This window comes from Rutidosis leptorrhynchoides, chromosome 11 (assembly GCF_046630445.1).
Source record: "Rutidosis leptorrhynchoides isolate AG116_Rl617_1_P2 chromosome 11, CSIRO_AGI_Rlap_v1, whole genome shotgun sequence".
NCBI lineage: Eukaryota > Viridiplantae > Streptophyta > Magnoliopsida > Asterales > Asteraceae > Rutidosis > Rutidosis leptorrhynchoides.
The window spans coordinates 234,739,114-234,811,202 of NC_092343.1; the positions used below are offsets into that span (position 1 = coordinate 234,739,114).

General features: G+C 34.5%; 1 protein-coding gene across 1 annotated transcript; it reads left to right on the forward strand.

Annotated features, from left to right (window-relative positions):
* The first annotated feature begins 25,091 nt into the window (after positions 1 to 25,091).
* LOC139877814 (uncharacterized) lies at positions 25,092 to 27,079 on the forward strand. The gene is made up of 7 exons (XM_071865228.1): positions 25,092 to 25,186; positions 25,952 to 25,999; positions 26,086 to 26,122; positions 26,214 to 26,304; positions 26,387 to 26,511; positions 26,614 to 26,689; positions 26,882 to 27,079. Exons 1-7 carry the CDS (start codon positions 25,170 to 25,172, stop codon positions 26,884 to 26,886), a joined length of 399 nt encoding a protein of 132 aa, XP_071721329.1. The 5' UTR covers positions 25,092 to 25,169; the 3' UTR covers positions 26,887 to 27,079.
* The last annotated feature ends 45,010 nt before the right edge of the window (positions 27,080 to 72,089 follow it).

Below are 72,089 nucleotides of genomic sequence, written 5' to 3' on the forward strand. Positions count from 1 at the left end.
CTTTTATTTACTTCTAGTGTGTCCCTGACTAGTGCTCGAGAAATTAGGATCGTGTATATTTTTATATCTATTTTTGTTAAAATATATTTTTAGGATAGAATCTGAATTAGTTACTCTTGCGGTTAAGATAAGATATATGAATTATATGTTTTTGGAAAGGTGGCGAAAAACTATAAACTTTTCATTTAAATGTCAAATGGATTCGACGGACGGATTTGAAGTTATAGCCAATTGAACTTTTGTACAAATTACTAAAAATGAATATTTTTATTTCTTTACGTCGTCGTTAAAATAATTACTATCATTAAAATTATTATGATTTTTGATATTATTAATAATTAATATTTTTATCAATAACTGTAAAATTATTATTTTTGAAATTATTAATATTGTTATTGTCATTATTATTATTATGATTATTTAAAGATAAATGATATTTTTGTCAAAAACTATTAAATTATTATTTTGAACATTATAATTAATAAAACTATCAATTTATTATTTTCGGATATCATTAATAACATTAAAATTATTGTTTGAATAAAAGAATTATTTTGAAAAAAAAATACTATTATTATTAACCATCATTTTATTATTTTAACATATTTTTATAAAAATTAATATATTTATTAAAAATATCATTTCTAATATTTGGTATATATATAAATATACATATATGCTTTATTTGTTAAATAAATTGTAAAATCATAAATTTTATAAAAATATCTAAAACTATAAAATTTATATATATGTGAATGACTATAATTTTGTAAACGTTTTGGAAGTTGTTTTGAGTCAAATAAACTTTTATTAACTTTTACATATTAGACTCGAGCACTAGGATTGTGGTACACTATATATTGACATTAATTGTTAGATAAATATTAATTGATATATAAATATATAATTAATTAGGTTCGTGAATCGAAGGCCAACCTTTTAAGTGTTCAACGGTGTTATATGTATTTTTGCTACAAAATACATTAGGTGAGTATATAGTCCCACTTTTAAACTCTAAATATTTCGGGATGAGAATACATGTATTTTATGTTTTACAATATGGACACAAGTAACTGAAAAATATATTCTACGTTGAGTTGTACCACTGGCATACTTCCCTGTAGCTTGGTAACTAATATTTACAGCGGTATTGTAAACGCGAATCCTGTTGATAGATCTATCGGGCCTGACAACCCCAACCGGACTGGACGACCAGTATTCAACGGTTGCACAGTACTTCGTTTCTAACTACACTTGGTACGGTGTAGTAAGATTTCATAATAAAGGGAATATGCGACGTGATTAAATGTTAAGTATGGTTACCAAGTGCTCAACCACTTAGAATATTTTTATTAAAATGTTTAAATATGAAATCTTGTGGTCTATTGTTATAACGCTGCTAGCATCAAACCTATATATCTCACCAACTTTATGTTGACGTTTTAAAGCATGTTATTCTCAGGTATGAATTAAGACTTCCGCTGTGCACTATCTCATGTTAAGGATACTACTTGGGACCATTTAAGCCATGATACAAGAACGTTGCATTCGAGTCATTGAAGATCATTAAAGACATTTATTAAGTAAATGATAGAATAGGTCATTCGGATATCGAGAAATGTTAGACGAGTTTATTAATGGTTGATGTAAAGATAGATTGCCTTTTAAGAATAAATGCAACGTTTGTAAAATGTATCATATAGAGGTCAAGTACCTCGCGATGTTATCAACTGTTGTAATTCGTTTGTAATCAATATGGACATCGTCCGGATGATTAGTTTCGGATCCTTTCATTATTCAATTTATTAAAACTCTTTTTCCTTGAAAAGTAGTAGGTTTATATCATAGATGAACCAACCAAAACTATTTCATTTCTAGTTTTTGTACTAAAATATAATTTAACGGGTACAAAAAATCTCATGACAATCTATAGAAAGAAGCCTCATACATTTTCATTGTCCTTTCCGATTTAATGATGGGATATGTCGATTTCATCCCTAATTATCATTATCTCATTCAAATGATAACCGATACAATCAGAAATGACCGACAAGTCATTCTTACTCGTGACTGAACTAATACGAAAGTTCCAAGGATCACACCTAGGTTAAACCAAATAGGTTTCAACCACCAAAAATGACCACCAAGTCATTCTCACTCGTGATCATCCACTGAACTAATATGGAAGTTCCAATGATCACAGTTAAGTTGAACCAAACAGGTTTCAATTAAACATGTTAAACCAAACAGGTTTCAACTAAACATGTTAAACCAAACATGTTTTTCACACTCATGAGATATGTAATATATCCACATAGTTCTAATCACAGCCCTTTCTGTGATGAACCGGAAATTTCCGATCAAATTTAAACTTTAATCTTCATATAATTCCGACACGATAAGCAAAATCTATAATATTGAGTCTCGAAAGTTTTGAAATCTATATTAATGTAATCAATTACCCCTTGACCATGCCTGACGATTCACGAACAATTATGTGTAAATAGATATGTATGAACATATACATATGTGTGATTATTAAATTAAGAAATATTAATGAAACATTAAACGTTTGATTAATATGAGAATAAGTTACGAAGTCTATTATATGGCTTGAGAACATTAACAAAGTATTAGATATAAAATACTTTACATAAACTAGTTTGTTTCGATATTTGTTTAATATAATTATGGACGGAATTAAAAGATAATATCATATGATTGAATTATCAGATACATTGAATTATGATTACGAGTCTCTGTTATGAGGTCCACTTTGAATTAGGAAACCCTTACTTTTAATGGTATTCGGAATAATTGGTAAAGTGATTTACAAGTAAGAACAAAAGTGTCATTAATGGGAATTAGACAAAAGTTAGTGGAGATTTCTGCTTAACTTTCAATACATGCTTTACAATGATTATCCCGTGTCTTTTGGTAAGATAATGATTAGTTTTCATAATATCGAAAACGTTTTACGATTTAGATAAAACATTTTTAAAGGATGATTTGGAATATAACTATTTTTGGAAAACCAAATTTATTAGTGCTCGATTTAGTTTTAAGCGTACAAAACGTTTTCAGTTTAAAAAGAACTTTATTATTAAAACGTATATAACTTTTATAAATATCTAGAACCACTTTTGACAACTCATTACTTAACCAGTATGATAAAGATAACGATATTTATATTTTATTTTATTAAATATAATATATATATATAACGATATAAATTAATATATATATATATATTTATACGCGTATTATACGTACATAGTTTTATACTTTTACTATACTTAAACTTTTACTTTACTTTTACTTTAATAATTCACTTTAATAATTCATACTTTAATAATTCACTTTAATAATTCATACTTTAATAATTCATACTTTAATAATTCATACTTTAATAATTCACTTTAATAATTCATACTTTAATAATTCACTTTAATAATTCAAACTTTAATAATTCACTTTAATAATTCACTTTAATAATTCATACTTTAATAATTCATTTTAATAATTCAAAAATCTATTATAAATAGAATTCAATAGGTTTCATTATTTCATAGAAACTTGAAAATAGTTTTTCTCTAAACTCTCTCAATCGATTTACATATATATATTTACTCTGTATTATTTCAAGATATTATTATTATACATAAAATATTACGACGGAGTGTTGTCCAAGTAATTTCAAAATAGTTTTTCAAACGGGATGAAGCTAGGGAAATTATGGGTTATAGCTATGGAGGTGATGGGTATTGTTCGGGGTTTTGTTCATAAGGTCAAACTAGTGTTTATCAATATTGAATCTCAATATTGATACGTGAGCACTCAAAACTTAACTTTTATATATTAATAGTGTATCCCTGACTAGTGCTCGAGTAGAAATGATTATGCATGCTTGTATGTTTATTATTGTTATTATATACTTTATAATAGTTCATGAATTAAATACATATGCGATTGAGATAAGGTATATGATATGCATGTCGTTGGAAAGCTGGCGAAAAACTATAAACTTTTCATTTAGATATCGTATGGTTTCGATGAACGGATTAAAAGATATCGTCAATTGAATTATCTATAATTTTAAAGTATTATTGTTAAAATGATTATCGTTATCATTATCGTTATAGTCATTATTATCGTTATTATTACTATTGTTATTATTATTATTATTATTATTATTATTATTATTATTATTATTATTATTATTATTATTATTATTATTATTATTAAAATAATTAATATTTTTATGAAAACTATCAAGTTATTATTTTTATCGTTAGAAGCATCATTAATATTAAAACTATCATTTTTATTAAAATTAGCATTTTGATAGAATATCATTGTTGTTATAAAATATCATTATTATCATTTTAGTATTATTATTATTAAAAATTATCATTTCGAATAGAATTATTAGTCTCATATAAAACATTGTTATTTATTGTTACTATCGTTAACATGAATAAAATATTTTTATCAGAAATATTATTATTATTATAACATGTGTATTATTACAGAAGATTATTATTATCATTAGTATTATAATTAATATTATTTATTATAAATACAACTTTACTTACTATTATTATTATCAATACTATTTTATCAAATGAATATGAGATACAAAGATATTTTTATCATACGTAATATAATTACATTAATAATACATGCCACTATATCTTATGATATTAAGTGAACTTTATAAATTTTATTACTTAAGATATATAAAAGTATATTTCTATCATAATTGAATTTTAATATAAATATTAGTAATTAATAAAGGACTTGTATTATTTACTCTAATAAAATCTGATAAATATATTTAAATATATAAAACGACTATATTTAAATTATATATTAAAAAAAGTATGGATTCTGAAAATCATTTTTCGATTATATGACTTTTGCTAGCGTTGCATGATAATCTCGAGCATTAGGATTGTGATACACTACGACTTGACCTAAATTGTTTGATAGATATTAATCAAATATATAAATATATATAATTAATATAGGTTCGTGAATCCAAGGCCAACCTTACACTTGTTTAATGATGTTATATGTATTTTTACTACAAAATACAGTATGGTGAGTTTCATTTGCTCCCTTTTTCTCTTTATATTTTTGGGACTGAGAATACATGCGTAACTTTTATAAATGCTTTACAAAATAAGCACAAGTTCATGAAACTACATTCTACGATTGTTTTGTTATACCGGATATCTGTACTTATTATTATTATGCTTGGTAACCTAAGAATTAGTGAAAAACACTAATTGACGCGAATCCTAAAGGTAGATCTACGGGCACTAACCACCCCCATTTTCGAATAGTGGAAATGCTTTAGTACTTCGAAGGGTCCTTGTCATACATTTGAATAGTGGAATGTATGATGCCAGATATCTTAAGCGCTCTATGTTAAGGTCGGTTACCAGGCGATTCATCGTATGAATGATTTTTGCAGTTGTAATGATCCTGCGCATTTAATTAAATGAAATCTTGTGGCTTATTAAACATTATGATTATTATATAGAAATTAAACCTATGAACTCACCAACCTTTTGGTTGACACTTGAAAGCATGTTTATTCTCAGGTATGAAAGAAATCTTCCGCTGTGCATTAGCTCATATTAGAGACATTACTTGGAGTCATTCATGATATATTTCAAAAGACGTTGCATTCGAGTCGTCGAGTTCATCAAGATTATTACTAAGTCAATTATAGTTGGATATATATTGAAATGGTATGCATGCCGTCAACTTTCGATGAAATGAAAGTTTGTTTTTTAAAAACGAATGCAATGTTTGTAAAATGTATCATATAGAGGTCAAGTACCTCGCGATGTAATCAACTATTGTGAATCGTTTATAATGTATATGAACGGGTCCTTTCAGTTGGTATCAGAGCGGTGGTCTTAGCGAACCAGGTCTGCATTAGAGCGTCTAACTGATAAGTCGTTAGGATGCATTAGTGAGTCTGGACTTCGATCGTGTCTACATGTCAAAAGTTTTGCTTATCATTTTGTGTCAAAAATCATCTACTTACCATCCTTAGGAAATCACCTGACTATTACTTTTTAGTCTAGACGCGTTTTCCTGCATTTATTGCATAATAGTGTATAGACGAAATCTTATCTCGGCATATCTATTACTGTGAACTTTGACTGATTTTTTTTCCAAAGATTCCTCCGTAATTTATGGGATTTTGGTAATATATATACATATGTAAATTATGTATTGAAGAATACCAAATCTAACTCCTATAATCTATTTCATATCAAAAATTCATTCCCTTGATCATACGAGATGGATCCCTCAACCAGTTCAAATTCCTCAGATTACGACAGCTATTCCGATATGGAGTTTCATTCGAGCTCTGACAACAGAGTGACCGGAATGGATCAACCAATCAGCCATCATCTGTTCTGGATGAAATGGGGATGGGTTCGCAGCCTCGTCAATTATTGGCTACAAGAAGAAGGTGATCCCTTCCATCCACCAAATTGCCCTCTTGGCGATGAACCTGAAGCACTTACCGGTGAACCTGTTCGAGAAACCATTTTCTCTCTCATATCCATAGTATCTCGTCACGATTATATACTACATCAAATTTCAGATTATATTTATCCACTCGTCCGAACCGACGATCACCCCGGTGTAATAGAAGAAATTAACGAGCTTCGCGCTCGGGTAGTGGCTTTGGAGAATATGGTGCGAAGGTTACAAACAACATCAGCAACACCAGCAGCGTAACCAGTACCGCCAGTAACATCCACCTCGCAAGCCTCAATACTAAAAGCACCAGCAGCATCACCGGCATCAACATCAACCACCGTTACTAACATCAACAGGATCATTACCACCACCAACAATCACATCCGCATCACACACCTCAATATCCCAATCTGTATATCGGATATCAACGTCACACACACCAAAGATACCAAGGAGTACCAACAACAACAAACGATGAAGTATTGATTCATAACTTCATCGGAGAAACATTCTGTGGTGATTATGTAATCTCTAAAGTTTTAGAGATTATCTATCTCAGCCTTAACCAAAAACTAGATGAGTAGACAGAGATGATAGGGAGAAGAATCGAAACCCTGACAAGAATGGTGCGCGGTTTACAAACTAGACTTGTTTTACCAAACAACATCAGCGGTACCCATAGCCTCGCAAACACAGTCTGTGCTGTCAACATTATTAAAATCGTCAGCACCCCTAACATCACAAACTTCGCCAGTTCAAGAATCACTGTGGAAACCATTACGAATCATACAACGCGTATATTGTATCAACGAGTTAAGAATCATTAACTCAGTTCTTCCGAAGAATTTATATGTATATCCTATATATATAAAATTTTAAAGCATAATAAATCCTTCTGTACTAAGCTATATGTATGGAACTTAACTATCTGGTTAATTCATATTACTAATATGCTATGATGTACATTCTTCGTTAGCGACTTAACCATCGTTAACTACAACCTCTATTTCAATTAAATAAATTCGGCTTCATGATAAATCAGGTGTATCATTCAATAACATGTTTGATTTTACACTTTCATCTTCGATGCACTCGAAACTTACTGGAAAACAACATTCATATCTTGCGAAGTTAGCAAGAGTTCTATGAGCATCAGCATGATTCACTAAGGAAATACCTATAAATACTGAAGTATTGATTACATTAGTGGAATACTCCGCAAAGATTATGTAATCTCTAATGTTTTAGAGAAAATTCATTTCTAATTCAAGCCGAAAATCAAATGACCTTGGTATGATGTCAACTCATTGAATCTGTATTACATCTGAAGAAAATATACCCACATATATTTTCATAAAGGTTGTAATGAAAATTCTTGTTCAAAATATTATTTGTGAAATTTTTTTTAACGGGTAGGTAATACCCGAGAGATATATAAAATCACAATTAATATGTTACGTTCTTCAATTCTAATTCGACAATCATCAACTATACCAATATACATTCTTCTATAGAAATCAAAACAATCATACTCATTCGAACCTAATTACATATTCTGATTCTGGGAATTTCAGAATTCATCTCGAGAGACAACCGAAATCATCACTCTTAGATCCTTACATTTTTTTTCAAAGCTATACTTTGACTTCAAAACTGTGATAGAACGTCACTTTTAATCGTAACACTCAGATGAATATGAAAATCATTCGAGACTCAGGAAGATTTCATCATTTGGATATTGACTATGACAATCTGTATTTAAAACCCTTCGAAATTCTGGAAGACACTTCAACATTGAACAATCGAGATGATGATCTAACCGCACATTATCCGAAGTCTTGTACCTGAAAAGCTCTCGAAACCAAAGTCGTAGTTTAACACGTAACCGCGTCCAATTCTTTAGCATTTATTAGCAAAAACAACATTTCGATTCCTTTTTAAAGTAGCAAATTTTGTCACAACTTCAGCAAGTCAACTTCGACTTTTCAGACGGACTAGTCTTATTATAACCCCAATTGATACGTTTTTATTCGTCATTGTTACTGGGGAACCTTCCATATTCCACCATATTACCACCAGCGTTTAATCATCTAAAACAAGATTCTTCTAAACTCACCTCGGATTGATAACCAGTGATTCAGATATTATAGCATTAAATGCAGAGGAAACATAAAAATGGTAGAAGATCTAAACGGCCAAAAGTTTGATGATAAAAGATAGTGAGTTGGTAAAGCTCAGAAAAAGAAAAGATTTGGTACTGAAAAATGGATTGAGCAAAGTATGAAGGAAGCCGTGGACAAATCACAGAGACTGAATCTGCCTTCAAAGGATTCAAATGATTCAGTGTCCGCTGAAATCATTAGCAAAAACGTTACTCCTTATTCTAAACCTTCACGGACAGATATTCTTCATCATCATCTTACCTTAAATATTATAAGGTATCTTCGTATCTCCCATTATACATATTCTCCATATTTCTAGAGATATTATCACAACTATTCTTATCTGAGATCATTTATCTCTCCGTAATATCTGCAACATAAAAGAAACTGTGTTAGTTTCTAAATTCTGAAAAATTCAAATATGAATGTTTTGAAGTAGTGTTGGGAACGGATGCATGAGTTAGTGTAATATAATGACACTTGATCAACGTCATTATATTACAGTAATTCATGCTGAGTTTCTAATGGACGTGATGATTCACAGAACATACCGTCATCATGTACCATTTACACGACTCTTACATTCTATCTAATCTCTAAATATATCAAGAAAATATTTCTTGACGGTTCTGTCTTTTCCAGGGTATTCTGGTAATTTAACAAATCAGGATTTACCATTACCCTTTCCTTCTTAGAACAATTACTATATTCATTCTGAAGTCCATACATACAAATTTCGGACTATTACAAGAGCTATTCAATCACAAGAAGAAGAAACAAAAGGACAAAACTCCGAAATAGAAATTTGGGGTATAAATCGCAGCAAATAGAAGAGAGCATTAACTGTGGATGACGATGATTATAGAAGACAGAAGCGGGGACATCGAAGCATAAGGGAAGATGTAAAACCCAACAACCACCCGTAAATTATAAACCGTATATATCGATGCATATAGCAACATAAAGACACGGGAGAACTAAAAACACTATAAACCCTAGGGTATAGGAGAAGTAAATAGATTCTTCCGGTGACAGATTAAAAAGAAGAACGACAGATATGAAAGTTAAGAGGATATTAAGGATCAGGATAGGATGGAGCATATTAACGAATAATTTAAAGTAGGAATTTAGGAAGGAAGACTAGAAGGTGTGAGTAGTAAGGAAATGGAGAGGGTAGATTTATAGAAAAAATATCCGACAGAGCAATCGAAGCAGATTATCGCGTTTAGCCAAAGAAGATCTGAATCTCCTTAATTACCGAAGAATCAAATCTTATTATGAAGATTTCTTCTAAATTCCTTAAATTCCGGAAATCAATCTTGAATACGCCGCCGGTTAAGTCAAACCAACATTTATTCATTTTCACTCTTTTGCGATAGCTTCACTTATACTCTTCGCATAATCAAATTGGGTTATCTATATTACTCGATGATGATAAAACTCTATGTATCAGTTTACATTCGTCATAATAACATTCCTACTGTTAGCCATGACGACCTCTATCAAATTTTGGGACGAAATTTCTTTTAACGGGTAGGTACTGTGATGAACCGGAAATTTCCGATCAAATTTAAACTTTAATCTTCATATAATTCCGACACGATAAGAAAAATCTATAATATTGAGTCTCGAAAGTTTTGAAATCTATATTCATGTAATCAATTACCCCTTGACCATGCCTGCGATTCACGAACAATTATGTGTAAATAGATATGTATGAACATATACATATGTGTGATTATTAAATTAAGAAATATTAATGAAACATTAAACGTTTGATTAATATGAGAATAAGTTACGAAGTCTATTATATGGCTTGAGAACATTAACAAAGTATTAGATATAAAATACTTTACATAAACTAGTTTGTTTCGATATTTGTTTAATATAATTATGGACGGAATTAAAAGATAATATCATATGATTGAATTATCAGATACATTGAATTATGATTACGAGTCTCTGTTATGAGGTCCACTTTGAATTAGAAAACCCTTACTTTTAACGGTATTCGGAATAATTGGTAAAGTGATTTACAAGTAAGAACAAAAGTGTCATTAATGGGAATTAGACAAAAGTTAGTGGAGATTTCTGCTTAACTTTCAATACATGCTTTACAATGATTATCCCGTGTCTTTTGGTAAGATAATGATTAGTTTTCATAATATCGAAAACATTTTACGATTTAGATAAAACATTTTTAAAGGATGATTTGGAATATAACTATTTTTGGAAAACCAAATTTATTAGTACTCGATTTAGTTTTAAGAGTACAAAACGTTTTCAGTTTAAAAAGAACTTTATTATTAAAACGTATATAACTTTTATAAATATCTAGAACCACTTTTGACAACTCATTACTTAACCAGTATGATAAAGATAACGATATTTATATTTTATTTTATTAAATATATATATAATGATATAAATTAATATATATATATATATTTATACGCGTATTATACGTACATAGTTTTATACTTTTACTATACTTAAACTTTTACTTTACTTTTACTTTAATAATTCACTTTAATAATTCATATTTTAATAATTCACTTTAATAATTCATACTTTAATAATTCATACTTTAATAATTCATACTTTAATAATTCACTTTAATAATTCATACTTTAATAATTCACTTTAATAATTCAAACTTTAATAATTCACTTTAATAATTCACTTTAATAATTCATACTTTAATAATTCACTTTAATAATTCAAAAATCTATTATAAATAGAATTCAATAGGTTTCATTATTTCATAGAAACTTGAAAATAGTTTTTCTCTAAACTCTCTCAATCGATTTACATATATATATTTACTCTGTATTATTTCAAGATATTATTATTATACATAAAATATTACGACGGAGTGTTGTCCAAGTAATTTCAAAATAGTTTTTCAAACGGGATGAAGCTAGGGAAATTATGGGTTATAGCTATGGAGGTGATGGGTATTGTTCGGGGTTTTATTCATAAGGTCAAACTAGTGTTTATCATCTCTGTCGCGTCTACGTACTTTCCTGCAATATTGAATCTCAATATTGATACGTGAGCACTCAAAACTTAACTTTTATATATTAATAGTGTATCCCTGACTAGTGCTCGAGTAGAAATGATTATGCATGCTTGTATGTTTATTATTGTTATTATATGCTTTATAATAGTTCATGAATTAAATACATATGCGATTGAGATAAGGTATATGATATGCATGTCGTTGGAAAGCTGGCGAAAAACTATAAACTTTTCATTTAGATATCGTATGGTTTCGATGAACGGATTAAAAGATATCGTCAATTGAATTATCTATAATTTTAAAGTATTATTGTTAAAATGATTATCGTTATCATTATCGTTATAGTCATTATTATCGTTATTATTACTATTGTTATTATTATTATTATTATTATTATTATTATTATTATTATTATTTTTATTATTAAAATAATTAATATTTTTATGAAAACTATCAAGTTATTATTTTTATCGTTAGAAGCATCATTAATATTAAAACTATCATTTTTATTAAAATTAGCATTTTGATAGAATATCATTGTTGTTATAAAATATCATTATTATCATTTTAGTATTATTATTATTAAAAATTATCATTTCGAATAGAATTATTAGTCTCATATAAAACATTGTTATTTATTGTTACTATCGTTAACATGAATAAAATATTTTTATCAGAAATATTATTATTATTATAACATGTGTATTATTACAGAAGATTATTATTATCATTAGTATTATAATTAATATTATTATAAATACAACTTTACTTACTATTATTATTATCAATACTATTTTATCAAATGAATATGAGATACAAAGATATTTTTATCATACGTAATATAATTACATTAATAATACATGTCACTATATCTTATGATATTAAGTGAACTTTATAAATTTTATTACTTAAGATATATAAAAGTATATTTCTATCATAATTGAATTTTAATATAAATATTAGTAATTAATAAAGGACTTGTATTATTTACTCTAATAAAATCTGATAAATATATTTAAATATATAAAATGACTATATTTAAATTATATATTAAAAAAAAGTATGGATTCTGAAAATCATTTTTCGATTATATGACTTTTGCTAGCGTTGCATGATAATCTCGAGCATTAGGATTGTGATACACTACGACTTGACCTAAATTGTTTGATAGATATTAATCAAATATATAAATATATATAATTAATATAGGTTCGTGAATCTAAGGCCAACCTTACACTTGTTTAATGATGTTATATGTATTTTTACTACAAAATACAGTATGGTGAGTTTCATTTGCTCCCTTTTTCTCTTTATATTTTTGGGACTGAGAATACATGCGTAACTTTTATAAATGCTTTACAAAATAAGCACAAGTTCATGAAACTACATTCTACGATTGTTTTGTTATACCGGATATCTGTACTTATTATTATTATGCTTGGTAACCTAAGAATTAGTGAAAAACACTAATTGACGCGAATCCTAAAGGTAGATCTACGGGCACTAACCACCCCCATTTTCGAATAGTGGAAATGCTTTAGTACTTCGAAGGGTCCTTGTCATACATTTGAATAGTGGAATGTATGATGCCAGATATCTTAAGCGCTCTATGTTAAGGTCGGTTACCAGGCGATTCATCGTATGAATGATTTTTGCAGTTGTAATGATCGTGCGCATTTAATTAAATGAAATCTTGTGGCTTATTAAACATTATGATTATTATATAGAAATTAAACCTATGAACTCACCAACCTTTTGGTTGACACTTGAAAGCATGTTTATTCTCAGGTATGAAAGAAATCTTCCGCTGTGCATTAGCTCATATTAGAGACATTACTTGGAGTCATTCATGACATATTTCAAAAGACGTTGCATTCGAGTCGTCGAGTTCATCAAGATTATTACTAAGTCAATTATAGTTGGATATATATTGAAATGGTATGCATGCCGTCAACTTTCGATGAAATGAAAGTTTGTTTTTTTAAAACGAATGCAATGTTTGTAAAATGTATCATATAGAGGTCAAGTACCTCGCGATGTAATCAACTATTGTGAATCGTTTATAATGTATATGAACGGGTCCTTTCACTTTCGTAGAATGCAAATCAGTTCTTCAAGTTGAAGATCTTTACATCCATTGTCTCATATGCACGTTTCATTAAGAGACTAAAACAATTTAGAACAAACAACAATATGTTCTAAAGTTTTACCATCAAATAGTTAACAAACTACATCATCATCGCGTAGTAGGCTGTTTATCTCCTGTTAACTATTATAAAAAATTACTTCAAAATCTCACGTCTTGAATACGTTTATATTCAAAACCCAAAAGGTAATAAACCTCCTATTTTGAATACCATTATATTTCAAGACCAATAACGTATTAAACTTCATTTTGAGGACCATTATCTTTCAATATAAATAAAGTACTGGATCTTACATTTTAAATACCAATTATATTCCAAACTAAAGGAGGTACAAAACTATATGTTTTGAATATAACAATATTCCGAAGGTACTAAACCTTACAACATAATGGAATATAATCCAAGACCCAACAAGTCATTAGAACTTATATTTTGAATAAATTTTTACTCCAAAACAATATGTTTGAATTTTTTCTCAAACTACATCATGTTTTTAAATCCATCATCCAAATTTTTAACAACTTAGATATGTCAGTATCTTTACCATATGTAAAGAAACGTCTTGTGTAGAAACACACTTTACATATCTTTAATAAGGACCATGATTTATCCAAAAACGTTCAAAATACGTTTTAACCATTTTCACATAACACATATATTTTGTATTTCAATAAAGTTAATTCATACTTGGCACATGAAAACTTTTTCACGAATCCCGTTTTTTGGACTACTGTTATGAACCTTTCCTAAAATAATGTCGTGTATAACAAACTCTGCAAAATATCCGTTTGTCAAAAGACCAAACTTATTTTCAGCATTATATAGAAATATACTCGATACAAACCACCGACTTGTCAGAGGATAAAACATATAGCCAACCTCATATGTAGAAACAAACTCTACTTAAATGAGATTATTTTGTACCCATTAATTATACGTTGCCTCTTCAAATATCCTTTTTCAAACCACGATTTGATTTAAAACTTATATTAAACCCTTATGTAACAAATATTGTTACAAGTGTGGCAAAAAGATATAAAAAAAACGCATTCAGTTTGCCATAATGATCATATTATGTTTACCACATTCTTTGGACACAAATTCCACACATATTTTATTTAAACAGTCTTCGATCACCTCTTCATACTACTTCAATACACAAAATTTTGTCAAAACCATACTTGACAAAACGTCATATTAAACTAGGAATTTATTTTCAATTCCAACCAAGTTTACATTTCCAAAAGCTATTTAATCGTTATAAAACAATCGTTATGAACACTCTTTAATAACTTCACAAATGAAACATATATTATTCTGAAGAATATGAAGTGTAAACGACGTACACCAAAAAAAAAAAATTCTTCATCTATTAGATTTATAAATATTTCAAAAATGGCCATGATGTTTCTTAAATTATTTACTCCGTATATACTACACATCAAAGCCATAGTAATATAACAAGCCAAAGTAAAATGATATCCATTTCCCGGTCGTCCAAACTCTAATGAAAGAAACAGTCTATTCAGACTTTTAACGGGTGTTATTTATACTTAATCGTATAACTCATTCAACCAAATAATATCCTTCAAAATAATTTTTCCTAGACTTATTCCAAAATTGTTCGGGTACTCATTATAAATCTGTTTTAAGATTGTAAGAAATATAGTACCCGAAAATATATCAATACATTATATTTATTATAATAAAGAAATCAAATATAATGAAATAGACATATCTTAAAAAGCAAGCGTATAACGGAAAGGATATTTATCATTTCACGAAGAGCAGCCGAAAGATATTCAACAACAAATGTTGAAGCCGAGGCCCGTGTTAGACCCGGTTCCCTTAAAACAGATTCGCCGTCTACACGTCGTCTGTTTCCCAGGGTACAACGGCCGAAGCAGTAGTACTACCGGACCTGAACCATACGCCTGAAAAAGTTGTCTAGATTGTTCTTTGTAAGCCAACACACATGACCAAATTTGTTTGGTCCAAAATGTGATGGAACACTATTATGCTTGTAGAAAAATTATGTGAACGTGAGTTTGTGTGTGTTTTCCATAAGCCAAATTCATCATCCCACAACTAGAGAATACATCTCTATATATTATGTTATGGGGGAAAACAAAAGGATGCTCAATTAATGACAATTAAATGTCATTATAATTGATAAGTAAAAGATGTGATAAGTCACAATAATTGTAACCATTAAACACACTCTTTAACATCAATTTTAATTCATACATCATATTTAATCGATTTTCTAATAAATCAATTAAATTTTCCAACATTTTAGATAAATAGCAACATATATAATGATTATAACATATAGACGAAAGCATAAGATGAAAGCAATTTAAAGATAACCAAAAGATATTTTTGTCATCCCTAGGTAAAAGAATAGTAACAAAGGATAATAATAACAAACTTGATCATCCACTCTTTATCTTCATTATTATAAAACGTATACGAAAAGGGATGAGGTTGATAATGTTCACAATGGTAGCCCCGTAATTATCCACAACTTCGGGGATAAATTGGTAATTTGACTTTTTTTTTTTTTTAGTTTTTTTTTTTCTTCTTCTAATTAAAACTTTTTTCATGTCATTTTTTTTTACCTTTCTTTTTCATCTCTTTATTATTTTTTACGTTCAAATATCGTGAAGGTATTTCATATGCCCGAGAGACATATTAAATTAATGTGGCTAATGTGTTATGATCCAAGTCGGGTCATACCCAATAACAAACTTACCGACACCTTATTCGTATTTGATTTTAACGATTGGTTCATTGATCAAATACGCGACACTTGAAATTTAAGAAAAATGGTTTTCTTAATAATATTACTTGATGTGTATATAAATTATGGTATAATTTATATAACAAGAATTTAATTATTTATAGGTTAAATAATTAATAAAGTTAAGTTGCATTTTATAAAAATGGTTTTATAAAATAATGTAAACATAACTTATAATATGGATTTAATTATTTATAGGTTAAATAATTCATTAAAGTTATGTTACATTTTGCAAGTTGGTTTTGTAAAATACAAATTACAAATAATATGCATGTTTATAAGAATACATCTTATATAATCTTGTTTTATAAAAACTAGTTTTATAAAAACTAGTTTTATAAAATCTTGATTTATAAAATGAGTTTATAAATAAAATTGGAAGTGGCATGGGAGTATGTAGAAGGCATGCTCTTTTGACTTGCTTTTACCTTGTTACTTGCATCCCATGTGCATATTAACTAATATAATTTTGCAAGACCAACACACACACATGCAAGACATCAAAATTACTTGAAAAAAAACTGCATTCTCTCCATTTTGCTGCCATTTCTGGCCGTGGCCTTCAAGGAGGGTAGAGGGGTTCTTTTTCTTTTTTTCAAGCTTATTTACAAGTGTTAATTAAATCCTAACCAAAGTACAAGGTGTTGGTAACAAGTTTGGGGTATAACTACTTGAGGTTTCATTGTTTTGGAGCTCCATTCATCATCATCTTCATCATCATCTATCAACAAGCTAGGAGAAGGTATAATCTCTTTACTTGCTTGTAATTTGTAAGCATGTTTCATAACTTGATCCTAATTGGGTTTTAACTTTAATTGGTTAAAGATTTACAAGTTCCAAATGGTAATACTTACATGCTTCCGCTTTAATTTGGTTCTTAAAATGTTCTAAGTATTTTGAATCTTGTTAAAACCCAACAATGGTATCTAGAGCCGAAGTTGTTGAAATATGCTTCGAGATGGTTTTTGAACTCACCATAACTTTGCATTTTATGTACATGCATGATTGTAAAATGCAAAAATTTATGGTTTTGGGTGGGTGTGCATTTAGGGCCGAATTATAGGAGTCCCAAAATGGGGTTTGGGCTCTTTTATTTGGTTCAAATTTTGGTTGCATGTTGTTCACAATCTTAGCCTTGACCTTGTGTATGGTTGCATGTATGTTTGGTTGACTTAATTCATTCTTATGATTGTAATAATATTTATTCAATTGGTTTGTAATAATTATTCATTTGGTTATGTAATTTATTTTATATTTGGTATGTAAAATAGATTAGGTTGTATTTTCATTTTCTAGACAAAATGTATTAGGATATATTTTGTAAAATGATGAAAATGATGAAGACTTGAAGAACACATGAAGAAGCATTTGGATGCAAGATTGAGTGGGAGATTTTGAAATCTCTAACTTTGTGTTATAACCCCTTAACCGGTGGCATTTGTTTTCGGCTAAACAAATGCCTACCAAAATGGCTAGATTGTGAACATCTTTGTTTTGCATGCATGGTTGTTTTAATTTCTTGTATGATTGTGGATTGTATGTTTGTATGCTACAAGTTAATCACACAAGTTAACAACAAACAAAGTTAAAATTTAATTGGTTAAATTAGACGTTCTAAGTACATGCAAAACGACAATTTAAAATGGTTAAATTGAAATGGCTAAAAGGACATTAATAAACGGTTATTAAGATCATGATAAGGATCATATATAAAATGGTTTATATCATGTAATTGGTTTAAATTACAAGACATGAAAATGGTTTTTCATAAGTACCATGCACTAAATGCATGTTGGTGTATGGTATAAAAGTTTTCTCAAACTAGAATTAAAGAAACCTCAAAATCCCTTTCACTAACAAGGTAAACAAGTTAAACGCCTACCTATTGTGTGACACTTAAAAGTATTAGGGAACTCATGATGGGATAAAGGTCACCTAACCATTATAAGCAAACTAATATGATTAAGGTAAATTTCGCATACTTGTGGGATAAAGGTCACCTAACCACATGTATGTTAAATTTACAAGTCTATCCAAGTAGGACGACTTGATTTGGGAATCATGAACTTAGGGTCACCGAAGCATGAAGAACAAATAGGCGTTGATGGGATAAATATGCCATGCAAAAGGATTGCATGATCCCATACTCTAGAAGTTGCAAATGGATTGCAATTGTCATTTATTGACTACCTAGCTAAATCAAATTGCGGGATAAAGGTCACCTAACCGAAATTTGGTTTACCGTTGGATTCTAGAATTTAATAATTCAATTTGATTTAAAGGGTATTGAATGTTAAATTAAAATCGATACTTAAACGAACTTTGTTAATTTTGTAGATGGCCGCCAATAACAACAACAACATTCCAAACGCACCACTTAACCTAAACCACCTATCATTAAGGTCTCTCTTAGAGAAAGACAAACTCAACCATACCAACTTTATGGATTGGTTCCGCAATCTTCGGATTGTCCTCAAACAAGAGGATAAAATGTATGTGCTTGAGGACCCCATTCCCGATCAACCGGATGAGAATGATGTGGAGGCAATGGCCTCTTACAATAAGTATTGCCACGACTCCCTTCAAGTCTCATGCTTAATGCTTGGGACTATGATACCCGAACTCCAAAAGGATTTCGAGCATCATAGTGCATACGACATGATAACGCAATTGAAGGAGATGTTCCTTCAACAAGCGCGTGTCGAGCGATTCGAAACGGTTCGGGTGCTACATGCTTGTCGTATGGACGATACCCAATCGGTTTCATCTTATGTACTCAAGATGAAAAGCCTTATCGATCGTGCTAACCGACTTAACCTAAACATATCAAATGAGTTAGCCACCGATCTTATTCTTAACTCCCTATAAAAAAGGTTTGATCAATTTGTAATTAATTACAATATGAATGGGATGGATAAGAGCATAGGTGAGCTTCACGGTATGCTTAGAACGGCGGAAACTAGCATGGGTAAAAGGGCTTTACCCGTGTTAGCAATCGATCAAGGTGGATCCAAAGGTAACACCTCTAAGCCAAAAGTGGCTAAGAGAAAAGGACCCGCCCATTAAGGCAAAGGGAAGGGGAAGATGGTTACCCCAACCAAGAACAAAGCTAAGAAACAAAAGGTAACCGAGAAGGCAAACCCCAAGGAAGACCCATGTTTCGGTTGCGGTGAGATGGGTCATTGGAAACGAAACTGTCCGGTCTACCTTAAGGAGTTGAAGGAGAAGAGGGATGCGGGGCAAACCTCAGGTAATATATATATGGTATATATAGAGCTTAGTATTGCTTCTTCTAATACATGGGTATTAGACACTGGATGTGGAACTCACATTTGCAATTCTTTGCAGGGGTTCAAAAGAAGTAACAAGCAAACGGGAACATCAAGTCTCTTCATGGGGAATGGAGCTAAAGTACAAGTGAAAGCTCAAGGAGACTTTGTGTTAAAACTTCCAAGTGGCTTGGAACTTATTTTGAATGATGTTTTGTATGCACCCGACTTATGTCGAAACATTATTTCTGTTTCCCGTTTGAAACAATGTGGTTTTAATCCTAATTTTGTTAATGATGATATCCACTTTTATTTAGATAATGTATTCTATTTCAAGGCTTCACCTTCAAATGGAATTTATGAATTGGTTCACGATGACACATTATCTAGTAGCTCAATATACCATACAAGCACCAAGAAACTCAAAAGGGATTTGAGTGATTCCTACTTATGGCATTGTCGCCTTGGTCACATAAACAAGAACCGAATGCATACACCTCAAAAGAATGGACTTTTGAAATCAAATGAAATGGATTCGTTTGAAGTATGTGAATCTTGTTTACAAGGCAAGATGACTAAAGCACCTTTCAAAGGGACCTATGAAAGAGCTAAAGATTTATTGGGATTAATACATTCGGATGTATGTGGACCCTTTAAACCCATGACTAGGAATAGTGAAAGATACTTTGTTACTTTCATTGATGACTTTAGTCGTTTCGGATATGTCTACTTATTAAGACACAAGGACGAAACGTTTGAAGCATTCAAAGAATATCAAAACGAAGTACAAAATCAACTCAATAGGACAATTAAGGTACTTCGTACCGATAGAGGAGGTGAATACCTAAGCGATGCCTTCCAAGATCATCTTAGGAGTTGTGGGATTATCTCACAACTTACTCCACCCGGAACACCCCAACTTAATGGAGTTTCCGAAAGGAGGAACCGAACCCTAATGGATATGGTTCGATCTATGATGGCAAGAAGCTCGTTACCTCTATCATTTTGGGGTTATTGTCTAAGCTCCGCAGCTCGTATTTTAAATATGGCCCCAACCAAGAAAGTGGAACGAACTCCTCACGAGATGTGGTTTGGTAAACCTCCATCTCTATCATACTTAAAGGTGTGGGGATGTGAAGCTTATCCTAAGCGTTACGTCCCTAATAAGTTGAATGCTCGATCCACGAAGTGTATCTTCATAGGATATCCCAAGGATGATATGGGATACTATTTCTATGATCCATCCGAGCAGAATGTATTTGTTGCTCGGAAGGCGGAATTCCTTGAAACTAAGTTCCTAATGGAAGGAAATAGTGAAAGGAAGATAGATCTTGAAGAGGTTCAAGATCAAGTAGATGATACACAATTGGTTGACACTAGCACTCAACATGAAATTGTTGAAAATGATCAAGTGGATGATCAAGGTACACAAGACGTTCGAAGATCTAGTAGGATTAGCAATCCTCCCGAGAGATATGGGTTTCTCGTGGATGGTTGCTATACGGTTGATTTGGATGAACCGACAAACTACGAAGATGCTTTATCAAGGATTGATAAAGATAAATGGCAGGATGCCATGAACGCCGAGATGCAATCCATGTATGAAAACCAAGTGTGGGAACTTGTTGAGCAACCTCCTAGCTCTAAGCTAGTTGATTGCAAATGGCTTTTCAAGAAGAAAACCGACATACATGGAAACTTGGATACATATAAAGCTAGACTTGTAGCAAAAGGTTTCACTCAAACTCAAGGGGTTGATTATGATGAAACTTTCTCACCAGTGGCAATGCTAAAGTCTATTAGGATATTATTTGCCATTGCTGCTCACTACGACTATGAAATATGGCAAATGGATGTCAAAACCGCTTTCCTGAATGGATATCTTATGGAAGATGTCTATATGGTTCAGCCTGAAGGTTTTGTTGATCCAAAATATCCTAAAAGGGTATGCAAGTTAAAGAAGTCAATCTACGGATTGAAACAAGCATCTAGAATGTGGAATCATCGTTTTAATGAGGAAGCTGAGAAATTTGGCTTCATTAAAAATGGTGATGAAGCTTGTGTATATAAAAAAGCTAGTGGGAGCACTATCATATTCCTTGTACTATATGTGGATGATATATTATTATTTGGGAATGATATTACCACAATGCAAGGAGTCAAAACTTGGCTAAAGAGTTGCTTCTCCATTAAGGATCTTGGAGATGCACAATACATATTGGGGATAGGGATCTATAGGAATAGATCCAAGAGATTGATAGGTTTAAGTCAAAGTACATACATTGATAAAATCTTGAAAAGGTTCAAGATGGAAAACTCTAAGAGAGGTTTGGTACCTATTCAAAAGGGAACCGTTCTCAGTTCATCTCAGTGTCCTGCCACGAAAGATGAACAAGAGAGAATGAAGAAAGTCCCATACGCATCTGCTATTGGGTCTATCATGTATGCAATGATATGTACTAGACCGGATGTGTCATGTGCTCTAAGCTTGACAAGTAGATACCAGAACAACCCAGGAAACAGTCATTGAATTGCTGTTAAAAGTATATTGAAATACCTTAGAAGGACTAAGGATATGTTTCTAATATACGGATCTGGTGAGGAGGAACTCGCTGTAAAAGGTTACGTGGACGCGAGCTTCCAAACTGATCGAGATGATTCTCGATCACAATCCGGTTATGTATTTACATTAAATGGAGGTGCGGTCTCTTGGAAGAGTTCGAAACAGGAGGTTGTTGCGTTATCCACTACAGAGTCGGAGTACATTGCCGCCTCATTGGCAGCACAGGAAGCTGCATGGATGAAGAAATTCATCGACGACTTAGGAGTGGTCCCTTCCATTCAGGACCCTCTTGAGATCTTTTGTGACAACGAGGGTGCGATTGCTCAAATCAAGGAACCTCGTGCCCATCAAAAGACTCGTCACATTGAGCGGAGATTCAACTACATAAGGGATGAAGTTGAAAAAGGAAAGATATGTATTCGCAAAGTTCATACAGATCATAATGTTGCGGATCCACTCACGAAGCTTTTACATGGGCCAAAACATGAGGGACATGTTTGTGCATTAGGGCTTCGATATTCTAGTGATTGGATATGATCTATTTATGTATTGTACCGGAACGAAATTATTCAAACTCATTAATATAACGATGGTGTTAATTTATTTGAGTTATGTTCATATTTTGCATATTTCATCCATGAATAAGCAATTATTCTAAATTTCCGTAGTCGATCACATTTGTGGGAACAAGTGTGAGGTTTAGACTATTATGAACTCGGATTGGTATACATTCATAGGTTGAATGTGGGGCAAGATTGCAACCAAGGTTCATAGATATTTGTGGGAAACAAATATTGGAAGACCCGCTCTCAAGAATTACTGTATAGAGCCTTTGTGGTTGATCACATGTAATCTTGAGTAAAGGCGAATATCATTGTATCCTCTGACCTGAGATACATATTGGGTCCGGATATTCACAAGTACTGTGCCTTGATTCTTTCCTTCGCTATTCTGAAACATGGTAGTACATAAGGAAGAACTCAGGTATATTACAAAGTGTATATCTAGGACGTATGTAGTCAAGATGGAATTTGTCCCTCTTATTCGTTGAGAGTCAGATGTCTAAGGCCTGAAAAGTTAAATCTATAAGAGAGTGATCACTCTGTATCTCTTGGATTTGACATGACATCTAGGACGAAAGGAGATAATGAAATATTCACCTACATATATCAGTTCGAGTAGGGAGCTCGAAAGGGATGATGTTATTGAATGGCACAAAGTCATAACATATTAGGGGTGATGGACGGTGTGTTAGGCTGTATCCATCACTTGCATTAATTTCTTATGTTTCTCGTGCAAGTGGGAGATTGAAGGTATTTCATATGCCCGAGAGACATATTAAATTAATGTGGCTAATGTGTTATGATCCAAGTCGGGTCATACCCAATAACAAACTTACCGACACCTTATTCGTATTTGATTTTAACGATTGGTTCATTGATCAAATACGCGACACTTGAAATTTAAGAAAAATGGTTTTCTTAATAATATTACTTGATGTGTATATAAATTATGGTATAATTTATATAACAAGAATTTAATTATTTATAGGTTAAATAATTAATAAAGTTAAGTTGCATTTTATAAAAATGGTTTTATAAAATAATGTAAACATAACTTATAATATGGATTTAATTATTTATAGGTTAAATAATTCATTAAAGTTATGTTACATTTTGCAAGTTGGTTTTGTAAAATACAAATTACAAATAATATGCATGTTTATAAGAATACATCTTATATAATCTTGTTTTATAAAAACTAGTTTTATAAAAACTAGTTTTATAAAATCTTGATTTATAAAATGAGTTTATAAATAAAATTGGAAGTGGCATGGGAGTATGTAGAAGGCATGCTCTTTTGACTTGCTTTTACCTTGTTACTTGCATCCCATGTGCATATTAACTAATATAATTTTGCAAGACCAACACACACACATGCAAGACATCAAAATTACTTGAAAAAAAACTGCATTCTCTCCATTTTGCTGCCATTTCTGGCCGTGGCCTTCAAGGAGGGTAGAGGGGTTCTTTTTCTTTTTTTCAAGCTTATTTACAAGTGTTAATTAAATCCTAACCAAAGTACAAGGTGTTGGTAACAAGTTTGGGGTATAACTACTTGAGGTTTCATTGTTTTGGAGCTCCATTCATCATCATCTTCATCATCATCTATCAACAAGCTAGGAGAAGGTATAATCTCTTTACTTGCTTGTAATTTGTAAGCATGTTTCATAACTTGATCCTAATTGGGTTTTAACTTTAATTGGTTAAAGATTTACAAGTTCCAAATGGTAATACTTACATGCTTCCGCTTTAATTTGGTTCTTAAAATGTTCTAAGTATTTTGAATCTTGTTAAAACCCAACATATCGAACAAGACCACACTGTTGTATCAAAGCACGTAATTAGCCGACCCTTAACCAACCAAAGCATCCCACTTCAATGGGTTTTTTTTTTTTTTTTTTCCTCGTTTTAAAACTTTCTTGAGATTATGTGGTTACTAATATTTTATACGGTACAATTCTAGGGCCAGGCAACCATTTTAGCCCAAGTTTTCGTAGCCCAATAGCTGATTACATGAAATCAACAACCCAACCAGTCAAGATATAACCCCAATTAGAAACCCTAGAGTTCAGGAACCGGCCACAATCTTACGATCTCTTGAACCTTTTTTCTTTCATCAATCCTGAATTAATGTCGACAAATTCAAGGTACGTTCCTTCAATTCGTATGTAAAGAAATAAATTGATGTTTTGGAAAACATTGGTTAGTTGTAATTCGTATAATGTATGTATATTTGTAACTTATTGAGATTATAAGTAAGTGCTCTGCTATAATTATGTTTCTATGTATTGATTGATACCAGTTCTTCTGTATGATGAGTAAACAATTGAAACTAAAAAAAGAAGAAAATGATTAAAAGTAATTGTTAAAATCATAATAATGTATTAACGTTGAGCTTGCACATTGTGATTTTGAGAATTTCGTTGTAACACTGGTTAAAACCAAAATAGTTTGTGAATCTTATATGATAATTTCCAAATTGGCCATGAGTATGCTGCAGGCAGTTCATTTTACCCTATTTTTCAATTCAGAATACAGCTAAAGCTTTCAGTCCCATCCCTTTTTGCCTTTTATATATTTTACTCAGTAGCACTCTCTTCATATGTATGTGTGTGTCACTAAATAAATCATAAACACCAGGCCTTGCTGCTTTGAAAGTTCAAATATATTCTTTATATTCAGTTTTAATAATTGTTGTGATTGACATAATTTGATTGGGTTTAGTTGTTGATTATTATACAGTTTTATTATCGAAAAAATGAGTTTATTTGACCTATTAAGGTTTTATTCTTGGTTTATGCATGTTTGTGCTATTTGGAATTTGCATGATATGATAGTTGGTTGCTATGCTACTCGATGTTTTGTTGATTGCACCTTAATAATATATATAAATATATTTTTTTTCCTGCCAGTTTTGACGCTAAAATCAACGAGTGCATGCGTGTGTTAAATGAAAGGAGGTAAGTAACTCCTCGTCTTCAACCATTTATCTGGTATCTAGTAATAATAATTTTAATTTCAAATGTTTATATCGTTTCAATTACAGGACGGTTATTGGTAATAGGGAGTCACATTTCACCGAGGTATGTAAATATTATAACACTATAATTTGTATTAAAACGTATTTCTTCTCTAATTTTTTTTTTTAACTGTTTTTTGATTTCTAATACGTAGATTAGAAAATCAATGGAAAGTGAGCTTGAATTTGTCGAAAGATGTACCCAAATGGTCAGGGATTTAGCAGCTCCTCTTAAAAATTTAGATGGTATAAAACCTTCCCTAATTCCAAATAAATATGATTTAAATATTGCTACACTAACCACCATCTTTCAAAATACTGTACGTAGATGCAAAAAAACATTTGGTGCATAATTTCCGAGAAATGACTGTGGCTCAAGATACGTTGATTAAAAACGTCATGTCGCGTTTTTTGGATGAGCTCAAAAAAGTGGTGGACGGGACATTTAATGAGGTACACACACACACACACACACACACACACACACACACACATATATTTTTTCATTTTTAACCTGTTACGCATATTAATACTTGTTGAGATTTTGTTTTGTAGAACAAAGTACGCTTCATCAACATGATTGAAAGCCTCACTGTCAACACAGGTGCTGGCAGCAGTGGTGGCGGCGGAGGTAATAAATAATTTCACTCATTCATGGAGACATGTATGTCTTACAGATCTTGTGCACCGAACTAAATCACTAAATATATGGTCATATTATAAATAAATCAATACTAAAATTATTATATATGCTGGAGATTGTTCTAGTCTGGTTAATCAATATTTTTAAACGCCACTTTAAGCATGTCATTTTGTTTTGTAGGCTGACAAAACTATTGATGCTGTTGAGGACATCGAGTAAATCGAAGCTGATGGTTAGTGCTAAAGGTGTATAGCCTTAGCTTATTTAGACAAAACTTGTCTCACTACTAGTTATTTCCATCATAAATTTCATATTATATTTAAGTATTTGAGACAAGATGGATGAAGTATTTTACTTAGTCAAAACTGAATTTGGTCCTGTTTACTTGCACTTTAATGGGCTTAATTGCCTGCAAATAGGGATGGCATCGGGCGGGTATAGGTAATCTCGAACCCAAACCCGATTAAGAAACCCTGTCCCAAACCCGACGGGACCCCATTTAATTACTAACTTGCGGGTAAACGGGTATCCCCACGGGTATTCGGGTCCCCGTTACATACTAACTAGCGTGTAAACCGTATATTATCATCAAATATAGATATAGATATATTATAATATTATAAAGGCTACAGGCTTTTCTTTGACCTTGAATTCAAATGTACATTTTTCTTTTTTACTTTTGCAATACAGACGTTACTTTATAGGATGCAGACCACATGCTCTAATTGATACATCAACGAGTGTAGGAACATGCCGCGCTTTGTTGCGGCGGGGTTATGACAAAACGTGGCTTACATATAACATATAAACGGGAAAACGGCAACCTATATTGTTTCGCCTTTTGCTCCATCCTGGTAAACCTAAACCGTTGAAGAATCACAACCGAAAACCTTGCGTACACTCAATTGAGCACCATAAATAAAAGAGATAAATATCATGAACATTTATTTATCAAAATCTTCAAATTAACAAAATGTCACCTAAAAACATAGAACATGAAGAAATGCATGATGACTACTAAATAACGAACTGTAAAATAATTTTAGATTTGTTACAATTTAGCTTGAAATGAGTTATACCCTCCACCCTAACTATTACATAAAAAGCTAATCATCGACAACATTTAACAAAATCATGAAGAACAACACTTGTAACATTTAATTACCAAATGTATATGATGATGGATACATGGATCTTTCGTGCACACCAAGGTTCCCAATCTTGTCTCTTATCACCAAAACATAGTTTAAGGCAACAGGGCTGCGATGAGGCAAGTGTAAACCACGATGTTTATATTTAAAAAAGAGAAAGAAAGAAAAAAGCCGCTTTTCAGCTGATTATTGGTCCCACGTAATCTGATATAGTCTCTTAGGCCATTACCGTTGAATAGAATACTCTCGCACATTTCTGTAGATAGCTTATTTGTCCAGACTGGATTTACAGTTAGAAAGTTATGGCTTTACGAAAATAGTAAAATAGTTGACTCATGCTGTTACCAAGTGCAGCTGGACAGCAAGAGCAGCATACAAAGTTCCTTTTTGACATCATATTAGAACACGTTTATACTCAACAATCCCAACCATACCATATACCATTTTGAAGCTCGTCGGGTCTAATTTCTAAATCAATTATTAGTTTTTGCCAAAACTTAACCATTTTCAACTAGGCCCGAAATTTATTTTTGACACTTTAACCAAAATGGTAAAATTTTCTCGTCGACGACTCAAAATTCAAACTAATCAACCTGGGCTGACCCAGTTGTTACCATAAGTCTATAATGACATTCGGTGTCTCAAAACTACGCATATGGGTCAAAATAGGCGCGTATGACCCAAATGGGTTATAAGTATCCATTTCAGCTAAAATTAATCGGTAATTTGTCATTTTTTTATTTTTATGTTTTTTTTTTTCCTTCTTCTATTTAATTTTTTTTTCCCGTCATTCCTTTTACCTTCATTTTCATCTCATTATTATTTTTACGTTCAATTATCGAAAAAAACCACCATGTACAAGTAAATGAGTCAATGTTACCACCTGGGCCACCTCTTAGTATTGCCTAATCATGACACTTTGGGTTATGAAATTTCTAGAAATCAGGTATGGATTGGATACTTCATTGTGCATCTCTCCAATTGTTGTTTTATAATCGTGTTTGTTTCTACAAGGGTTGAATCCTCGGACCCAAACCCGAAATTAGAAAAAGAAAAAAAAAATCATTCCGATAGTCGAGCCAGACTCGTAGACTCGGACCCGGTTCAAGAATTTAGGGTTTCGAAATTTCTCATCGAGTTCACAATGGTAGCCCCGTAATTATCTCCAACTTTGGGGATTGTCAAAAAAAAAAAAAAAAAAAAAAATTAATTTATTAAAGTATTTTTAGTTTTTTTCCTTCCTCTATTTAACCAACCAAAGCATCCCACTTCAATGGGTTATTTTTCCTCGTTTTATACGGTACAATTCTAGGGCCAGGTAACCATTTTAGCCCAAGTTTTCGTAGCCCAATAGCTGATTACATGAAATCAACAACCCAACCAGTCAAGATATAACCCCAATTAGAAACCCTAGAGTTCAGGAACCGGCCACAATCTTACGATCTCTTGAACCTTTTTTCTTTCATCAATCCTGAATTAATGGCGACAAATTCAAGGTACGTTCCTTCAATTCGTATGTAAAGAAATAAATTGATGTTTTGGAAAACATTGGTTAGTTGTAATTCGTATAATGTATGTATATTTGTAACTTATTGAGATTATAAGTAAGTGCTCTGCTATAATTATGTTTATATGTATTGATTGATACCAGTTCTTCTGTATGATGAGTAAACAATTGAAACTAAAAAAAGAAGAAAATGATTAAAAGTAATTGTTAAAATCATAATAATGTATAAACGTTGACCTTGCACATTGTGATTTTGAGAATTTCGTTGTAACACTGGTTAAAACCAAAATAGTTTGTGAATCTTATCCGATAATTTGCAAATTGGCCATGAGTATGCTGCAGGCAGTTCATTTTACCCTATTTTTCAATTCAGAATACAGCTAAAGATTTCAGTCCCATCCCTTTTTGCCTTTTATATATTTCACTCAGTAGCACTCTCTTCATGTGTATGTGTGTGTTACTAAATAAATCATAAACACCAGGCCTTGCCGCTTTGAAAGTTCAAATATATTCTTTATATTCAGTTTTAATAATTGTTGTGATTGACATAGTTTGATTGGGTTTAGTTGTTGCTTATTGTACAATTTTATTATTGAAAAAATGAGTTTATTTGACCTAGTAAGGTTTTATTCTTGGTTTATTCATGTTTGTGCTATATGGAATTTGCATGATATGATAGTTGTTTGCTATGCTACTCAATGTTTAGTTGATTGCACCTTAATATTATTATTAATTGTTTTTGTTTTTTTTTTTTTTTTTCTAATAGTGTTGCAGCTAAAATTGACGAGTGCTTGTCACTATTGCAGGAAAGGAAGTACGTAACTGCTTATATTCAGCTATTTATTTTAGTAATAATTTTCTTAATTAAAATGCTTATCTGTTATCTATCGTGTCAATTACAGGAAAGTTATTGGCAAGGCACTATCAAATCTCAGCGAGGTATGCAGCAGAGACTAAAATGTTTATTAAATTTTAGGGGTGTTCAATATTTGGTTTAAACCGATTACCAAACCGAATTCGGATTGAGGAAACCGAACAGCGAATTTAAATTCGGTTTTTGGGTTTGAAAATTTGGTTTTTGGTTTTGAAAATTTTGAAAAAAACCGAACCGGAAAAACCGGAAACCAAACCGATGAACACCCGTATTACTTCTTCATTTACCTTTTAATTTCTGATACGCAGGTTGAAAAATCGTTTCAAGATGAGAAAATATTTACTGAAACTCTTTATCAAGATTTCACCCGGGTTGTGGAGGAGCATCTTAACGCTATGGAAGGTATGAAACAGTTTTCAAATAATTATGCATGCTAAACTAATTCAAAACATTTAGAAGGGAAGAAGAGATTGTTGGTGAAATGCCCGTAAATAAATTAGGAAATTTGATTTATTTATGTTTCACACATGAAATGAAGAAAACGAACATACTAACATCATATTTATATTTTACACAGGCAAGAAAGAATTGAATATGGTAAAGAAGGGTGTGAGGGCACCGGTGATAATCAGAACTAGTGGCGTCAAGGAAGAAAATTAAGCAGGTTACATATAATATTTTCTTCATTTTTCTCTATATCAACTTGTGATTACTTAAATCTGATTACTTGATATTTGTAACACCACTTAAAGCATGACATTTTGTTTTGTAGGTTGTCAAAATGATTGCTGCTGATGTGCATATCCCAGCTTATGGAGACAAAACTTATATAATAGTACTTAGTTATTTCTACTAAACATTTCATATTTCGTAATCTTGTGTGTACAACTATGATATGAACACCTTAAACATAATTATATCACTTGTTCTTGTGGTCGCATATTCACCACACATTGATGGTCAAAATGCAACTCTCTAATGGTAATTTAATAGGTACCCTACCCCCCCCCCCCCCCCACCCCACCCCCCGCCGCCTTCTTCTCTCTCTGGACAATGTAACACCAAAAACGACTTAGATTGTTGTGATTAAGGTGAGTCTTACTCGACGAACACATGTTCACCGCCTGTTGATGTCCGTCGTATGGTAAACGAAGAAATAATAGGCTCACTAGGAATGAACAAATTATATGATGATTAGTACGATTACTGAGATAGTAAGCCCTTGAATGTTACTTCATACAACAAAGATTACAACTGTAACTTAACAGGTGCAACTAATACTATCTATACTTGAAATAACAAACATCAATGTTACCTTTTGCAAGTGAAGAGACAAAAAACAAACTAATCAGCAATGAACCTGGAAAAAACTAACACAAAATACACTATAGGCATAACTTTTAAAGTAGTAACTTAGAGCACAAAGAGGCAGAGATAAAACTTCTTGTATTGATATGTATAATTAATAATTATAATCATATTCAACGTGTACATGATTACTCGAGACCATTTGTTTGCTTTTCTATCAATGAAAATAATACTTAGATGGTATAATTTAGATTACTAATTACTAAAAATTGCAGAGAAAAACAACAACAAAAAATCCTTTGAAAACAGTTATGAAAGAAAAACATAAAATGCAATTCTGCCAAATGTTACAAAATAACAGTAGAAATATACTCCTAAAGAACATAAAACCACTCTGAAATCACCAAGTACAGACACCTTGCAAAAACAACCAACTTGCTTTATAAAATTTAGTTCGAAAGCATATAATCTAAAATCCCCAAAAAGATAACCTTTCAGAAAATTGAAACCTACAACTTCATTCCGACGGTAGCAGAAAGCAAAAAGAACATTAAAAACTGAAAACAATAAACCATGCCTGGAAAACAAAAGACCCAATTACGCTAAAATATAATCACCAAATATTCATCAATCGCATAACCAAATACTCATCAATCACATTACCAACACGAACGATCAATCGCATTACCAACGCCAAATATTCATCAATCGCATGATTAAAATCAGAAATCAAAAATGAAAAAAAAAAAAAAAAAAAAAAGAAGATAGGAAACGTAATTTACAGACGATGTTGCAATATTAGACTCAAAAGACATTACTAGTACACCATTTCTATATATTAACTCGTTAGTTAATATTAACTATCCCGTCAAGTTGCACTCATTTATTCTTTCAGGCTCATGATAGGATTAATAGCTCAATTGGTCAAGACCCAGATTCAAAATACATAATTGGAGTGTTGGACATGATTCGATAGTTTCAAGACAAACACGTGCTTCACTTGCAAGTCTTTGTTTGTATCGTTGACCAGTTACATCAGGTGGTCTAACCTTGTAACGAATTGCCCTTAGTGCCATTGTCAACCATTGAATAGGAACAAAGAAAACATTCGGTAAGTCAGAGAAACCAAGCTGAATAACCTTGATAGTTGTGAAGTGACGATTGAAGTCCTCGAATATTCACGATACTCTTTTAAAATACATCATGACGAGATTGTCTGTACGAATTGGTTAACGTTGGCCACCAATTTAAATGATTCTCAAATTATTGATCAGACCAAATAATTTTAACGCAACAGCTCACTATCGTTACGGCTAAGGATGTATTTGAGAATAAATAGTGTATTTAAGCACTATTGATTGATGCAGTTATAAATTGAGAGGATGACACCACCAACAAACACAATCGGAAATTCACTTTTTTGAATTCTCTCTCCTAAAAGGCGATCTGGCACTATTCACTGCCTTCCACCACTCGTATTTTTAGTTTTTTTCTTTTGATTTTTGCATCTCACCACCCCCGCCAATCGATTCATACAAACTCGAATTGCAAATCCTGAAATTTTCATCCAGTTCCGACCAGCACCGCCATCCCACGCGCCACCTCCTCCCGCTGCCGGAATTACACGCGCCGGCGCGTGAACCTCTGATCCACCGCCGTTCGCTGCCGTTTTCTTCCAGTAAGATTATCTTGGATCTCCGACCAAAACCCAGGTGAGTATTGGTCTGATTTGTTGCTTTCAAATTTGTGTTATAGTTATAAGAATCCAGCTATCTCTGCTATTGCTATCTGCTGAGTATCATGGTGTCCAAGAAGAAGAAAAAGTACCAAGATTTAACGGAGAGTGCTACTTGGGTTTTGCGAAACCAATCGGTTAGTCGTGGAACATCGGATGCGGCTTCTAAAAGTGGAGAAATGTTTTCATCTGATTCTGATGGGGATCGTTCATCTCCGATTATGGATGATGTCGTACGTTCCAATCTGATGGTAGATGAAGTTGATCAGCCAAATAAGAACGACGGAGATGTGTCAATTGATCAACCTGGGAAGGATAATCGTGATTCAGAAAGGAAGATTCTGAAAACCTATAGTTCTAGAAAGAGGAAGGGTAAAGTGAACCAGCTAATTGAAGTTGGGGATGGTCCGTCAAAGGAGAAGAAGAGTGCTCAATTTGTTCCTTATGTTGGTGATTCTTCTATTCCTGCTAATGAAAAAATACTCCCTGAAGTAATTAAAAACCGCAAGGGTAACAGGAAGAAAGGTGGGTATGGTAAGAATTCTGCTTTAACTGATCATTCTATTGATGATATTGTTGCTAGTAACGATGATATTATTGCTAAATCTATTGGTGAAACTATTGCTGTTGCTAAACCGGCTAGTCCTGTTGTATTCTTTAAAAGTTCAAAAGATGGTAGTTATAATGAGGTTGATGTAAACCTAGTGGCTGCTGCTGAGAATGCTGTTAAGTTATTTAAGAATGATGGTATTAGAGAGTCAATCGTTGTTCCTGATGATTTCTCCCAATTTACATTGGGTGACAATGTAAATTTAATGAATACACAGGATAATAATAGCGGTGATAAAGATAATGTTGTTTCCGGGATTAAATCTACAACAATGGAAGGGGTTGAGACTAGTGACGGGCAAGACAATACAAATACTAAAACCCCAAGAGCATGGGTAAATCCAAACATCACTTTTGCTGACTTCTTAAAACAAAACAAAGATGAAGAAGAATTAAAAATGGAGTTCATTCCTCCAGTTTTAATGTCTAATGGTCAAAAGAGAGTAGTTTTCTCCGCTGAGGAGGTTAAGAAGGGCGGTAGTGCTTTTTCTCTTCAATTATATGGGTATTTTATTGGAACTTCTATGGAATATAGGGTTGTTAATGCCCATCTAAGGAGAATGTGGCGAAGGTATGACCTTAAAGAAATCGTCAAAACAACTGCAGGATTTTATTTATGCAAATTTAATAATGAAAAGGGTATGAAGGAGGTTCTTGAGAGTGGTCCATGGTTAGTTAATAATGTTCCTTTTTTCGTGAATCAGTGGGAACCTGGGGTTTGGCTTGAAAAAATTGAACCTGAAAAAGTCCCAATTTGGATTTGCATTCACAATATACCCATTGAACTATGGAGTGGCAGAAGTATAGGTAAACTTGTTAGTGGTATTGGTAGGCCTATGTTGATGGACAAAGTTACTTCAGAGAGATGTTTAAGTAAAAGTGGAAGACTAGGTTTTGCTAGAGTTTTGACTGAAGTCAATGCAGCTGATGACCTTCCTAGCGTTGTCGAATTTTCCTATCCTGTGATTGGTTCTTTTCCAGCCAAAGTGGGTAAACTTGAGGTGACTTATCAATGGAAACCGCCTTTATGCACTCATTGCAAAGTGTTTGGGCACTCTTTTAATACTTGTAAAATTAGGCCTAAAACAGAAGATGAAGTTTCAGCACAAGTGTTAAAAGACGCTTTGAAAAACAACAATGATGGTGAAACAGTTGATTTAAATAACCAGTATGTCGAGGACGGCTCTAAAGATGTTAGTAAGAAAGGAAGGGTATTTCATAAGTTGAATTTTGATAATAATAAAAGTCAATGGCAGTCAACAGAAGCAAAAGGTATCAAGCAAAATGGAGTTAAGAATAATCATGATATTAAAGATAATATTGCTGTGGAGGAAACAAATTGGAATGTGAAGTCCCAGAAAAATCGAAATCAGAATGTTTTAAGGAAAAGAGATAAAGAGAAGGGCATTGATGGTGAAGGTAGTAATAAGACATATTCCAAAGACAGAATTGAAACAAACAATCCTTTTTATGTATTAGTAGATGATGAGGGTAATGGTGATTGATGTTAAGTTGGTAATACTGCTCCGAAATCAGGATATTCTACATTTTATTAGTCTCTTACTTTATATCTAGTATAGGTCCTCGAGTTTCGCTCAAATTAGTGTTACTCATGTTGTAATTCTCGTTGTATCATTTCCTTATCAATAAAATTATCTTGCTTTTCAAAAAAAAGTTATAAATTGAGAGGGACGAAAAAAAGCTAAAAAGGTATAATACCAGATTATTTAAGCAATTTTGTCTTCATAAAAACTTAAAACTTTTAAACTCGTGAACTATTATTTTTGTTTTATAATTGCGGATAAAAACAAAAAGGAAAGAAAATATGATGATAAAGAAGTATGTGAAGGCTTCTGCTAATCATCTGAACTAACGATCATGTTTTACACAGTTAAGAAAGAAAAAAAGATGATAAAGAAGATGACCAACAAGAAACGAAGAAACGAGTATGCTGAACTAACGAGTATGATAAACTAATGATCATGTTTTACACAGTTAAGGGGAAAAAAGACGATAAAGAAGCATGTGAAAGCTTTTGCTAACCATTTGGAACTAGTGGTGTAATAGAAGAAAATGAAACTGACTAGTTCTAGTGATCCGGAACACTCGAAACCCTGCATTTCGAATCGAGTCCCGAAGGTGCTGAACTGCAGACTCAATTCCACTACCCATATCAGGTCTTCTCAACTCACTATTCACCAAACAATCACATATGTACCAGTGTGCAACTCTATACTTGCTTCGCATTTCTAGAATGATTCTACTCATGTTAGAGAAAAATATTGGCAACTTAAAAAAAAGGATGTTGACTGGTCAGTGTTAGACTTTCACGTAGTACGCAATACCAACATGGTTAAGAAACTCTGTATAGAAGAACCTTCCACGATGTAGAACTAGAAGAGCCTCTTTCTCCAGTGCTTCTAATTAAACACAAAGAAGAAGAAGAACAAAACAAAGAAAAAACACATTTGATCGTACACACGTGCAACAGATTTGTTGTGTGTTTCGTATCTCTTTTTGTTGAAGGTTATTATTATTATTATTATCGTTATTCCTATTGGATCACGTTATTATTATTAATCATATATACTTGGATCTTGGGATCAAGTATTCTAGCGAACCTTTTTACTTTCGGGTATCACTTGAGTCAAACCGATCTGGATTGTCAGATTAGATTGATGCCTAGAGTCGTTAATTCAATTTGTGGGGTTTGGGAACAGCTGGAATAGAGAGAAAATGGCGAGGAAACTCAATAGGGTGAATAACCCTAACTTGTGAAGCATAGGATGTTATTTATTATGCATGGACCATCTGTCAACAGGCCTGTTTGTCGATGACAATCTCGTCTTGCTTTATCTTACGTTGGGTGATACGAACTAATGACTTTAATGCATCAACAAACTTCCCTATGACCTAGTTCTATCAACATTCCTTCTTTACTCAGACTTATACACCACTAAACTCTTTTGAGGATAAACATACTCCCCCAGGATGTGACATTATTTTCAACTTCACTTGATTTCCCCTTTATGCACCAATAAATTCCTTGAATATGCCACATTTCTTCTCTGAAGCATTAAGTAAAATCTCTTTTAATGCTTGGAGACTTATACTCTCAATATTCAATCATTCACGCTAGTAATAACTTAGAAAGGTAGAATGATGCATTCACGAATACTTAACATTGCACAGTTAACATTGCTAGTTTGAATATAACTACTGATCTTTCTTGATTAATGGTGGAAACTGGAAAACATCGTTCAACCGTCGAAAAATGTTTTTCCGCAATGAAGCTTGTGAAATCTGTAAGACCCTAATCTGTTGTACAGCAATGTAAATACTTTATTTAGTGTGTGTATCAGTTGTACAGTTAAAACAGAGGTCACTGAGGGATCTGCGCCTTGTGCGCGCCGCGCACAATAAAGGGAGCGCGCCGCGCACCCTTTACTGTAGCCGGGTTCCAGCTGTTTTAATCTGATATTTTGATGGGCATTTTGGTAATTGCACTTATGGACTGGTTAAAGGCAGATAGGTCAGTTTGTGGAGCACCATTACTCCATTTTCAACAACCTTATCACTTTAACTTTAATCCTAGAGAGAGATTGTGATTTTTGAGAGAGAAAGCTTAAATCCTTGAGGAAGGAGCTTGTTTTGGGTTAAAGTCCAAGCACTAAAGTCGTTCATCTCATCTCTAGCTTCCTTTTGGTGGTTGTGGTATGTTCTAATTTAATTTCCTTACTTTGATTTAGTGTAAGGGTTAGGGTTTGAGTAATTGATGAACACAAAACCCATTATTGGTGATTTTGGGTGTTCTTGGGTAAATTTGAGTCTTGAACACTAATTGGTGACTAGTCTAGGGTTTCAAAGTATTAAATGATGTTTATGAACCCTAATTGGTGAGTTAATTGCTAACACACCTAGTTAATTAGTAAATGGGTGTTGGTTAGTTGGTGGATGACCCGAAATGGGTGTGTTGTCTTAAAATGGTTATTTGGGTAATAAATTGACCTAGTTTGGAAAGATGGGTATGAATTACCCTAATTATGTATTAGTTGGTATTGATGGACCTTAGCCACTAGCTTTTAGTGATTAGTGGTGGTCTTGACTTTAATTGGGCGGTTTTGTTATAAATGGGCGATTTAATACATTAAGTCATTAAATGCTCATGTGTAAGTGTTGGTATTGAGTCCACTTAGCTTGTATGTTGATCAAATACTTATTATATTAGGTACTTTGCTTTGAAACTTGTGGAGGTTGAAATCATCATCTAATTGTTAAGGTGAGTGGAATAATTATATGCGTATGTATATAATGTATCTATTTGTTGTAGCGTGAAAGGTGTAGTGTCGAGGTGTTAAGACACCACGTTTCACGTGAAGAGTGTAGCATCGAGGTGTTAAGATGCCACTCGGGTGTAGCATCGAGGTGTTAAGATGTCACCTAGGAGTGTAGTGTCGAGGTGTTAAGACACCACTCCATAAAATAATGAGTGTTGCATCGAGGTGTTAAGATGCCACTCGGGGTGATGTGCCGAGGTGTTAAGGTGCCACCCTAGGGGTTAGTGGTGCGAGGTGTTAAGTGCCCTAATGGATGTTATGAACACCGATGGCGTTTTCGCGAGCGCCGTTCCCTTGTACTATTGGTCGACCATGGTTATTTGTGTTGCAAGCATATTACATTGCTCGAGTTATATTTATATGCGGTTGTTATGCTAGCTTGTGGTATTGGAGTTTATAGCTTGATATTGTGACGTTAAGCTAATTGTGTTTGCTAGCATGTTTGCGGTTTGTGTAAGTGTATGCAAGTAGGTATAATTATATATATATTCGTATAATTATTGCATTCACTAAGCTTTGCTTACCCTCTCGTTGTTTACTATTTTATAGGTTCGGTATTGGACAAGGGTAAGGGCATCGTTTTGGACTAGAGATTCCCGCTTGATGCTAGGGGACGCTTTTGGCTTTGGTAGCTCTTGGAGTTTGACCGATAGTGGGGTAGTTTAATCCCAAACGCCATGCTCATTGTGTAGTTTGGAACTTAAAATTTTTGGTGGTCGAAACTCTAAAATTTGTATTAAACTTGTATTTTGGGTCGTGTGGGCCCCACTTGTAAAACATCGTTTTTATGTTTGATTCGTGTTAGTTTTACATATATAAGCTTGTTGTGAAAAACGTTCGGTCTAAAAATGTCGGGAAGTGGTCCATATTTTTCGGATATAAAAACAGTTTGATCAGAGCCTGGGAGGCTCTGTGCGCGCCGCGCACAATAGGGGCTGCGCGCCGCGCACCCTGCTGTGCAGTTGAATTTTTTTTTTTTTTTGGGACTGTTTTTGGACGGTTATCGGGTTGGGTTGTTACAAGTGGTATCAGAGCATGGTCTAAGGGATTTAGGTGACTTGAGATAGGCGCCTAGACTTAGACTTTTTGTGTGCGCGTTTATGCGGGACTTGTAGGACTTTGGGTCGGATCGGGATGGTTAGTGCATAGGTTTATGTCAACCAATCATATGCTATTGTTTTTGTGTTGTGTGTAGCAATCATCAAGCGAGATGGACGTTGTACTAGCAAGTTAGCGCGACGTGCTCACGTAGTAATGACTAGCTACCATTACTACGAGTGCAAATCGGGTCAAACGAGCAATGTACGACGATTGTTGAGCAAGATGGGGTAGTGTGGCGTGTATGTATGTAATTGTGTATATTTGTCCTTTCGTTTCGTGGTTTAACCTAATTCGTTTTATAGAATGAAGACGAGAAAAGGTCCCGATCACGATAACGGAAGTACAAGTGAAGACGCCGAGTTCTCGACCAAGGTTGAGGCCGTCTTTAAGAAGTTGAAATCGGATTTTCTTGCGGACGTTCGAAAGGTCTTCCAAGAGTCGGTCGATGGGCAAGTGACCGAAATGATAAATGAACGAATGAAGGCCACTATCGAAGAGGCACTTGACGCTAGAAACATTTATCCTCGAGTTGAAATGGGTGAAGGTAATGGTGGGGGTGGAAGGCGAGACTTCCACTACAAAAACTTCAAGGATATTCAACCTCCGATGTTTAACGGGGTGAGGGATCCGTTGAAGAGTACTTGTTGGATTTCGGACATCGAGGGGGCTTTCCGTACCGCGGAGTGTCCTCCCGAGAAGAAGACGAGGTATGGTTCAAGCATGTTGCGTGAAGAAGGCAAGTTGTGGTGGGATGATAAAATCAAACGATATGGTGAAGAGCAATGCATGAGTTTGACATGGGAGGAGTTCAAGAAAGAATTTTTCCAAGAATACCGAACTTCTTCCGATCTTGATAAAATCCGAGATGAGTTGCACAATCTACGACAAGGGTCAATGGACTTGGTTACTCTCAAGTCTACTTTCTTGGCAAAGACTCGTTTTTGCCCGGAGTATGTGGGTGATGATCACAAGTTGATGCTAGATTTCTACCGTACCTTGAGTGATGAATTGAAGGGTAAGATTAGCCGGGGGATGGCTAAGTCTTTTGAAGATTTATACGAGTTGTCTAGGGGTTTTGAACCGGTGGTGCCAAGAGTAAGCGATTTTACTTTTTCTAAAAGAAAGTTTGAAGGTTCTAGTTACTCTAACGCCTCAAGCAAGAAGAGCAAGAGCAAGAGGGCCGAAAGTGTTAATAGTGCGAAGAAAGGCACTACCGGCGGGTTTTCTTATACGTGTTACAATTGTGGGCAACCGGGTCATATGGCTCGTGAGTGTCCGAAACCATCATCCGGGAACAAAATCACTTGCTTTAATTGCGGCAAAGAGGGGCATAAGAAGCCGGAGTGTCCCGATTTGCGAAATGATAATGTGAAAAGGTTAGAGAGGGCGGCGGGCACGGCTAGGGGTCGCAACTATTTGATGACTAACGATGAAGCCAAACAATCGAACGAAGTTGTCTCAGGTACTTTTATGGTTAATTCTAATCCGGCGAGGATTCTTTTTGATAGCGGTGCAAATCTGTCGTTTGTGTCTCCTAAATTTGTGCCTAAACTTAATAGACCGTTAGCTAAGTTAAGTCGTCCGGTAGAAGTCGAAATAGCGAACGGCAAGACGGTGCTAGTGGTTGATGTGTGTAAGAATTGTGATGTTGTTTTTGGTGCCGAAACTTTTAAAATTAATCTCATTCCGATGACTCTGGGGATTTTGATATTGTCGTTGGTATGGATTGGCTCGATCATTATAGAGTCGATATTGCATGCCATGATAAGTTTATTCGTGTGAAGACCCCAAGTGGGGGAGAAATGATTATTCATGGTGATAAGCGAAGGAGACCGGTGCCGATATGCACTTTTGCACGGGCACGCCGTTCCGTTGTTACCGGTGGCATGGCTTTCCTTGCTCATGTTGTTGATACACGTAATGAGCCACCACCCATTCATGAAATTCCGGTGGTTAGTGAATTTAAAGACGTTTTTCCGGACGAGTTACCGGGTGTTCCGGCGGAAAGACAAGTTGAATTTCGCATCGAGTTGGTTCCGGGGGCTACCCCCATTGCTAAAACTCCTTATCGATTAGCGCCAACGGAGATGCAAGAGTTGTTGAATCAAATTCAAGAGTTGCTTGAGAAGGGTTTCATCCGACCGAGTGCCTCGCCGTGGGGTGCACCGATGTTATTTGTGAAGAAGAAGGATGGTAGTATGCGTATGTGCATTGATTACCGTGAGTTGAATAAAGTAACGATCAAGAATCGTTATCCGTTACCTAGGATTGACGATTTGTTTGATCAACTACAAGGTGCGACGTATTTCTCCAAAATCGACCTACGGTCCGGCTATCACCAAATGCGGATCCGCGAGGAAGACATAGAGAAAATGGCTTTTCGAATGCGTTACGGGCATTATGAGTTTGTAGTTATGCCCTTTGGTCTTACGAATGCACCGGCGGCATTCATGGATCTTATGAACCGAGTGTGCCAACCTATGTTGGACAAGTCGGTAATAGTGTTCATTGACGACATACTAGTCTATTCGAAAAGTATGAACGAACATGAACGTCATCTGCGTGAAGTTTTGAAGACGCTAAGAAAGGAGAAGTTGTATGCAAAGTTCTCTAAATGTGAATTTTGGCTAAGGGAGGTTCAATTCCTTGGTCATATTGTGAATGAAAGTGGTATCCAAGTAGATCCGGGGAAGATCGAGACGGTGAAAGATTGGAAGCAACCGACTACGCCTACAGAAATCCGAAGTTTTCTCGGATTGGCCGGTTATTATCGTCGGTTTATCCAAGATTTTTCTAAGATCGCTTCTTCGTTGACGAAACTGACAAGGAAGAATGCGAGGTTTGTTTGGGAGAACGAGCAAGAAATTGCTTTTCAATTGTTAAAAGAGAAGTTATGTCAAGCTCCAGTGTTAGTGTTACCGGAAGGTGTTGAAGACATGGTGGTTTATTGTGATGCCTCCTTAAATGGGCTCGGGTGTGTTCTTATGCAAAGGGGCAAAGTCATCGCTTATGCCTCTCGACAATTAAAGGAGCACGAAATGAGGTACCCGACTCATGATCTTGAAATGGCGGCGGTTGTGCATGCGTTGAAAATTTGGCGCCATTACTTGTATAGTGTCAGATGTACGATTTATTCGGATCACAAGAATTTGAGACATCTTTTCACTCATCAGGATTTGAATTATCGGCTACGTAGATGGATAGATGTGGTGAAAGATTACGATTGTGAAATTCTTTACCACCCGGGTAAGGCGAATGTGGTTGCGGATGCGTTAAGTCGAAAGACTCAACATCCGGCGATACGTGTAGCATCGTTACGTTTGATTATTACAAATGATTTTCTTGAGAAGCTTGGTGAGACTCAAATCGAGGCTTATGTTCACAATAAGCATGAGGAACGAATTGTGGGCCAATCGGAGTTTATTACTATGGGTTCGCGGGGTTTATTATCTTTTCAAGGAAGGGTGTGGGTGCCTAAGATGGGTGATTACCGACGGGTGCTACTTGATGAGGCGCATAAGTCAAAATATTCTATCCACCCGGGCGCGACGAAAATGTATCACGATTTGAAGAAAGACTATTGGTGGCCGGGAATGAAGCGTGATGTGGTGAAGTATGTTGAACAATGTGTTACTTGTTTGCAAGTTAAAGCCGAGTACCAAAAGCCGTATGGTAAGTTGCAACCATTAGAAATCCCGAAATGGAAATGGGAGCACATTACCATGGATTTCATCACGAAGTTACCCAAGACGGCGAGAACTCAATATGATTCGATTTGGGTGATTGTGGATCGGTTGACGAAAATTGCTTTGTTTCTTCCCATTAAAGAAGCAATATCGTCGGAGACCTTGGCTAAGATGTTTATCAAGGAAGTGGTCGCTCGACATGGGGTTCCTATATCCATTATTTCGGATCGAGATACCCGTTTTACATCTCGATTTTGGGAGAAGTTTCATGAGGATATGGGTACACAATTGAGGTTGAGCACGGCGTATCATCCTCAAACGGACGGTCAAACCGAACGTACGAACCAAACCTTGGAAGATATGTTACGGGCGTGCATTATTGATTTCGGTGGTAGTTGGGATGAGCATTTGCCTTTGGTGGAATTCTCGTACAATAATAGTTATCACACTAGTATCGGGATGCCACCTTATGAGATGCTTTATGGGCGACGGTGTCGAACTCCCGTTTGTTGGGGAGAAGTGGGTCAAAGGGAAATCGGGAGTACCGATTTGGTTTTAGAGACGAATAACAAGATTGATATTATTCGGGATCATTTGAAGAAGGCTCAAGATAGACAAAAGTCATATGCCAATAAACGTAGACGAACGATCGAATTTCAAGAAGGCGACATGGTAATGCTTAAGGTGTCGCCATGGAAGGGTATTATTCGATTTCGAAAACGGGGAAAGTTAGCTCCTCGGTTTATTGGGCCGTTTAAAGTTTTAGCTCGTGTTGGTGAAGTCGCGTATCGTTTGGAATTACCCGAAGAACTTGCGGGGATCCATAATACTTTTCATGTTTCCCATCTCCGTAAGTGCCTTGCGGATGATTCTTCGTGGATGCCTTTAGACGAGATTGAACTAAATAACAAGTTGGAGTATGTCGAGGAGCCGGTTGCTATACTTGATGAAAAGGTTAAGAAATTGATAAATAAAGAGGTGAGGACTTTTAAAGTCCAATGGCGTCGAAGTATAGGTTCCGAGTTTACTTGGGAGCCCGAGGAGTTCGTGTTGGTATATCTTCCCTCTTGTCATGCGGCTTGGATTGCGAGGACGCAATCCGAATAAGTGGGGGAGAGTTGTAAGACCCTAATCTGTTGTACAGCAATGTAAATACTTTATTTAGTGTGTGTATCAGTTGTACAATTAAAACAGAGGTCACTGAGGGATCTGCGCCTTGTGCGCGCCGCGCACAATAAAGGGAGCGCGCCGCGCACCCTTTACTGTAGCCGGGTTCCAGCTGTTTTAATCTGATATTTTGATGGGCATTTTGGTAATTGCACTTATGGACGGGTTAAAGGCAGATAGGTCAGTTTGTGGAGCACCATTACTCCATTTTCAACAACCTTATCACTTTAACTTTAATCCTAGAGAGAGATTGTGATTTTTGAGAGAGAAAGCTTAAATCCTTGAGGAAGGAGCTTGTTTTGGGTTAAAGTCCAAGCACTAAAGTCGTTCATCTCATCTCTAGCTTCGTTTTGGTGGTTGTGGTATGTTCTAATTTATTTTCCTTACTTTGATTTAGTGTAAGGGTTAGGGTTTGAGTAATTGATGAACACAAAACCCATTATTGGTGATTTTGGGTGTTCTTGGGTAAATTTGAGTCTTGAACACTAATTGGTGACTAGTCTAGGGTTTCAAAGTATTAAATGATGTTTATGAACCCTAATTGGTGAGTTAATTGCTAACACACCTAGTTAATTAGTAAATGGGTGTTGGTTAGTTGGTGGATGACCCGAAATGGGTGTGTTGTCTTAAAATGGTTATTTGGGTAATAAATTGACCTAGTTTGGAAAGATGGGTATGAATTACCCTAATTATGTATTAGTTGGTATTGATGGACCTTAGCCACTAGCTTTTAGTGATTAGTGGTGGTCTTGACTTTAATTGGGCGGTTTTGTTATAAATGGGCGATTTAATACATTAAGTCATTAAATGCTCATGTGTAAGTGTTGGTATTGAGTCCACTTAGCTTGTATGTTGATCAAGTACTTATTATATTAGGTACTTTGCTTTGAAGCTTGTGGAGGTTGAAATCATCATCTAATTGTTAAGGTGAGTGGAATAATTATATGTGTATGTATATAATGTATCTATTTGTTGTAGCGTGAAAGGTGTAGTGTCGAGGTGTTAAGACACCACGTTTCACGTGAAGAGTGTAGCATCGAGGTGTTAAGATGCCACTCGGGTGTAGCATCGAGGTGTTAAGATGTCACCTAGGAGTGTAGTGTCGAGGTGTTAAGACACCACTCCGTAAAATAATGAGTGTTGCATCGAGGTGTTAAGATGCCACTCGGGGTGATGTGCCGAGGTGTTAAGGTGCCACCCTAGGGGTTAGTGGTGCGAGATGTTAAGTGCCCTAATGGATGTTATGAACACCGATGGCGTTTTCGCGAGCGCCGTTCCCTTGTACTATTGGTCGACCATGGTTATTTGTGTTGCAAGCATATTACATTGCTCGAGTTATATTTATATGCGGTTGTTATGCTAGCTTATGGTATTAGAGTTTATAGCTTGATATTGTGACGTTAAGCTAATTGTGTTTGCTAGCATGTTTGCGGTTTGTGTAAGTGTATGCAAGTAGGTATAATTATATATATATTCGTATAATTATTGCATTCACTAAGCTTTGCTTACCCTCTCGGTGTTTACTATTTTATAGGTTCGGTATTGGACAAGGGTAAGGGCATCGTTTTGGACTAGAGATTCCCGCTTGATGCTAGGGGATGCTTTTGGCTTTGGTAGCTCTTGGAGTTTGACCGATAGTGGGGTAGTTTAATCCCAAACGCCATGCTCATTGTGTAGTTTGGAACTTAAACTTTTTGGTGGTCGAAACTCTAAAATTTGTATTAAACTTGTATTTTGGGTCGTGTGGGCCCCACTTGTAAAACATCGTTTTTATGTTTGATTCGTGTTAGTTTTACATATATAAGCTTATTGTGAAAAGCGTTCGGTCTAAAAATGTCGGGAAGTGGTCCATCTTTTTCGGATATAAAAACAGTTTGATCAGAGCCTGGGAGGCTCTGTGCGCGCCGCGCACAGTAGGGGCTGCGCGCCGCGCACCCTGCTGTGCAGTTGAATTTTTTTTTTTTTTTGGGACTGTTTTTGGACGGTTATCGGGTTGGGTTGTTACAAAATCCGAATTACGAAACCGAATGGGTGACGAGTGAAAGAATGATATTGCGTGCTTTATTCATCTGTCCAATGTCCCTATATATACAAGAACGTGATCTCTTAATCCTAACCAATATTCCATTATTTATGGAATGGATATGTATGACTATTTCTACCCAATATGCTATACAATATTATCATTGACTAATACAATATTATCTATAAATAAATACACAGCTATTACTCCCCCGCAGTCGAAGCCTTCGGTAAAGAGACGCAGAGACTGGAACGAAATTCTTCAAATAATATTCGCGATAGACCTTTGGTGAAAATATCCACGATTTGGTATCGTGTAGGGACATGTATAATGCGAACATCTCCTCATGCAACTTTTTCTCGAACGTAAAGAATATTTAACTCAATGTGCTTTGTACGTTGATGATGAACTGGATTTCCGGATAGATATATGGCACTCAAATTATCACAAAACACGCGTGTAGCTTTATTGATCGGACTTTGTAGTTTAAGTAATAAGTTTTAGATCCAACACGACTCGGCAACGACATTAGCAATGCTCCGATATTCCGCTTTGGCACTAGAACGAGAAAGAGTGGTTTGACGTTTCGATGACCAAGAAATCAAATTATCTCCAAAATATACACAATAGCCCGATGTTGATCGTCTTGTATCGGGGCAACTACCCCAATCCGCATCCGTGTATGCAACAAGATTATACTAGATTGATTAATATGCAATCCAATAGACAAGGTACCCTGTAAATATCGAATAATGCATTTCAAAGCGTTAATGTGTGCTTCTTTCGGATTGTGCATATGCAAGCAAATTTGTTGCACGACATAAGGTATGTCGGGTCTATAAAGCGTCAAGTATTGTAAAGCGCCGGCTAGGATACGATATTTAGTAGAATCGGCATACGGTTTTCCTTGTTTACCACCTAGTTTACCGATAGTATCCACGGGGGTTGACACTGGATTGCAACCCGTAAGTCCAGCTCTTTGAATTATGGAGTTTGCGTAGGCGGCTTGGCTTAAGAATAAACCACGTGATGAACGAGTGACCGAGATTCCCAAAAAAATGTAATGGACCTAAATCCTTCATAGCGAACTCATTAGAAACAAGAGATAGGAGTCTTTTTCGTAATCCATCATTCGATGTGGTAAGAACTATATCATCAACATATAAGAGAAGATATGCAATGTCTTTTCCATGATGAAAAATAAAAAGTGAGTGATCACATTTGTTATGTATGAAACCAACCTTGTAAGCATAATCGGCGAATCGTTGATACCAAGCCCGTGGGGCTTGTTTTAAACCGTATAGAGAATGCTTTAATAAACACACATGATTCGGACGCGTGGCATCACGGAAGCCGAACGGTTGATACATGTACACCGTTTCTGTGAGATTGCCATGTATGAAAGCATTTTTGACATCTAATTGGTGTAATGGCCATGATTTAGAAACCACAATGCTAAGAACCGTGTGTAACATCCCGTGTTTTTCCGTTAAATTATTTTTAACGCCGTCTTTTTTTATTTTATTTAATATCCTCAGCATCTCGATTCGTATCCTCCATTAGCTACATTCTTAAAAATATTTTCGTTATTGGATTATAACGTCTCCCGTACTCCCGTGTAATTCAAAATATTCGTTTGGTTAATTCCCGCACCCGACTACAAACTAGAGGGACTAGTTTTGCCAAAAAGACAAAGAGGTGACTAGCACTTTGACTAGTCAACCTCCTCCCCATCTTTCTTTTTCATTTCTTTTCCAATTTCTTTTCATACTTCTCCATTTTCTCTCAATCTTTCAAAAAGGAAATCATCATCCATTTTAGATCGATCAAGCTTCAATCCAAACAAATTACATATTTGGAATCCTTGCATCTTCCTCTTCGATTCCATACCGATTTTATCAAATTTGGGTAACTTTCTAAAATCACTAGATTTCTTTAATTTTGTGTTCTTGACTTAAAAGTGTGTTAATTAGTGTCTATGGCTCATTGTGATGTCGTGTATGTAATTTGTATGCTCGATTTGTTGTTTTTGGTGTAACTAGCTTGAATATGAAAAGTGCTTGCTTAATCTTTGATTTTGGAAGAGTTAATGTTGTTAATTTGTTAAAGTTCATGTTTTAATTGTGTTACTAGTGTCACTAGCTTCATTTTGATGTGTAGGGTGATTTGTAAAACTTCAAAAACATGATTATTGATTTTGTGATGCTTGACTAGGGTTTGATAGTTCTTGAAATGAATTTTTGATGCTTGAATGCCATGAAATGTTAATTGTTAGTGTTTAGTAGTAATGTATGCTTCATTACCTTCAAAACGGCATATCATATGTGTGAATTGGTTTCCCGAATCTTAAAACGCGTTTTGAGAACTTGAAGCTTTGAAGATGAATTTTAAATGATCACTTGACGGGAAATCGGTTATTTAAATTGATGTTTTTGGTTGTTGTTATGTATTTAGTTGTATTCCTCGTCAAAATACCTTTCCAACGATATAAGATACTTGTTTTGAATGTTTACGGTTCATGAGTTATGCTTGTTTGAAGTTTGGTTCGTGCACTTGATGAAACCCAGAAAACAGCATTTCCCAGGTACAGGAGCGCCGCTCCTGAACTAAGAGCGCCGCTCCTAGTAGGTCTTTTTGTGGAGTTTTTCATCAGACGTCAGGAGCGCCGCTCCTGAAAACAAGAGCGCCGCTTCTGGACCTCAAGAGCGACGCTCCTGGTTTTGGTGCGACGCTCCTGTGCTGAAAAAGTAGACCAACTTGTTTAGTGTTTTCACCAATTCATCCCCGCTTACTCGCAACTCCGATTAACATGAATTTTGGCCAACATGTTTATATATGACCACTAATTGAAGAAAAATTGTCGGATACCCGACCCGACCTCATTGACGTTGACTTTGACTTTGACCAACTTTGACTTTTAGTCAAACTTAACCTAACTTTTATGTGATCGTTTTAACATGCTTATATACTTGTATCTTGCATGAAACTTGACAATTTGATTCACATGCTATATAATCGAGTCGTAACGATCCATAGGACTAATTTAACATCTTTGACCGTTTGTGTTTACCGTTATTGATATAACCTATATGTTTAGGTCAAGACTAGCTTTGTCTTTGCACGCGTTTACTTGTTGAAGTACTTCACTAACTCTCGCACTCAATGTGAGATCATAGTCCCACTTTTTACTCTTTTGAACTTACTTTTGGGATGAGAAAATATAAACATTTCTTTTAACTAAGTGAACACAAGAACCGGAAAACAAACATTCTACATACGAGTTTAGAACAAAAATCCTCAATTCAATTATCATTAGTACTCTTGCAGTGTGTAAGCGTAGGCGTGAACTTATGTTGTATGGCCATATGGGTTTGACAAACCCTCATCTTTGACGGTTCGCTACCGTCTACGGATGAAATATATTTTCGAGAAACAGTGTTGTTCTAGCACTATGAATGGGGTATCAACGGACGGAATGTTAAGCTTTGATAATTGAGTGCTCGTGAATATTAAATTTTAGAATGTATTACTATTATTTCAACTTTGCAAACCTTGTGGTTCGGCTTACTTTACTTTTACTCACCTACATACTTAAACCTATGATTTCACCAACGTTTTTCGTAGACAGATTTCTATGTTTTTCTCAGGTCTTGCACGATATGTGAAATATGCTTCCGCTCTTTATTTGATACTTACTTTGGATGTCGAGTATACATGCATTTCATGGAGCGTCTTTTGACTTTATTTGAAACTGTGTCGCCTAGATTTCATTTGTACTAATAACTTTGTAACTTAACTTTTGGATGAACAATTCTTGTAAACCTTGGAATAATCTTTACTTTAGAAATGAAGGCGACATATTTTGGTCAAACGTTGTCTTAAAGACTTATGACCATGTAATGGGACCTACGTAGATGACGCCGTCACTTGACGATTTGACGGGGTCGCTACAAGTGGTATCAGAGCATTGGTTGTAGGGATTTAGAGTTCATTTGTGTCCACCCCGAGTCATAGGTACATAGGTGAATCTAGACTACAACCGGCATATAGACTGAAGTAGGAATTACTTGACTATTTGTGCATTATACTCGAACTTTTCTATCATATCTAACTCGTATTCGATCTTAATCTTACGTTGATAAATTTTGTTGACGCGCCACCTTGACTTTATAAAGTAATGTTAAATGCACATGTGAATCAGGGTAATATAATTTCCGGGATTATATTACGGTGATTCACATGGACGTTCTGACATTATGTGTAACGACCTGGATTTTTCCGATCGTTTTACACTTATAAGATTAATATTTACATAAATTAAACCTTACCAACATGATAAGCAATCTAAATTGTTGAGATTTATGATTTTGAAAAGAGTTTTACTTAACGTTTGACCGTCCAATTTGACCGATGATATCACGAACTATATAACATACGATAATTATACGTTTGTATATATATGTATTTATTTATATTTAACATGATCTAAGGATGTTTAACATCTCATTGTGTACTAATAACAATGAGTTATAAGTATATTTTGAAACTACTAACTTAAGTTTCCAAAACGATAACCATACGTAACGTTATTTGACATAAATACTTATGACCTATAATGTTTATACATATATCGTATATGTAATGTATTTATTCACTTTTTAAGAACTTAAATACATAAAACAATATAAGTATATTCACAAAAGATAGCTATATTTGAATTCTCATTCCATTTTTCACAAAATTTCTATACGTATATCTAGAGTATATGTACTTGTATCATACCTAGCTTCTATACGTATTTACTATTGGTATATACACATCAAATCACCACCAACCAGCCCTTGTTCATGCCTTATGTATAAGGTAACTACTTTTGTTATTTAGTATGACAATTTCACATGATTAAAAGATTTTTTCACAAAATTACAAACTTATACACCTTTTACACCATCATTTATATTCCATTCCATTTTCATTTTACTACACATTTCCATTTAAACAACATTTAAACAACATTTAGGATGCATTAGTGAGTCTGGACTTTGACCGTGTCTACATGTCCAAAAGTTTTGCTTATCATTTCTAGTCGGAAATCATCTGTTTATCATCCTTAGGAAACTGCCTGCTTATCATTCTTAAGTCTAGATACGTCTTACTGCATTTAGTGCATCGATAGTGTATAGACAAAATTCATATCTTAGCGTATCTGTTACTATAGACATTGCTTGACGTATTTCAAAAATTCTCCGTAATTCACGGGATTTTGGTATTATATATACATATGTAAATTATGTATTGAAGAGTACCAAACCCAATTTCTATAATCTATTCCAAACCAAAAATTCATTTCTCTGACTATACAAGATGGATTCTTCATCCAGTTCGAATTCCTCCGACTTCGATAGCTACGCCGATATGGATTTCCATTCGAGCTCCGAGAACAGCGTCACCGGAATGGATCAACCAATTTCCCATCATCTATTCTGGATGAATTGGGGATGGGTTCGTAATATACTAAATCTCTGGAGGCAAGAAGAAGGTGATCCATTCCATCCACCAAATTGTCCTCTTAACGATGAACCTGAAGCACTTACCGGCGAACCTATTCGAAACACCATTTTCTCGCTCATTTCTAGAGTATCTCGTCATGACTACATACTATCCCATATTTCGAATCTTGTTCATTCGCTCGTTCCAACCGTCAATCATCCCGGTATAATAGAAGAAGTCAACGAGCTTCGCGCTCGGGTAGTGGCTTTAGAAAATACGGTGCGAAGGTTACAAACACCAGCAGCAGCACCAGCAGCATAATCTGTACCACCATCATCAACGCCGACAGTACTCTTGTCACCCCAAAAATCTCAACCTCACAAACTGTATCTCGGATATCAACATCACATACCTCAAAAACCTCATCGGAACTTCGAGTATGATCTTTGTTCTATATATTGTTCCACATTGATTATCATCGTTCTACGTATTGTTCTACATCATTTGTTTTCGTTCTACATAGCGATTATGTAATCTTTAATGTTTTAAAGATTATGTACTCCAATTCTAACCGAAAAATCAAATGAGTTTAATATCTTATTGACTCATTAAATTCATAATTACATCCAAAGAAAATATATATGCAAGTATATCTTCATAAAGATTGTAACTAAAAAATTCTTTCGTACAAACTGTTAATGATGAAAAATATTTTAACGGGTAGGTAGTACCCGTGGAATATTTGGATTTCATATTAATAAGTTACACTGTACATTCTTCGAATCTGATTCAACGGTCATTTGTTATTCTACTTACAACCATCGATATACGTATCCGTTCACCCCAGAATAACCATTTCCATTTAAATTTCATATTTGGATTTTTACCTATCCGAATCCAACAAGTGGCATAAAGAAGAAACATTGGACAAATTAAAAATTGGTTAGAAACACACGAATTAACTATGATGAACATTGTTAAGATTCCACGCTAACTGTTTCGGCTAACTGTTCCCAGCTAACTGATTAACATTTAATTTATCGCAATTTACATTCTCGCAATTTTATTTATTGTTATTTAATTTCCGCACTTTACATACCGTCGGGACACATGTACAACAATACGTCGGATTAATTCTGAGACAACACATTGTATAATGGGTCATGATATATATTTATTTATTTTACGCATTTTAAATAACGTGACACGTATGCAAGGTTTCGACTTATCATATCGACCCATCTATATATATATTTCGGAACAACCGTAGACACTCTATATGTGAAGATGGGAGTTGGCTATACAGGGTTGGAGTTGATTCCAAAATATATATATGGTTTGAGTTGTGATCGACACTGAGACCAGTACACGGGTCACGATACGTATAAATTAACTCGAATATTATATATTTAATTTATATACGAATTTATTGAACCATTGGACAATCGGACTTTTGGACTGCTAACTTTGGACAATTGAAATGAAATAAAATGTTGATTATAACATATGAAACTAAACAATTCTTCAAGTTTGCCACTTGATTTCATCCTAAACCTCATTTGTACTTCGACAATTATAATCCTCGTTCAAATCTTTTCATGATTCTTGAAAACACCTCGATCGAGAAGTTGAACCAGCCGCACCTCGTCTACGGAAGAAAGATTTATGCATACAGTTATACACCTGAAACTTTCTAAACCGAAGTTATCGTTAAAACTTATCCGCGTCAAATTCCTTATCATTCATTGGCAAAACAACCTTACATTTCTCTTTTCAATATAAGTCGATTTTGTCACAGCTCCACTTTGATTTCTCAGTAGGACTACTCTTATTATATCCTCGATATATATACCTTGTCCTTTCACCGTTGTTATCGGAGAACCTTTCATATTCCACGACATCATGTACCAGCAGCTTGTCATCTTTTTGGCGAAATCCGCAATTAGTATTTTAAAAATCTCGCAAAACTTCTCAGTCATACCTATAACGTCTATTCCTAAGGATTTCATACTCCGAAGGTGAAGTTTCTGAAAAACACCCTGAATTATGAAGTAGTTCTTTAAATGCTGATGAAGCAGCGAAAATTGTAAACGATTTTAAACAGTCAAAAGTTTGATGATGAAGCACAGTGTGTTGATAAAACTCAGAAAAAGAGAAGAGTTGGAACCGGAAAACGGTTTGAGCAAAGTATGAAAGAGGTTGTGGATAAATCACAAGAACTGAATCTGCTTTCAAAGGATTCAAACGATTCAGTTCCTGCTGAAACCATTAGTAAAAACCCTACCCCTTATTCTAAACCTTTCCCGATGATATTCTTCATCATCATCTTATCTTAGATATTATAAGATATCTTCATATCTTCCGTTATACATATTCTCCATATTTCTGGAGATATTTTTACAACTATTCTTATCTGAGAATATTTATCTCTCCGTAATATCTGCGTTACAACATAAAAGAAACTGTGTTAGTTTCTAAGTTCTAAAACCTTCAAGTTTAAAATAGGAATGTTCTGAAGCAGTGTTGGGAACTGATGCATGAATTAGTATAATATAATGAAACTTGATCAACTTCATTATATTACAGTAAGTCATGTTAAATTTCTAATAAAATGTGATGATTCACAGTACCATCATCATGTGCCATGTTACACGGCTCTTACATTCTATCCAATTCTCAAAAATAATAGGAACATGTCATCCTGACAGTTCTATCTTTTCCGGGGTATTCTGGTAATTTGACAAATCAAAATTGTTCTATTACCATTTCTTTCTTAGAGCATTAGCTATACTCATTTCGAATCTCATATCTACAAATTCCGGATCATTACTCGCTTGACTCGAAGTCGGGAAGAGAAAACGAAAGTATGAAGCTTTGAAAAATAATGAAGAATACAAAGGCCGAAAATCACCCAGGATTTACAAACCGTGTATATCAATACGTATTGCAACGTAAAGACACGGGAGAATTAAAAACATTATAATTCCGAGGAAAGGATAGAAGTAAATAGATTCTTCTGGCGATAAATGAAAGAGAAGAATGCAAGATATGAAAGTTAGAAGTATAACAAGAATTAGAACGGGATGGAGCATTTAAAAGAATACTTTAAGGTATGAGTTGAAGGAGAAAGGATAGAAGATGTGAGTTGGGGAAATAAGGAAGAGAAGGAAGTGGATTTATAGCAAAATATTCGACAAAGAAATCGAAACAGATCGCCGCACTAAATCAAAGAAGATCCTGATCACCAAAGAACCAAATCTTATTACGTAAGATTTTCCATAAATTCCGGAAATCAATTCTAATCACGTTATCGGTTCAAACAAATCCATATTTACTCAATTCACTCTTTTGTGATAGCTTCACTTGTGCGCTTCACTTGATCGAACCGTTGTATCTATACCTCCCAATAATGATAAAACTCCATTATCACCTCATATACGTCATGAAAACACCCATATTGTTATCCATGACGATCTCTATCAAATTTCGGGACGAAATTTATTTAACGGGTAGGTAATGTAACGAACCGGATTTTTCCGATCGTTTTACACTTATAAGATTAATATTTACATAAATTAAACCTTACCAACATGATAAGCAATCTAAATTGTTGAGATTTATGATTTTGAAAAGAGTTTTACTTAACGTTTGACCGTCCAATTTGACCGATGATATCACGAACTATATAACATACGATAATTATATGTTTGTATATATATGTATTTATTTATATTTAACATGATCTAAGGATGTTTAACATCTCATTGTGTACTAATAACAATGAGTTATAAGTATATTTTGAAACTACTAACTTAAGTTTCCAAAACGATAACCATACGTAACGTTATTTGACATAAATACTTATGACCTATAATGTTTATACATATATCGTATATGTAATGTATTTATTCACTTTTTAAGAACTTAAATACATAAAACAATATAAGTATATTCACAAAAGATAGCTATATTTGAATTCTCATTCCATTTTTCACAAAATTTCTATACGTATATCTAGAGTATATGTACTCGTATCATACCTAGCTTCTATACGTATTTACTATTGGTATATACACATCAAATCACCACCAACCAGCCCTTGTTCATGCCTTATGTATAAGGTAACTACTTTTGTTATTTAGTATGACAATTTCACATGATTAAAAGATTTTTTCACAAAATTACAAACTTATACACCTTTTACACCATCATTTATACTCCATTCCATTTTCATTTTACTACACATTTCCTTTAACTAAAACACACTCTTTTAAGAAAGAAAAAAATCCCTTAAACACTCCAGCAAATTTTCATCATGAACTAGCTTCAAAAACAACATTTAAACATCATAAGAAAATCCTTTCAAGAACACTTCAAAAAAAAATTCTTCCAACTATACAAGTTTACTTCCAAACTTTCATCCAATTCCATCACCCTTTTAGTTCTAGGTCTTTACTCCTCTTTTACAGCAATCTTGTCCAAGTAACTTGAGGTAGTAACTTTGTTCATAACCTTATTCGATTCATATATATATAGCTATCTTATTTTGTGGTATAAAATTTTAACAACAAGAACATAGTTTGAATGTTTTCAAACTTGTTTGCAAACTAAATAGATTCTTCTAACTTAACTTTTAAAATACTTCAAGACCTGTAATATAACTTAAATATATGCTAATTTAACAAGGTATAACTTGGTTTTTCAAAGAACACCTTAAAAACTGTTTTTACGACGTCGGAGTGTAACCGGGAACTGTTTTGGGTTGGATAATTAAAAACCATCTTAAACTTTGAATTGGAGGTTTATTTTCTGGAAAAATGATTTTTACTATGAATATGATAACACATAAAAATTTCATGATTTAATTCAAAGTATAAGTATTTTTAGAAAAATGGTCATCAAATGATGTTTTTGTAACAAAAATGATTAACTTCATAAGTTTCACCAAAGTTTCACCTATGACCTGTGATTTCGAATACAAACTAAGGTATTTACAGTTAATATTCTTAAAGAGGGACTCGATCCAAGGATATGGCAAGTTGAATCAACAAAAACGGAGTTGTAACGAAGAAACTACGACTAAAACAAAATTGGTTATCCAAGACTAGTTTAGCTACGTGATTAATTGGAAAAAATTAAATAAATCACATCTTTCTAAAATAACATGATATTTTATATATATGTACTCATAATTTAATTTTATATGGTTCAGGATCACCCGTAAACAATACGAGAAGATTAATCATAAGATCCCATGATTGTACGCAACACGTCATTTGACAACACCGGTACTTTATGTACGCAACACGTCATTTGACAACACCGGTACCGTGGGTCAAGATTAATCTCGACCAATACATATACGATGGGGTTTTATTTATTTCGTTGGGGGTTTATTAAACACCTAAAAATGAACCATTAAAATTGAATTACTAACATCGAGCTGCTAACTACGGACTAAGGAATTATTAAAAGTATTAAAAGTATTATATGTATATATATGTGACGTTTGTTTAAAATGAAAATATATTGATAAATTATATATGGATAGGTTCGTGATATCAATCGGAGACCAAGTCAACATTACATATCTTCAAGACGAAAGTGAGTATATAGTCCCACTTTTAAACTCTAAATATTTCGGGATGAGAATACATGTATTTTATGTTTTACGTTATAGACACAAGTAACTGAAAAATATATTCTACGTTGAGTTGTACCACTGGCATACTTCCCTGTAGCTTGGTAACTAATATTTACAGCGGTATTGTAAACGCGAATCCTGTTGATAGATCTATCGGGCCTGACAACCCTAACCGGACTGGACGACCAGTATTCAACGGTTGCACAGTACTTCGTTTCGTGACTACACTTGGTACGGTGTAGTAAGATTTCATAATAAAGGGAATATGCGACGTGATTAAATGTTAAGTATGGTTACCAAGTGCTCAACCACTTAGAATATTTTTATTAAAATGTTTATATACGAAATCTTGTGGTCTATATATATATTGCTGCCGGCATTAAACCTATATCTCACCAACTTTATGTTGACGTTTTAAAGCATGTTATTCTCAGGTATGAATTAAGTCTTCCGCTGTGCATTAGCTCATATTAAGGATACTATTTGGGACCATTTAAGCCAGGATTCAAGAACGTTGCATTCGAGTCATTGAAGATCATTAGAGACTATTACTAAGTAAATGACAGATTAGGTCATTTGGATATTATGAAGTGTTAGGCGAACATGTCAACTTTTGATGTAATAATAGATTGCCTTTTAAGAATAAATGCAACGTTTGTAAAATGTATCATATAGAGGTCAGGTACCTCGCAATGTTATCATATGTTATTGTATTCGTCCCTATGGATTGGGTCGGGTCGTCTCATTATGACATAAAGAATTTAAGGCGAGTCAAGGAAAAATTTCCTCTCTATCCTTATTCCATACCCCGGTTAGTATTGTTGAAAATACTAACCAACGATATTCTTGTGTCATGAAGGAACAATGGCTCACCAAGGCCAACACAACACTCCTCTCGAAACTCTAGAACAGGCTCTTCAACGAATGATAACCACCGCCGTGGGTACGGCCGTGGCCGATCACTTTTCTAACAACAACAATCATGGAGCCGGTAATTCAAGCGAAGGTTGCTCCTACAAGAACTTCATGAAGTACAACCCTCCCACTTTCGATGGAACCGGAGGACCGGTTACTCTCACCCGATGGTTTGAACAAATGGAGACCGTTTTTGACACAAGCGGTTGTCGAGACCAAGATAAGGTCAAGTTTTCCACCCTCACTCTTACCGGTATTGCTCTCTCATGGTGGAACACGTATGTACAATCAGTGGGTATCGATGAAGCCCACACACTCTCTTGGACCGAATTAAGAGAAAGAATGATCACCGAATATTTTCTGTGCGACGAGACTCGAAGGCTCGAACAGGGTCTAAGGAATTTAAAAACGGCCGGGAATGATCTCGAAGCTTATAATCAACGGTTTGCCGAACTAGTCTCAATGTGTCCAAATCTCATGACTCCCAAATCCCTAAGAGTCGAACTTTACATGGATGGCCTCCCTAAGAGCATTTAACACGGGGTAAGGACATCTCAACCCACTAACCTACAAGAGGCTTTAACAATTGCCCGCCAAGCCTTAGAAACGGTGAACGAAATGGAAGCGCCGGCACCAATGGACGAGAACCAATCGAGCGGCAATAAAAGAACATGGGAAGCCTCTCAATCAAGCAACCACAACCACAACAACCTCTCTAAGAAGCCTTTTTCCCCCGGCGGCAGGAAGGGATATGCCAGAAAACTACCTTTTTGTAACGAATGCCACAAGCATCACTTTGGGGAATGTGGCAAGCTAATTTGCCACCGGTGCCAAGGAAGTGGTCACATTTCCAAATATTGTGGAAGTATTGCCCCCGTCACTCGAAAGGGACCCAACACACGAAGGCCGGTCACTTGCTACGCATGTGGCCAAGCGGGTCATTTTAGGAATGAATGCCTAAATAAGAAAATCAACCCCAACGCACACCGTTGAACTTTCAACATCAAAACATAGGATGCCCGGGACGACGATGGACTAGTAACGGGTACGTTTCTTCACAACAATCCGTATATTTTATACTTATTCGATTCGGTTACCGCTAGACGTTTTATAACCAAGTCTTTGACTCGTGCTCTTTGCACTCCACCTTTTTCCCTTAGACACTACTTAGGCAATTTAAGTGACCAACGGAAAAATATTGTGTGCCTATAAATTTTATCGGAGGATATACGTTAAGAATTTTGACTTGACACCTATAGAACTAGGGAGCTCAAAACCTATTCGTTAAGGAGAAATTGTTTCCCTACTATTATGTATAGATTATTGTAAACTAAGTAATTTCCGGTTGGAAACCGATACCCTCTTCCTCGTATCCATGACCTCACGATTATTTGCATGAATCCCGTATGTTCCAAATCGACCTCCGTTCCGGTTATCATCAATTGGGGGTTAAGGGAGACGATGTCTCCTAAGCCATTTTCCGAACTCGCAACGTTAGTTGTAAATCTCTCTTAGTACCATTCGATTTATTTAGGACTCCGTCCGCATTTATAAACCTCCTAAACCACGTATGCAAACTTATCTAGACAAATCCGTTATCGTATTTATAGATGATATCTTAGCCTGTTCAAGTAAAGAAGAAAATGAACAACATCACCATCTTACGCTCGAACTTTTGAGAAAGAGCAACTCTATACCAAATTCTTCGAGTGGGAATTTTTGTTGAACGAAGTCCAATTTTCTAGACCATGATGTTAATGGTCGAAGCATTACAATCAATCTCGAAATCAAGCCACACGTAATCAGGGAACTCTCACAACTCAGACTTATATTCGTAAAATCTTAGATCTCGCCGGTTATTACCGAAGATTCATTTCTGACTTTTCTCGTGTTACACGACTTTTAACCTCGTTAACTCATTGAGGGAAAATTTAAACCCCTCCGTGCCCGAACCTTGAGCGTGATTTTTCACACCAACATTACTAGATAAATTCATATAGCCCCAGATGGGACTTAATTACGGAAATATTTCTACTTGAATGCCGAATGGCATACTCTCTCGACTCAAATCAACGTAACTAAAATTCGTTATTTTGCACGAAGAATTCGAATACTTAATTGTGGATCCGATCAATTTTCTCGTCATCACGTACCACACTACATACCTCGGTTATTTCACCATTACCGTCTGATATTACTGAAACTTAAGATAACACACAAACCAAGGATACTTCACTCTTCTTCGACTTGACGTCCTTGTGTTTCTGATAATCGGCCAACTACTATTCAACCCCGGACTATACAACTACGTGTACTATCTCGTTTCTCTTTCAAACCTCAACTTTTGACAACTAGAGGCACGATATGACAACCTCGAGGTGTAAACTCACTCTACTCTAAGTTCTCATTTCACTCCTATCTTTATCGCTCGCACTTCCGTATACGGAAACTTCTTGTAACATTTCTCAATGGATAGAGGAACTCTTCATATTACAATAGTATTCGCCACGAGGGTGAATAGTCCTAACGCACATTTTTTTTGAACTCTAACTAACTTGTTCAAACACATCTTAAGAAATCCTATTCTAACACGGTGTACCATTGCCAATTGTCTCGGATCAAAATACTCGTATCGCTTCTAGTTTTGCAAGAAACCTTAGGAACCCGCTTAGACGTGAGTACCGCGTATCTTCCACAAACCGACGAACCGAGCAAATGAACGATTTACGTCTTGGAAAGACATGTTTCAAACTTGTATAGTCGCTTTTAGTTGGATCCTCTCACTACGGTAATATCACTCATGTGCTAACGCCGCACTTCTGAAACCCTATATGACTGCAAATGTCATACCCCTATTCGTTGGACCAACGCATGTGGCAAACAACCATCGAAATCTGAACTCCATCAAGAAACAACAATTGAGATCATTCAAGTCCTAGAAGGGCTTGAGATGACCCGTGGTCGCCAAAAGAGTTATACCAAACTTAGATGAAAACCTCACAAAATCCCAGTGTGTAACCGCGTGATATTGAGAAACCGCACCTTGGAAAGGTGTAATCCATTTTGGGAAATCGAGGAGGGCTATATCCGCAATATTGAACCTATTGAAACCTTGGGGCGTATTGGAACCGCTCCCTACCGTTTAGAACTGCCGACTCAATTAAGTTTCCGTTTACCTTACATTTCGTGTAACAAACTTAGAAACGTGTCCTGCGGAACAGGAACGTGCAATCCTTCTAGATGCATCAACTATTGATGAAAAACTCCTCTTCATAGGAAAACAAGCTGAAATTGTGGATCGTAAAACCAAACCTTAATACTACGTAACACCCCGACTATTCAGATTCGTGGAATATCCAAGACAGTACCTTCACTCATTCTTAGAGTTACAACGCTAGGTCTCGAGTAAGAGACATCGATTATTACTTCCAACTAAATTTCGGGACGAAATTTCTTTTGAGATGTGGATAATGTAACATCCCGCGTTTTTCCGTTAAATTATTTTTAACGCCGTCTTTTTTTTTTATATAATATCCTCAACATCTAGATTCGTATCCTCCATTAGCTACATTCTTAAAAATATTTTCGTTATTGGATTATAACGTCTCCCGTACTCCCGTGTAATTCAAAATATTCGTTTGGTTAATTCCCGCACCCGACTACAAACTAGAGGGACTAGTTTTGCCAAAAAGACAAAGAGGTGACTAGCACTTTGACTAGTCAACCTCCTCCCCATCTTTCTTTTTCATTTCTTTTCCAATTTCTTTTCATACTTCTCCATTTTCTCTTAATCCTTCAAAAAGGAAATCATCATCCATTTCAAATCGATCAAGCTTCAATCCAAACAAATTACATATTTGGAATCCTTGCATCTTCCTCTTCGATTCCATACCGATTTTATCAAATTTGGGTAACTTTCTAAAATCACTAGATTTCTTTAATTTTGTGTTCTTGACTTAAAAGTGTGTTAATTAGTGTCTATGGCTCATTGTGATGTCGTGTATGTAATTTGTATGCTCGATTTGTTGTTTTTGGTGTAACTAGCTTGAATATGAAAAGTGCTTGCTTAATCTTTGATTTTGGAAGAGTTAATGTTGTTAATTTGTTAAAGTTCATGTTTTAATTGTTTTACTAGTGTCACTAGCTTCATTTTGATGTGTAGGGTGATTTGTAAAACTTCAAAAACATGATTATTGATTTTGTGATGCTTGACTAGGGTTTGATAGTTCTTGAAATGAATTTTTGATGCTTGAATGCCATGGAATGTTAATTGTTAGTGTTTAGTAGTAATGTATGCTTCATTACCTTCAAAACGACATATCATATGTGTGAATTGGTTTCCCGAATCTTAAAACGCGTTTTGAGAACTTGAAGCTTTGAAGATGAATTTTAAATGATCACTTGACGGGAAATCGGTTATTGAAATTGATGTTTTTGGTTGTTGTTATGTGTTTAGTTGTATTCCTCGTCAAAATACCTTTCCAACGATATAAGATACTTATTTTGAATGTTTACGGTTCATGAGTTATGCTTGTTTGAAGTTTGGTTCGTGCACTTGATGAAACCCAGAAAACAGCATTTCCCAGGTACAGGAGCGCCGCTCCTGAACTAAGAGCGCCGCTCCTAGTAGGTCTTTTTGTGGAGTTTTTCATCAGACGTCAGGAGCGCCGCTCCTGAAAACAAGAGCGCCGCTTCTGGCCCTCAAGAGCGACGCTCCTGGTTTTGGTGCGACGCTCCTGTGCTGAAAAAGTAGACCAACTTGTTTAGTGTTTTCACCAATTCATCCCCGCTTACTCGCAACTCCGATTAACATGAATTTTGGCCAACATGTTTATATATGACCACTAATTGAAGAAAAATTGTCGGATACCCGACCCGACCTCATTGACGTTGACTTTGACTTTGACCAACTTTGACTTTTAGTCAAACTTAACCTAACTTTTATGTGATCGTTTTAACATGCTTCTATACTTGTATCTTGCATGAAACTTGACAAGTTGATTCACATGCTATATAATCGAGTCGTAACGAGCCATAGGACTAATTTAACATCTTTGACCGTTTGTGTTTACCGTTATTGATATAACCTATATGTTTAGGTCAAGACTAGCTTTGTCTTTGCACGCGTTTACTTGTTGAAGTACTTTATTAACTCTCGCACTCAAGGTGAGATCATAGTCCCAATTTTTACTCTTTTGAACTTACTTTTGGGATGAGAAAACATAAACATTTCTTTTAACTAAGTGAACACAAGAACCGGAAAACAAACATTCTACATACGAGTTTAGAACAAAAATCCTCAATTCAATTATCATTAGTACTCTTGCAGTGTGTAAGCGTAGGCGTGAACTTATGTTGTATGGCCATATGGGTTTGACAAACCCTCATCTTTGACGGTTCGCTACCGTCTACGGATGAAATATATTTTCGAGAAACAGTGTTGTTCTAGCACTATGAATGGGGTATCAACGGACGGAATGTTAAGCTTTGATAATTGAGTGCTCGTGAATATTAACTTTTAAAATGTATTACTATTATTTCAACTTTGCAAACCTTGTGGTTCGGCTTACTTTACTTTTACTCACCTACATACTTAAACCTATGATTTCACCAACGTTTTTCGTTGACAGATTTCTATGTTTTTCTCAGGTCTTGCACGATATGTGAAATATGCTTCCGCTCTTTATTTGATACTTACTTTGGATGTCGAGTACACATGCATTTCATGGAGCGTCTTTTGACTTTATTTGAAACTGTGTCGCCTAGATTTCATTTGTACTAATAACTTTGTAACTTAACTTTTGGATGAACAATTCTTGTAAACCTTGGAATAATCTTTACTTTAGAAATGAAGGCGACATATTTTGGTCAAACGTTGTCTTAAAGACTTATGACCATGTAATGGGACCTACATAGTTGACGCCGTCACTTGACGATTTGACGGGGTCGCTACACCGTGCGAATAGTAGCCGGTTTGACAACTGGGATAAAGGTCTCGTTACAATCAATTCCAAGGTGTTGTGATCATCCGTCTCCAACTAATCGACCCTTGTATCTTTCAAAAGACCCATCCGACTTCATTTTGTGCCTAAAAATCTACATAGATTTAATAACATGCATGTTAGATAAACGGGGAATAAGGACCCAAGTATTATTATCCATTAAAGCCTTATATTCGTCAGCCATAGCACGTTTCCAATTGGGATCAGTGAGGGCTTCGTGTGGATTGGATGGAAGAGGATATAAAGAGGTGGTAGCGGAGAGATTAAAAGGAATTATTGGTTTAAAAATACCGGAGTTGCTACGAGTTTGTATGTTACGAGTAGGAAGTGTAGTAGTAACTGGAGAGTGTGAAGGTTTCGAAGTGGATTGGTTCGAGTTTGGGCTGGTGTGAGATGTATGTGATGTTGGACTTGTGGTGGTAGTTTATGAAGTGGGAATGTTGGAGCCCAAAGTGGTAGATAGTGAGGAGTTATTTGGCTGTGGGCTGTTAGGAGGAGAGGAGCCTGTTGGGCCGACTAGAGGACTGTTTGATTGATTTGAAGTGTCTGAGAAGATGGAAGAATTATTAAAGAGAAATGCAGAAGAGTCATCAGTAAGGTATTTGTAAGAATCATGTTTAGTAGGGTGAGTATGAGAGAAAGGAAAGTGAGTTCATCAAAGATGACATGACGAGAGGTGATTATTTTGTGAGTGGTTAGATCATAGCATTTGTATCCTCGACGATTGGAAGGATATCCTAGGAATACACATGGTGTGGAATGGGATTCGAGTTTATGTATTTTGGTAGATGGAAATAGAGGGTAGCATAGATAACCAAAAACGCGTAGGTGATTATAAGATGGTGAAAGGATCCGAAACTAATCATCCGGACGTTGTCCATATTGATTACAAACGAATTACAATAGTTGATAACATTGCGAGGTACTTGCCCTCTATATGATACATCTTACAAACGTTGCATTTATTCTTAAAAGGCAATCTATAGTTACATCCAGAATTGACATATTCGCCTGACATTTCATAATATTCAAATGACCTAAACTGCCATTTACTTAATAATAGTCTCTATGAACTTCAATGACTCGAATGCAACGCCTTATGATATAAGTCCTTAATGGCCTCAAGTAGTATCCTTAGTACGAGCTAATGCACAGCGGAAGACTTAATTCATACCTGAGAATAACATGCTTTAAAATGTCAACATAAAGTTGGTGAGATATAGGTTAAATGCCGGCAGCGATATATATATATATAGACCACAAGATTTCATATATAAACATTTTCATAAAAATATTCTAAGTGGTTGAGCACTTGGTAACCATACTTAACATTTAATCACGTCGCATATTCCCTTTAATATGAAATCTTACTACACTGTACCAAGTGTAGTCACGAAACGAAGTACTGTGCAACCGTTGAATACTGGTCGTCCAGTCCGGTTGGGGTTGTCAGGCCCGATAGATCTATCAACAGGATTCGCGTTTACAATACCGCTGTAAATATTAGTTACCAAGCTACAGGGAAGTATGCCAGTGGTACAACTCAACGTAGAATATATTTTTCAGTTACTTGTGTCCATAACGTAAATCATTTATAAAAACAGCGCATGTATTCTCAGCCCAAAAATATTTAGAGTTTAAAAGGGACTATATACTCACTGTTGTCTTGAAGATATGTAATTTGACTCGGTCTCCGATTGATATCACGAACCTATCCATATATAATATATCAATACCTTTTCTTTTTAAACAAACGTTACATATATATATATATATACTTGTTATACTTTTAATACTTTGAATAATTCCTTAGTCCGTAGTTAGCATTTTGTTGTTAGCAATTCAATTTTAATGGTTCATTTTTAAATGTTTAATATACCCGCAATGAAATAAACAAAACCCCCAACGAAATAAATAAAACCCCATCGTATATGAATTGGTCGAGATTAATCTTGACCCACGGTACCGGTGTTGTCAAATGACGTGTTGCGTACATGAAGTACCGGTGTTGTCAAATGACGTGTTGCGTACAAACATGGGATCTTATGATTAATCTTCTCGTGTTGTTTACGGGTGATCCTGAACCATATAAAATTGAATTATAAGTACATATATATAAAATATCATGTTATCTTAGAAATATGTGATTTATCTAATTTTTTTCCAATTAATCCCGAAGTTGAACAAGTCTAGGATAACCAATTTTGTTTCGGTCATAGTTTCTTCGTTACAAATCCGTTTTCGTTGATTCAAATTGCCATCTCCTTGGATCGAGTTCTCCTTTAAGTCTATGAACTGTAAATACCTTGGTTTGTATACAAAATCACACGGCATAGGTGAAACTTTAGTGAAACTTATGAAGTTAAACATTTTTGTTACAAAAATATCATTTAATGACCATTTTTCTAAAAATACTTATACTTTGAATTAAATCATGAAATTTTTATGTGTTATCATATTCATAGTAAAAATCATTTTTCCAGAACATGAACCTCCAATTCAAAGTTTAAGATGGTTTTTAATTATCCAACCCAAAACAGTCCCCGGTGGCACTCCAACGTCGTAAAAACAGTTTTTAAGGTATTCTTTGAAAAACCAAGTTATACCTTGTTAAATTAACATATATTTAAGTTATATTACAGGTCTTGAAGTATTTTAAAAATTAAGTTAGAAGGATCTATTTAGTTTGCAAACAAGTTTGAAAACTTTCAAACTATGTTCTTGTTGTTAAATTTTTATACCACAAAATAAGATAGCTATATATATATGAATCGAATAAGGTTATGAACATAGATTCTACCTCAAGTTCCTTGGATAAGGTTGCTGTAAAAGAGGAGTAAAAACCTAGAACCAAAAGGGTGATGGAATTGGATGAAAGATTGGAAGTAAGTTAAGACATAAACTTGAATTGAAAGTTGTATTTTTGTAGTGTTTTTGTTGATCTTTTTATGGTGGTGTTTAAGGTGATTCTTGAGAGGATTTTTGCTGGAGTTCTTAGAGAGATATGAGGCTAGTAAGTGTGTGTGTTTAGCTAGAGAAATGATGTTCCAAAAATTGAAAATGGATGCATGTATTTATGGTGGTGTAAAAGGTGTATAAGTTTGTAATTTTGTGAAAAGATATTTTAATCATGTGAAATTGTCATACTAAATAACAAAAGTAGTTACCTTATACATAAGGCATGAACAAGGGCTGGTTAGGTGGTGATTTGATGTGTATATACCAATAGTAAATACGTATAGAAGCTAGGTATGATACGAGTACAAATACTCTAGATATACGTATAGAAATTTTGTGAAAAATGGAATGAGGATTCAAATATAGCTATCTTTTGTGAATACACTTATATGGTTTTATGTATTTAAGTTCTTAAAAGTGATTAAATACATTACTTATACGTCATATGTATAAACATTACAAGTCATAAGTATTTATATCAAATAACGTTATGTATGGTTATTGTTTTGAAAACTTAAGTTAGTAGTTTCAAAATATACTTATAACTTATTGTTATTAATACAAAATGAGATATTAAAACATCCATAAACCATGTTAAATATGTATATATACATATATATACACAAACGTATAATTATCATATGTTATATAGTTCGTGATATCATCGGTCAAACTAGACGGTCAAACGTTGTGTAAAACTCTTTTCGAAAACATAAGTCTCAACAATTTGGATTGCTTATCATGTTGGTAAGGTTTAATTTATGTAAATATTAATCTTATAAGTATAGAACGATCGAAAAAGTGCGGGTCAACTTTAGGGTTTTTGCTTATCGTGTCGGAACCATATAGAGATTAGAGTTTAAATTTGGTCAGAAATTTCCGGGTCGTTACAGTACCCACCCGTTAAAGAAATTTCGTCCTCGAAATTTGGTAGAGGTTGTCATAAATCACAATAGGAATGTTTTCATGACGAATATGAGGTAATAATGAATTTTTATCATTATTGAAAGATTTAGATAAAACAATTCGGTTATGTGAGACGCACGAGCGAAGCTATCACAAAAGAGTGAAATGAGTAAATATAGAATTGTTGTAACCGATGACGTGATTATGATCGTTTTCCGGGATTTAAGGGTTTTAAAGAAAATCTTATGTAATAAGATTTAGTTTTGCGGCGATCAGGATCTTCTTTGATTTAACGCGGCAATCTGTTTTGATTTCTTTGTCGAATATTTCACTATAAATTTACCTCCTTTCCTTTCTTTCTTCCCACATCTTCTATTCTTTCTCTTTAGTTCCTACTTTAAGACATTCGCTAATATGCTCCATCCCATTCTAATCCTTGTTATATTTCTAACTTTCATATCTTTCATTCTTCTTTTTCATCTATCACCAGAAGAATCTATTCTCTTTTATCCTTTCCTTGGAATTATAATGTTTTTAATTCTCCCGTGCCTTTACGTTGCAATACGTATTGATATGCACGGTTTGTAGTTTCGGGGTTGTTGTTAGGTTTTATACCTTCCCTTATATTTCGATGTTCCTACTCCCGTCCCTTAAAATCATTGTCATCCACAGTTAATGCTCTCTCTTATTTGCTGTGGTTTATGTTCCTATTTCTATTCTGAGGTTTTGTCCCTTCGTTTCTTCTTCCCGTCCTCGAGCCAAGCGAACAATGGTCCGAAATTCGTAGGTAGGAAATTTGGAATGAACCTAGCTATCGGTTTTAGAATGAAATTGTAATGGCACGATCTTGATTCGTTAAATTACTCGAATATTCCGGAAAAATAGAACTATCAAGGTGATACGTTCTAATATGTTTGGAGACTTGATAGAATGTAAGAGCCGTGTAACATGGCACATGATGACGGTACTGTGAATCATTACATTCCATTAGAAACTTAACATGACTTACTGTAATATAATGAAGTTGATCAAGTTTCATTATATTATACTAATTCATGCATCAGTTCCCAACACTACTTCAAATCATTTATATTCTAATCTCGGAGGTTTCAGAATTTAGAAATTAACACAGTTTCTTTTATATTGTAACGCAGATGTTACGGAGAGATAAATGATCGCAGATAGGAATAGTTGTAAAAATATCTCCAGAAATATGAAAAATATATATAACGAATGATATGAAGATATCTTATAATATCTAAGATAAGATGATGATGATGAAAAATATCATCCGAGCAAGGTTTTGAATAAAGAGTAGGGTTCTTACTGACGGTTTCAGCAGGTACGGAATCGTTTGTATTCTTTGAGAGCAGGTTCAGTCCCTGTGATTTATCCACAGCCTCTTTCATACTTTACTTCATCCGTTTTCTAGTTCCAAACTTTTTTTTTTCAGCTTTACCACCTTACTATTCTTTGTCATCAAACTTTTGACCGTTAAAGTCGTTTACAGTTTTTGCTGCTTTGTTAGCATTTCAAGAACTATTTCATAGTCCCGGGTGTTTTTCAGAAACTTCACGTTCAGATTATGAAATTCTTAGGGATAGACATTATAGATATGATGGAAGAAGTTCCGCGAGATTTTCAAAATACTGATTGTTGATTTCGCCAAAAGGATAATGATCTGCTGGTGCACCTGTTGATGTTGTCGAGGGATATAAAAGGTTTTCCGGTAATGACGGCGAAAGGACAAGGTATAAATATCATGATTATAATAGAAATAATCTCACTGAAAAGTCGAAGTGGAGCTGTGACAAAATTAGCTTCTTGAAAAGGAATTGTAGGGTTGTTCTAATAAATGGCAAAGGATTCAATACGTTATGTGTTAAATTATGAATTTGGGTTCGAGAGTTCTTCAGGTGTATAACTGTATGTATAAATCTTCATTCCTTAGGCGAGGTGCGGCTGGTTCAACTTCTCGGTCGAGGTGTTTTCAGGAATCTTGAAAGGATTTGAATGCGAATTGTAATCGTCAAGTTACGAATGAGGTTTAAGATAAAATCAAGTGGCAAGCTTGAAAAATTGTTTAGTTTCATATGTTACAATCAACATTTTAATTCATTTTAATTGTCCAGAGTTTTCTTCTTTATGCCACTTGTTGGATTCTGGTAGGTCAAAATCCGAATGTGAAATTTGATTAAAAATGGTTATTCTGGGGTGAGCGGATACGAATATCGGTGGTTGTAAGTAAGATAATAGATAACCGTTGAATCAGATTCAAGAATGTACAATATAAGTTATTAATGTGAATTCTAAATATTCCTCGGGTACTACCCACCCGTTAAAATATTTTCATCATTAATAGTTTGTACGAAGGAATTTTTAATTACTATCTTTATGAAAATATACTTGCATATATATTTTCTTCAGAGATAATCATAGATTTAATGAGTCAATAAGATATTAAACTCATTTGATTTATCGTTAATTCTAGATTACATAATCTCTAAGACTTTAGAAATTACATAATTGTCATACGATACGTAAAGCGAAGATAATCGATGTAGAACGATATATAGAACGAAGGTCATACTCGAAGTACAGATATTGAGTCGTGTGATGTTGATATTCGAGATACAGATTGTGATGTTGAGATTTAAGGCGCGGTTGTGATTGGGGTGATAAAGGTACTGTCGGCGTTGACGATGGTAGTACGGATTATGCTGCTGGTGCTGCTGTTGGTGTTTGTAACCTTCGCACCATATTCTCCAAAACCACTACCCGAGCACGGAGTTCGTTGACTTCTTCTATTATACCGGGATGATTGACGGTTGGAACGAGCGAATGAACAAGATTTGAAATATGGGATAGTATGTAATCATGACGAGATACTCTAGAAATGAGCGAGAAAATGGTGTTTCGAATAGGTTCGCCGGTAAGTGCTTCAGGTTCATCGTTAAGAGGACAATTTGGTGGATGGAATGGATCACCTTCTTCTTGCCTCCAGAAATTTAGTATATTACGAACCCATCCCCAATTCATCCAGAATAGATGATGGGAAATTGGTTGATCCATTCCGGTAACGCTGTTATCGGAGCTCGAATGGAAATCCATATCGGCAAAGCTATCGAAGTCGGAGGAATTTGAGCTGGATGAAGAATCCATCTTGTATGGTCGGAGAAATGAATTTTTTTGTTTGGAATAGATTATAGGAGTTGGGTTTGGTACTCTTCAATACATAATTTACATATGTATATATAATATCAAAATCCCATGAATTACGGAGAATCTTTGAAATACGTCAGGCAATGTCTATAGTAACAGATACGCTAGGATATGAATTTTGTCTATACACTATCGATGCACTAAATGCAATAAGACGTGTCTAGACTTAAGAATGATAAGCAGGCAGTTCCCTAAGGATGATAAGCATATGATTTCCGACTAGGATTGATAAGCAAAACTTTTGACAAGCAGACACGGTCAAAGTCCAGACTCACTTAATGTATCCTAACAACTACTAGTTAGACACACTAATGCAAGGTCTGGTTCGCTAAGACCAATGCTCTGATACCAACTGAAAGGATCCGAAACTAATCATCCGGACGTTGTCCATATTGATTACAAACGAATTACAATAGTTGATAACATTGCGAGGTACTTGCCCTCTATATGATACATCTTACAAACGTTGCATTTATTCTTAAAAGGCAATCTATAGTTACATCCAGAATTGACATATTCGCCTGACATTTCATAATATTCAAATGACCTAAACCGCCATTTACTTAATAATAGTCTCTATGAACTTCAATGACTCGAATGCAACGCCTTATGATATAAGTCCTTAATGGCCTCAAGTAGTATCCTTAGTACGAGCTAATGCACAGCGGAAGACTTAATTCATACCTGAGAATAACATGCTTTAAAATGTCAACATAAAGTTGGTGAGATATAGGTTAAATGCCGGCAGCGATA

Bases quoted from the DNA above. Each gene is read 5' to 3' on its own strand.
- LOC139877814 (XM_071865228.1), top strand. The intron at 26,000-26,085 runs GTAAGTAACTCC...TTTCAATTACAG, and splicing joins CGTGTGTTAAATGAAAGGAG to GACGGTTATTGGTAATAGGG. The intron at 26,512-26,613 runs GTACACACACAC...TTTGTTTTGTAG, and splicing joins TGGACGGGACATTTAATGAG to AACAAAGTACGCTTCATCAA.